At 35.5% G+C, this 59,103-nt stretch overlaps 5 protein-coding genes across 5 annotated transcripts; 2 read left to right on the plus strand and 3 right to left on the minus strand.

The window, feature by feature from the left end:
- The first annotated feature begins 11,578 nt into the window (after window positions 1-11,578).
- LOC140173272 (serine/threonine-protein phosphatase 7 long form homolog) lies at window positions 11,579-14,685 on the plus strand. The gene is made up of 6 exons (XM_072196101.1): window positions 11,579-11,705; window positions 12,078-12,127; window positions 13,344-13,397; window positions 13,470-14,185; window positions 14,278-14,374; window positions 14,464-14,685. The coding sequence occupies exons 1-6, from the start codon at window positions 11,579-11,581 to the stop codon at window positions 14,683-14,685; spliced, it is 1,266 nt and encodes a 421-aa protein (XP_072052202.1).
- A 1,578-nt stretch (window positions 14,686-16,263) lies between these two features.
- LOC112803951 (uncharacterized) lies at window positions 16,264-28,364 on the minus strand. The gene is made up of 5 exons (XM_072196102.1): window positions 27,776-28,364; window positions 27,573-27,626; window positions 26,495-27,487; window positions 26,309-26,408; window positions 16,264-16,855 (listed from the first exon to the last, which is right to left on the minus strand). The coding sequence occupies exons 1-5, from the start codon at window positions 28,362-28,364 to the stop codon at window positions 16,264-16,266; spliced, it is 2,328 nt and encodes a 775-aa protein (XP_072052203.1).
- Window positions 28,365-33,684: 5,320 nt separating this feature from the next.
- Window positions 33,685-42,967, minus strand: LOC112802527 (CRM-domain containing factor CFM2, chloroplastic). Its single transcript, XM_025845787.3, has 13 exons — window positions 41,522-42,967; window positions 40,007-40,538; window positions 39,795-39,925; window positions 37,983-38,285; window positions 37,745-37,901; window positions 37,326-37,618; window positions 36,615-36,674; window positions 36,449-36,505; window positions 35,515-35,664; window positions 35,145-35,373; window positions 34,624-34,754; window positions 34,325-34,506; window positions 33,685-34,221 (listed from the first exon to the last, which is right to left on the minus strand). Exons 1-13 carry the CDS (start codon window positions 42,230-42,232, stop codon window positions 34,203-34,205), a joined length of 2,955 nt encoding a protein of 984 aa, XP_025701572.1. The 5' UTR covers window positions 42,233-42,967; the 3' UTR covers window positions 33,685-34,202.
- On the plus strand, window positions 42,872-47,803 carry LOC112802528 (uncharacterized). The gene is made up of 3 exons (XM_025845788.3): window positions 42,872-44,283; window positions 44,414-45,434; window positions 46,892-47,803. The coding sequence occupies exons 1-2, from the start codon at window positions 43,191-43,193 to the stop codon at window positions 45,085-45,087; spliced, it is 1,767 nt and encodes a 588-aa protein (XP_025701573.1). The 5' UTR covers window positions 42,872-43,190; the 3' UTR covers window positions 45,088-45,434; window positions 46,892-47,803.
- Window positions 46,181-48,534, minus strand: LOC112802529 (uncharacterized). The gene is made up of 5 exons (XM_025845789.3): window positions 48,216-48,534; window positions 47,868-47,903; window positions 47,291-47,492; window positions 46,581-46,659; window positions 46,181-46,442 (listed from the first exon to the last, which is right to left on the minus strand). The coding sequence occupies exons 1-5, from the start codon at window positions 48,398-48,400 to the stop codon at window positions 46,318-46,320; spliced, it is 627 nt and encodes a 208-aa protein (XP_025701574.1). The 5' UTR covers window positions 48,401-48,534; the 3' UTR covers window positions 46,181-46,317.
- Window positions 48,535-59,103: the final 10,569 nt, after the last annotated feature.

Below are 59,103 nucleotides of genomic sequence, written 5' to 3' on the forward strand. Positions count from 1 at the left end.
TGGGAAAACTTCTAATGCGTGTCATGGCTTTTCTTAGCTTGCAACACGTAATAAATATAATATATAGATTCATTGGTTGATATATTATTCTATATCAAAAATACTATTTACAAATAAAAATTAAACATTATATATTTGTGTATATATATATATAGTTTAATTTATTTTTAATAAATATTTTATATTTTTATATGTATTTTATATATTGATAAATGGTTTTAATGACGTTAATAATTTTAATAGCGTTTATTTTGAAGTATTGAGATAGAAACTGAGAGATTGAAATTCAATATCATATTTGTTAGTTTAGAGATTAATATTAAAATTTCAGTCTCTATTCTTAAAATTTTAGTGTTTCAATACTTCTAGAAAGTAAAAATACAAAAGACTAAATTTTTTAGAAACGGAGACTAAAATTTTAATAATATTTTATACCTAAAATACTTCAATTTCAATTAATTAATTTTAACTTTACTTTTTGTACAAATTAAATTAGAATTTCATTCTTATTTTAGTTTCTGTTTCTCGATTTCTATTTTTTACTTTTATCCATAGTAATTAAAATCTCAATTTAAATCTTAAAATATTCTAATATTACGATTTTAAATGAGTTTATTAATTTTATAAAATTTATACTAAATTTGACAATTTTATGATTTAAATTTTATTAAAATTTTACGTTTTACATTTTTAATTTACTTTTTTCATTTTACATAAAATTTTGATTTTTTTAACTTTAATCTTATTTTTTAATCTCAATCTCTCCGTTTCTATCAGTCTTCCAAACGTTAAGCATAATTAATTCTACCTCCAATGGTATCGATTTCTATTTAAGAGAGAAAATGAAAATAAAAGCTTTAACTTCTAAACATTAAAGAACAAAACTGTTAACAAAAAAAAAATGTAGATCTAACATAAAAGTTATATTCAATTACTTCCAAAAAAAGCTTAAACTTGATTGGATCTATGTAATAATAATAATATGCATCAATCACCTCATCAACACAAACTAGTAGTTCATAACATATACTTTCTTTCTCTCTCTTTCTTTAGACATACATATAACATACGCCACATAAACCCTAGATACATATATAGCTAGATTTATCATGAACCAACTTAATTAATGAAATATAGCCCATATAAATAAAACTAAAGGTTTGCAAAAGGAAATAATAAAGTAGAGATCCAACGTAATTAACTAATTATTAACTTGCTTGATGTAGCATTAATTAATAATAATGGATCGGACCAAGACGCTTGATTCCCCAAAAAAGAAAAGGAAGAGAAATTGATAGTGAAACTAACACATACATAGTAGCATATCCTTCTTCAACCAGAAGCTAAGTTACACTTGTAGCAGATTTGAAAAAGATGAAAGGTTATTCTTCATTTTTTCATCAACCATAACATTGACATCTGAAATTGATGAGAAAGTAGTAGTGATCTTTTTTTTTTTTTTTCTTTTTGGTGATGAATTTGAGAGGAGAAAAAGTTATGAGGGTAATGATAGCAGCGTTAGGGTTGTGGTGGGGGCAAAGAGAAGAGGATGATGATGATGAAGTGGGCACAATGATGGCGATAGAGAACATACATAAGCAGCAGCAGAGGCACATCATCATGATGGCGTTGAAAAAGAGGCTTTACATTACAATATACTTATAAGAGAAAGAGAGTGAGAGTGAGAGAGAGAGAGAGAGATTCAAAGGATTTTGTGCAAACCTATCATCTTCTTTTCTTTCTTTGTTTTCTCTTTTTTATGCTTTCTGACACGGTGGTGGTGGAGATGATGAGTGATGATCCATTTTGTGAAACCTAAGGTCTATCTAGTACACTCTAGGGTAATCACGGTACTACTAGTAGCAAATAATAAAGGCATGAATATTATATAAGTTTCTTTGGTTTCTAGTTTTTTTCTGCCAACATGTTAAAGAATATATCAAAATTAACTAGGTAAAAAATAGTATTTTTATTTTTTTTAATATATATATATTTTGAAGAATAAGATTGATTTTAAAGAATCATATATTTTCAAAAATAAAATTATTATCTACACACTAAAAATCAACTATTAAATTATTTACTATATATATAAATACAAATGATATTTAACTTATTTTTAATGTGTATTTTATATTTTAATATATAATTTATATGAATAGCTAAGTTTTTATATACATCTAACGTAATTGTTTCAAAAATATTACATACTAGGTAAATCATTTTAATTTTTAACTTAAAAATTAAAATATTTCTAAAGTTTTTTTATTGCTTAAAATTGTGTTTAACATTTTTAAATTAATTCTTAAATTTTTTATTTTGATTTTTTCATACAAGAATAAACCATCAATTCTGTATTCTAATTATCAAAGCGTTGACAAAAATGATCTGTATTTTTATTAATGAAAAATATTCTCAAAATATTTTAAAACACGACGAGATTACTCAGCGTTAAATATATATTCTCAAAAAATACTTTAGAAATTGAATTTTGATATAATTTTTTTGCAAGTATCATTAGAAAAATAAAAAAATTTTATCTTTAAAATTTGGTGATTTATTGCTAAATAAATTTTTTTTATTAATACCAAGAATACTTTAAAAAAATAAAAAAATTATAGAGATCAAATTTTTATCTAATTTTTTTTGTATATATTTTGTAGTTATCTAAATATTCTTATAAAATTTTAAATCAAATATTTAAGCAATTTATCAAATACAAAGATTATTTTCTATTTGTTAAAAAATATTATTTTTTATTACTTTTATTACATTTTATAATATTTTAAACGTATTTCTATCATTATAAAAAATGATATTTATTTTGATGATCTCAAAAAATCGAGTACAATTTTAATAATTTATCTCAAAAATGGCAAGTCAGTGACACGTGGCACGCCACGTGACAGGTCAATGCCACGTGTCACTTGACATATAAAAAAGTTTTTTATTAGTCAAAATAGTTCTTGAAAGTTCAGACGTAAGTCATTTTCACCCCTCAAATTTTAAAAATTAGTCAGACTAGTCCTTATATAATTTTTTTTTTATTTTTCTTCATAAAATTATCTCTCTCCTTTAATTCTTCTCAAAATATCTTATTTTTTTCTATTCTAAAACATTTTTTGTTACATTACTACATTTTGCTGAAATATATATATATACTCAAAATTGAAATGTATGTATTTATTAACCTAAACAAAGTTATATGCTCAAAATAAAAATTTATGTATGTTAGCCTAAACAAGTTATACCACTAATTTTTTTCTACTACATCTTTTTTTCTTCATTACGGTAGTATTACTTATATATAGGAGGTAATGGTAGTGATACTTAGAGTCAAAATTCAAGAAGATCCACAAATTTTGTTTCAATTCCAAACTTTACAAAATATTGAAAATTTGTTGGTTAATTATTATTATTATAAATGAATTACTTCTTAAGCGTAATACGTGCAAACATCATAATAAATTTTTGTGTGTTTTATATGTTTGAGATAGATTATATAATTTTTCTTTTAATTTCACAAATCAATGAGATAAAATGAAATAGGAAACATTATACCTATGCATAACACAGGCTACTCCGCACTAATACATTATATAAATAGATATGCTTCGTATTAAAATAAAATTCCTTTTGTTTTAAATGAAATATTGAAAAAATTATATTAGAATATTAAGATTCAAAAAGTGATTTCATAAACCAGTTTTTTAATTATTGAATTTTATTATATAAATTGAATAATAATAAAAATTATAATTTTAAAAAAATTTAAAATTTAAAATAATTACTATATTATTTAATAAAATTTAAAATATTAAATTTTAAATATATAATCAATAATAATTTGATAAACTCATTTAAATAAAAAATTCACATAAAAAATTACAATTTGAAAATGTAAAATTTTAAAATACAAATGACAAAATAATTTTATAAAAATTTTATTATTTTTATTATTTTATGTAAAGAGAATTTTGTATATTAAGGTTTAAAAAATAATATTAAAATTAGTAGCATAAAAAAATATTATAAATTTAATATTATAAAAAAATTATATAAGGACCAGTTTGATTATTTTTTAAAATTTGAAGGATGAAAATGACTTACGTCTGGACTTTTAAGGACTATTTTGACTAATAAAATTTTTTTTTATATGTCAAGTGACACGTGACACTGACCTGTCACATGGCGTGCCACATATTACTGACCTGTCACATGGCGTGTCACGTCATCATGCCACGTGGCACTTAACGTGACACGTCATCATCCGATTGACGGAAGGACTAATTTGACTAACAATTTATCTTTCAGAAACTAATTTAATTAAAAAAATCATTCGGAGACGAAAATGAAGATCGCGTAATCTTTCATGGACGAATTTGAATATTAACCCAACAATTTTTACTTCATCTTCTTTGATCATTCCCTCTCCTTCTTTAATCTTAACCCAAACCACCGGACAACCCCACTATTGGCATCCTAATAATTCACCACCCTCTCATCTCTCACACTTTCTTATCCGTATCCTTTATTTATCACAGCCACCATTCTTCATCCGACAAAGCCCAACGAATTTGTCCCCAACTGCCATCCATCCACTGCACCACTACAACACCACCTCCCACTCAACTCCTTTCACCACCAACCTTATTTTCTTGTCTTCCTTTTCCCTCATTGTCACTACTACAGACTACCTCTTGTTCTGTCTCATCCTTTTCTCTACCATCTCTAATATTGTTATCCAATTGATAAATCATAATTTTATAATTTATTTTGTATTAAATTTAATAAATTTTATCAATTTTTTATATATATTCACTAAAATAATATAATTTTGTAAATTCTTCTTAAATTGTGCTTAAAAATGCAAACATACTTTTTAGGCTCTTAATTTACTAATTTTAATTCATTTTAATTCCATTCGATATCTTTATGTGTTTGATGAAGTAATTTCAGATTTACAAAACAAATATGAATTGAAGGAACGAGGAAAAAGTATGTAAAAGTGAAGAATTCATGAATAAATTGAGTTTGGAACATTTGACAACCATGCGTACGCATAAGCTGTCATGCGTATGTACGGATGCAAGCATGTGACTTCATTTAATGCAACACATGAGTCGCGATTTCTGGTCTTCCAAAGTCAAATAATCCATCTTATTTCTGAAACTATTTCAAGACAAATTCAAGAATGATAAAAGGGGAGAGTAATTAGGTTTAGTTTTAGTATCATGTTTTAGGTTATATTTTAGAGAGAGAAGCTCTCTCTTCTATATAAAATTAGGATAGAATTAGGTTAATTTTCTCTTAGATTTAGGTTTTGATCTTGTTTTAATATAGTTTTCTTTACAATTTCTTGTTATTATTACTTCTTTGCTCTCTTAATTTTATATGTTATTTCTTTTATTTAGTCACTTTTATGTTCATGAATTATTGTTAGATTTGGATTTTCTTTAATGCAACTTTGATATTTTTATGTTATTGATGTTTATTTGAGTTACTATTATTGTTATCTTACATTTGGTAACTTTAGATTCTATTATTATTGTAATTTTACCATACTATTCTTTTATGCCTTCCAAGTATTTGATAAAATGCTTGGTTGGACTTTAGAGTAGATTTTAACACTCTTGACTTTGGAGTTGAGTAATTGGAGACTATTGAATTGTCAAAATCCAATGTTGATTGGTAAATGAAAGTTGTTAGTTGGCTTGAATTCCACTAAAACTAGTCATTCCCTAGAATTTGATTAGGACTTGTGGACTATAGCCAATTATCCTCACTTGACTTTTCTTCAATCGTTAGAGTTTAGCTAAGTGAGAGTAATAGGCAATTACCATCACCCAACGAGGATAGGATTTCTAATTCTCACTCCTAACCAAAGCTTTCTATTTTGATTGATTGTCATTTTACTTTCTTGTCCATCGTACCAAAATCTCAAAAGTATCTGATAACCAATAATATGCACACTTTTCTGTAATTTCTTAAGAAACAATGCGAGATTTAAATACTCTCGATTTTTTATTGATTTATACTTATGACAAACAAACTAAATTTTGATTGAGAGTTAATTGTTGGTTTAGATCTATATTTTGACGAGATTATTTTGTAAAAATTCTAAGTCGACGATTTTTCTCCGTCACTGATCACCTTTCTTCCTCTCTCCTTCTTTACCATCTTCTTCTTGATTTTGTTTTAAATATTGTAGATTTGAGTTGATGTGTTTTTTTTTTTTTGTTATGCTGGTGGTAATTTTGGACTCTAGACGGTGGTTTTGATAGGTGAAACTAATAATAAAATTTATGAGGAAAGGATAATTTTGAATGAAAGATGATATTTAGAGCTAAGGTTTTAAAAACATTAGAAATAATTTTAAAAAATAAAAAAAATTTAAAGATTGTTTTAATTTTTAGTTCAAATATTAGAAATTAAAATAATATTTTATTTTTAGATTGAGGTAATTGGTTGGTACATAATTATTGAAAATGCTAATTTTGAAAATCAACATTTTTTATTTGATTGATCGATATATTTTCTATAATACTATGTTAATTTTCTAAAACTTATCCAGTAATTTTAGCGAAAAAATCCTAAATAAAAAAATTAACATAATAAAAAAATTAACAATTCTAGTTCAACAGTTTATTAAAAATCAACATTTTAAATAAAAGAATAAACCCAAACTTAGTTGTAAGCATTTGTTCTTTTTCTTCTCATGAAAATCATTTGTCACTCACGGTGCATGAGAAATAAAAAATGAGATGCTTGTTATATGGCCAAGCTTTAACACAAAATCTTACAATTGAAGCATAAACAAGTTTAACTATCACTATAAGATAGTACGGTAATTTGCGACAGTGCAAAATAAAAAATCGGCTGTTGAGTGGATCGCCCTGGTTATTGGCGTGGGAAATTGATTTCGAAGCGGTTTTCAGTAATCGCTGATATAACCGCCGCTAAATCAATATTTTGCAGCATTGAATTTAGCAGTGATTTAAAAATGCGGCAGGATGCACGTGTTAAGGTTTTACATATGTTTATCGGCAGTTATAAACCGCCACAATTTAGGACATTTTCTCAAATTCTGGATGATTTTCGACAGTTTTAAAACTGCCGCAATATGGAAGTGTCAGGGTTTTTGACTCGTTTATCGACAGGTTACAAACGCCGCAATTTAGGCATATTTTTTCTAATTTAGGACTGTTTTCTGCGGTTTTAAAATCGCCGCTAAATTCAATACAAAGTTAAAAAATTTGGATTTTCATTTAAAAATCATAGATTTTTTTAAAATATTATAGATATATTTTTTGGCACTTTTTGGATTTTTTTAAATATTTTAAATCTTAATATTTTCTGTCTATTGAATATAAACTTGTGGCAAAAAAAAAAAAATAACTGCGAAACAAAATAATATATTTATAAAAATATCAAAAAAGTAAATCTCTTGCTAAAAAGTTGTATAGTCAAATTCAAAAAAATGTTTGCTTCAAACCAAAATTCCAATCCTAATATTCCAATTTTCACTCTATCCTTTCACAGAATTGATATCCGCAGCGACGTCTAGAGGCAGTTCCTCACCCTGCCGTTGAAATAGATATCTCAGAGCACTCTCTATTGCCTGCCTCTTTTTCTTCTCTGTTGTTGTTTCATCCTCCATCGCATTCCTTTTCAACTTCTCGGCTTCCAGCTCTGCCTATAGTTCAAGCATCTTCTTTTGGGTCTCTTCTACTTGGACTTCGTTGCTCGGCGGATGCGAATTCGGACCGAAGAGTTGAATAAGAGTCGGTCCGAAACCCACGCCACGTACTCTACCCGGTTTCTCTTTTTCGAAAGCTTGAGCAAGCGAATCATTTTGAAACAACACTCTAGAAGACTCATCCTGTTGCTTAATCTCGTCAATAATTTCCTACAAACATAAATAAGCAAACGGAATTAATAATTGTTGATTGGTCTATCTCATGTCAAGAACATGCCAACACAGGATGATTAACTGCATGACTTTCAGCTCAGTAAAATAACATTCAAGCAATACAACTCTATAAGTATATTATTAAGTCAACAACTTATACTCTCATACTAATAAAGGTACCTATTTCAAAAAATAAAAGGGTAAAACAAAATAAATTCAACAATTAACCTATATGAGATCATAATTTTTATCTCTCAATACTATAATAATTGTAATACCCTATTACCCTAAACCTTACCTCTAATTGTAAAGCAAAGGACAATAACGCGTCACGACAATCCTAAAACTCAATACAATAGTATATAATCAAGAAATATTAAGACTAACAACAACATATACGGTATGAGAACCGGGGGTTCTCAGTATGGTAACAGTGACCAATAGATAAGATATAAGGTTTCGGGAAACCAAAAGCAATCCTAAAACTTCTCACGAGCATAGATATTCATCATACGTATTCTCTATGTGTTTGCTTACTTTGATTAATTGCATTATGCCTAAATGAATAATATGCCAAATTGCTTAATGAATTACTTGTTGTATATGAACTCTTCTTGTGTTTTACTTGTCTGCATTACTTGTGTTTTGCTGGGATTGAAGAGCCTCGGTAGGCAATGGCGATGGAATCGTGTGGAGGCTAGGTTGGTGAAGGCTGTGGGACAACGTGTTGTTTATCAGTTAGAAAATCTCTAAGTTTAGATAACCCTTTTTTGCTTTAAAGTATATTTATAAGTTTTGAATCTTTATGCTCATGAGAAGTTCTAGGATTGCCTTTGGCTTCCTAGAACCTTATATCTTATCTATTGGGTACTGTTACCATATTGAGAACTCCCGATTCTCATACCATATATGTTTGTTGTTTTTCAAATGCAGGTCACAACCTACCTCGGTGAGCTTGTGGATGGTGACAGAGCGGAGGATGGCTCAACTTTACTTTTGTTTTATTTTGTTGTAGTATATCTCCCCTTTTTTATATGGTTGCCTTAGAGGCTTTTGTACTTAAAAACTTTGAGAGATAAGACGTAGCTGTTTTATTATCAAACCTCTGTTATATCTTTTGTTAAACTAGTCGGCCTAAACTCTGCGGACTACGGCTAGTCCCATTTTGAATATTTTATATATATAACTTGCTTATTTTATCTACTACCTTGTGTATTATGGAGCTATTTATAAGGATTTATATATTATGTTATGTTCTTTTCGTGCCAACGTGCTTTAGATATCGTGTGTGAACGCTTTGCGCTTTGTATCTCTGTTTTATATATCTTTAGTCTTTTTTTTCCTTCATTGGGGTTCTAGTCTTAATATTTCTTGATTATATACTATTGTATGGAGCTTTAGAACTATTGTGATGTGTTATCGTCCTTTACTTTACGGTTAGAGGTAAAACTTATGGTGATAAGGTGTTATAATAAGTATTCGTGAAAAAAAATAACTATGAGTTTGAATATATATATATATATATATATATATATATATATATATATAATCAAGGCAAACTTTTTTACTTGGAGAAAAAGATAAAAAGAGAACAATTATAATAAGTGACTGCAAAACTACATGTATATTTTCGAATAAAGTAGATTTATCTATCATCTATAAATTTAGAAATCTCTTTCTTCTTATGTGTGCTATTTAAATACTTTATCACTTTCAAGAAACATAAATCAGCAACTATATGCACAGAGGAACTAGAGCATACCAATACAGTAATATACTTTCAACCTAAATTTATATTTGAAACTAATGGGATACAACACAGAATTTCAAAAAGTAGTACTTACACCAACTGCTCTTATTTTATTATTGATATAGGAGCCATCTTTTTTTGTGCACTTTTGTCCATAACTCTACTCTATCGACTATCCTCCCTTGTTATTCAGACTATAACAACATAGTTTATGGCATTACCATATTTCACACATTTAAGGAAAATGTATATGTAGAGATAGTTCAAAGAGTGAATTCAAATGTAACTTACCTCTTCTTTCCTTAGCCTTGCCAAACTTTTCGAACTGCCAATGTGGGTATATTTTTGTTTCAATCAATTCATCGCATTTTCCTGCACTTCTCCTATTGGTCCATCAGAGATAAAAGACGATTAGAAACTGATTTAAAAAGACTCAATGCAAGATAAATAGAATTTTTTTGTAACAAATGATATACTACATTTTTAGGTTTACTGCGATATCCAAGGAACCATCTCAAATGCTCTCTATCAATTCCTGGTGGGCGGTTCTCAATATTTTGTTCAGCCGTTAATGTTGAGTCATAATAAGCATCATACAACCTCAGTGTTATATCCTTCTAGGACTTCCCCATACTTTTCAAAATATTTTTTTTGATAGTTCCTTCACTATCCTCATCATAGTAAAAAATTTGTTGCAAAGATAAATTCAATTCGTTAATAATTCTCAAACGAAACAGATTTAATTCAACAACGCTATAAAATTTTACCTTTACACATTTATTATAAACCTTGTCTTTAGTGGTAATCTTGTGCCAACTTTCTTCACAGATAGAAAATTTTTCATAGTCAACTCCTAGCAGACCAAGAATGCCACTCAATAGTCCAGCTTTGTCTCCAATTGGTTGTAGTTTGCTGTTGAACTTGAATATGATTTTTCTACCATTAGGCCGTTCCATAGCCTCCCTTACACTTAATTTTGCCTGCTTGATTATGCCATCGCCCATCGGAATCTATAAAGAATAAAATAATCTTGTATATGAATCCGTTGTGGACAACATGCAAGAAATTTAGTATATAACATAAAGTCTTAATCATGCTGAACAAGAAAATTTCAATGTATATGTTACCAATATCTTAACATTCCAAAATTCTGTAGTCTTACGTCCTTTGCGACTTTGAGCTCCAGAAACAACAAAGAGGTTGTCAACATGTTGATCAAGAGAACCTACCTCTTTTGCATTAGTATCCAAGTTTTTGTGGCCTGCCTCCAAGTTCTGGGCACTATTTGTGGATCAGGCTTTGGTTTACTGCAAGGTGGACATAACAGGCATGAAGTTGTGAGGACACCATCACCACTGACCCGGGGAATTTGAAAGTCATTGTGGTGGGAAGATAAAGTTGCAGGCACTCCCATTTGAGGTTGCTAACATGCTGGTCCTAAATTTGATTTTTTTTCGTGTAAAGACCTTTTCTAACCATCTTAAATTCCTGATACCAACATGCAAACAAAAAACATCACATTCTCTCTAAAAATGCAGGTAAATTATTTTTATACAAATTAACCAGAAACATACAATTATACAATGCAACAAGTTAATTAGAATAATACATAAAAATAGTTAGAAACAATTGCTTTTTATTAGAACGTAAAGGTAACTTTGATTTAAACTAAGAAGACCGTCTAAAAATAGAAGATCTAGAGATCAAATAAAGAGTTTTCGGATCACATCTCACACATATAAATATTATACATAATTTACATACCACACAACATGAAAGTAAAGATAGAAGTAATAGAGTGTATACAATTATACGATTATACAAATTATATAATATAGTGAACAATGCATCATAGGGACGAATGCTTACTGGAGAAGAAAAGACGGACCAGCAGTAGCTCTGGATCGACGACGACGATGACAGGTCCGGACTTCATGAGGTCAGAGATGGTGAGACGACAAGCAGCTCCTAAAGGACCGAGATGGTGGCGCAAGAAAATGGCCCTTCGACAGCGAGAGCTGCGAGAGATCAGACCTTCCTCAAGTAAGGAATTCAACGGCTGGAGGGCTATGGGAGTCACAATTGGGAGTTAGGATCAATTGGAGTTGGAGTGTACCATGTGGGAGAAAGGGGATTTAGGCGCCGCTTATATGTTTTCACTTTTCAAAATAGCAATGTGTTAGTGTTTATCATTGGTGTTAGTGTTTTAATAATAATAATAATAATAATAATAATAATAATAATAATAATAATAATAATAATAATAATAATAATAATGGCATCAGAATAATAATGGACACCAGCACACGGCATCAATAATCGAGGTTTTTAATTTAGATATGACGCCGTTGATGGAGTTACGCAGCGATATGGTGATTATTGGGGATTAACGGATTTGTGACGGCTGGGCAACAGAAATCGGTGGCACCGATTGGAGACAAGAAAATCGGAGGCACCGATTTCAGGTGGGACAGGGTGCACAAATCGGTGGCACCGATTTGCGTTCCTTCGCCACGCGTCACGCATGCAGTTCACCCGTGACCCCTTGCAACAAAAGAACCCCCTCATCCGCGTATCCCTTTCACTCTCTTTCACTCTCTTTCACTTTCGTTTCCCTCTCACTCTCTTTCACTCTCTTTCACTCTCTTTCACTTTCCTATCCCTCTCTTCAGCACCTTCACCAGATCCCTTTCACTCTCTTTAACTTTCATCTCCCTCTCTCAACCCCACCTCAACCCCACTAAATCTTTGCTGCACACCATTGTTGGACAACAACAGGTTTTGAAAAGAATTCAAAGAAAATGCCAAGAAGACGAAAAATTAAAGAAGTAAATCAACCAGAGCTTCACATTGTTAATTATCTTGGAGATCCAAATTATGTAAGTTTTTATTTTTAAATAATCTGATTTAATATTAATAATAGTGATAAATATTAAATTTAATTAGAAATATATATTGTAATATCATTAGGTAGAGATTAATTAAATCATATATGTATGTATGATTTTATTATTAGGTGGTTAGAAATAAAAATTAAAATTGAAAATAATCATGTATGTATGTATGTATATATGTATGTATGTATGTATGGATGTATGATTAGGTGGTTAGTAATAGAAATTAAAATCGAAATTAATCATATATGTATGTATGTATGTATGTATGTATGGTATGTTGTAAATAATAATCTTTTTTTTAGTTAATGAACTAATGAAATCAGATACTGTACATGCTCCCCTAAAGTAGATTGTAGTTATTAGTAGTAGTAGTAATTGAGTTTAATAATTTATTATGATTAATAATTAAAATTTAATAAATTATTTTATTTTTGATCAATAATAATAAATGAATTTTAATTCATTAAAATTTAGAAAATAATTTAGTAGTAACTAAATTTAGATTAGAAAATTGTAATGCTGTGTTATGAATAATAATAATAATAATAATAATAATAATAATAATAATAATAATAATAATAATAATAATAATAATAATAATAATAATAATAATAATAATAAATGTGTATGCTGTTTTATGAGTAATAATAACAATAATAAAATTAGTATGCTGTTTTACGAATAAATAGTTTATCAGTCGTGAGGTTATTCTGGTTAGTTAGTTAAGGTTAAATAATTTTTGTTTTAAGGTAATGAATATGATTGAAAGATTTTTGTATAACAGATTTACTGTGTATATTTGGAATGCAATTATGCTGGAATTAGTTATAATGGTCATGTAATGATAATTTTGTTTTTGAGAATATAGTTATATTATACTGGGACTTATAGTGGAAACGTGATATTGTAGGGTTCACGGTTGTTGCTGTGTGATCATTTAAAGCCGCCGGATTCATACAACCAAATTGTTGAGTCACACTTACGCGAGACAGGATTTTATAATGTTTCACAAATTGGATTTATTCCATGTCAGTCAGCAATGATTAATGCTCTGATTGAGAGATGGCGGCCTGAAACTCACACGTTTCACTTTCCAGTTGGTGAGTGTGCCGTGACCTTAGAGGATGTGGCGATGATTCTCGGTCTGCCGACAAATGGTCTTCCGGTAACAGGACCGACCATGAGTAGTTTTGAGGCAATGGAAGCCGAGTGCTTGCACCAATTTGGAGTTGCACCGAGGAAGACAGAATGTAGAGGGAGCTTTATAAAATTAACATGGTTTAGGGGTTTGAGAGATCGTATAGTGTTGAATGATGTTGAGCATATTCAGACGTATGTAAAGTGTCACATAATGTTGTTATTTGGGACAGTTATATTTGGAGATAAGGCGACTTCAGCTGTTCATTGGAAATTTTTACCTTTGCTCCGTAACTTTCGTCAGATCATACAGTTTAGTTGGGGTTCGGCATGCCTGGAACACTTGTATAGATCATTGTATAGGGCAACTCGTGTCGGAAGCAAGGAGATGGACGGTCCATTAGTACTCTTGCTCACTTGGGCTTGGATCCGGCTACCATTTCTAGCGCCTATTCCCGGCAATCCCCGAGTGTTTCCAATTGCAAATAGGTAAGTTTGATTAAAGTATGCATTAAAATGTATGATAGAAATTGTTTATGTTTTTTACAAGATTAGTTAACTAATGATTTGTCCGATGGCAGGTGGCGTAGTTGGGACCGTGAAAACTATGCCTACCGATATCATTCTCTTGCGCACTACAGGAGATTGTTGGATGATCTACAAGAGGACAAGTATGTTGTAAAATTCAAGTACCGTATGTAACTTGTATAGTAAATTAATTGTTGTGTAATCATCTGATGGTTCGATGTGTCTAGTTTGTTTGGCAGGCATATGGCATTGGAAACATCGACCCAGGCGTGATTCCTTTAGACATCCATCATAATTCGGTTATCTGGAGTGCCACAGTGCTACTTATATCTTTTGAATGCATTGAGTGGCATGCATCTGATAGAGTCAGGAGACAATTTGGATTGACACAGGGTGTTCCTAATCAACTAGAGATTCTAGGTGCATCACACGGCGAAGTTCTTATTAGGCCTAAGAATTAAGATTGGGCCAATACCCACTCTTCTTGGGTGATGAAGTGGACCAATCGGTATAGTCACACTCTCTCGGATGACTTGGTGCATTTACATTATCCATTGGAAAGTTACATGCATTGGTATCGAGTTGCATTTGGTGACCACTTGCAATTGTCGAACCTTGTATTCGAAGAGAATCCAGGAGGTCCTCCACCACCACCTGCGCCGGAACCGGAACCGGATCTGGTACCTCCACCACCACCGCCAATAATACCGCCACACCAGGGGGTTGAGTACTTTGTACCATATGTTCCTGAGACACATCCGTCTGATTATTTCTCAGCGCCAGTCCTGGTACAGCAACAGTATTTGGGTGGTCCACATTTTGAGTATCCAGAGCAAACTTCATTCAGTCAGCTGCTTGGTTTCATGGCATCGGGGTCGCACCACTCACATTCCAGGTAATTATGTTGACATTCCCACCGACCATCAAGCACATTCGGGTGGGATTACTCCGGCTAGGAGGTCATTGGATTCGAGACCTCGGGTTCACACTTCCTCGGCTAATTTTGGTGCCAGAATGTCTGTTGACTCAAGCAGAAGTGCTGAAGGCATTGGAGGGATTATACAGAGTGGAAATCCTAGCCGTATTCCGATGAGTCTGATTCATGAGAGTAACAGGGCAGTTGATGAGACTGATAACTACCTAGTAGACCATCCAGATGATGAGGATGAGGATGAGGATGATAATGATGAGGATCCAGCTCCCAGTGCAGGTAAAATAAAGTTGTTTTTGTATTTAATTACTTAATTTCTATGAGTAGCTTTATGGTGAAATTGTATTTGTATTACATATTGAATACCCATTTGAGTAATAGGATCCACCATTTGTATTTGTATTAGTAGCTTTATGGTGAAAATGTATTTGTATTACATATTTGTATTACATGTTGTGTTTTCGTAGGTACGGCCACAAGTGAAAGAGGAAAAGGTTACAACCTTAGAGCTGATCCTCCTCGTCGGAGTGCGAATCGGTATACACCATCTGCTTTTAATAGGATTGCCAAGAAGTGCAGAAAGTTATACACCGATATGAAGTGGGCACCAAGGAAGTGAAGTTATATGGATGAACTAAGTTGTTAATTAAGTTGTACTATTTACTTAATAAGTATGTCAATTAGGTTGTTATCGCTATTTAAAATTTAAGTTGTACTATTTACTTAATGAGTTTGTCAATTAGGATGTTATTACTATTTAAAATTTAAGTTGTTCTATTTACTTAATGAGTATGTCAATTAGGTTGTTACTTCTACTTAAAAATTAAGTTGTACTATTTACTTAATTAGTATGTCAATTAGGTTGTTCTTACTATTTAAAAATTAAGTTGTACTACTTAATGAGTTTCTCAATTAGGTTGTTACTACTTAATGATTACTTTATTATCGAATACGTTATTATCGAATATGTTTTCTATCGAGTATGTTAATCAGGTTTGAAATGAGTTGGTAAATATAAATGTCAATGTAAATTCAGATGAATACAAGCACGAGTTGGTGAATATAAATGTCAATGTAACTTCAGATGAAATGTAAAAGAAGGTAACTACTACTCTTCGGCTGGACCTGCACTTGGTCCAGCACTTTGGCGACATTTACTACGACTATGGCCATCGGCACCGCATTGCTTGCATTGCCTAGGGCGACGCAACATACGAGTGTCCATCTCATTCAAGAAGCGGGTCATCTTCGGACGACCTTTGGCCACACGTCTGAGGAACGGGTTTCCAACAAATCGAGGTCCATGATAAGCAGGCCAGGTTGCAGGATTTCCCAGTGGTCTAAACCTAACCCTGTATACTCTTCGAACTTGGTCCATCTTGTATACATCATGAACGTACACTTGCCAGTCCAACCGCTGATTTGCACAACAAGCAAACACATGTCGACATGGAATTCGGTCAACCTGAAATTCACCACAGTCGCAACGACGCTGGCGTAGGTCAACTGCATACTCAACCCCACTTGGCATCTCCCGTACCTCAAATACTTCATTTTCTCTATCAAAACAACTAACCTGTATGTTACCCGATGCCCGTTGATTTGCATGCACCTTGGTGGTCACCAACTCAGAGAACACAAGTCCATCATTTATTCGGGCTTCAGCTTTAGCTCTTTTCCTAGTGAACAACTCATTCAGTCTGTAGAATGTAGCCTTAACAAGCGCAGTCACCGGGAGATTGCGTGCACCCTTTAAGATGGAGTTGATGCACTCCACAAGATTGGTGGTCATATGACCCCATCAGTATCCACCATCAAATGCCAAAGCATACTGCTGATGAGCGGATAATTTGTACGCTTTTTGACACTGTTTTTAGTATGTTTTTAGTATGATCTAGTTGGTTTTTAGTATATTTTTGTTAGTTTTTAGTTAAAATTCACTTTTCTAGACTTTACTATGAGTTTGTGTATTTTTCTGTGATTTCAGGTATTTTCTGGTTGAAATTGAGGGACCTGAGCAAAAATCTGATTCAGAGACTGAAAAGGACTGCAGATGCTGTTGGATTCTGACCTCCCTGCATTCGAAGTGGATTTTCTGGAGCTACAGAAGCCCAATTGGCGCTCTCTCAACGGCATTGGAAAGTAGACATCCTGGGCTTTCCAGCAATATATGATAGTATATACTTTGCCCAAGATTTGATGGCCCAAACCGGCGTTCAAAGTCACCCTCAGAATTTCCAGCGTTAAACGCCGGAACTGGCATAAAAATTGGAGTTAAACACCCAAACTGGCACCAAAGCTGGCGTTTAACTCCAGAAAGAGTCTCTACACAAAAATGCTTCAATGCTCAGCCCAAGCACACACCAAGTGGGCCCGGAAGTGGATTTTTATGTCATTTACTCATTTCTGTATACCCTAGGTTACTAGTTCACTATTAATAGGATCTTTTGACATTGTATCTGGACCTCATGACACTTTACACGTCTCTTTGTGTACTTCCTACGGCATGAGTCTCTAAACCCCATGGTTGGGGGTGAGGAGCTCTGCTGTGTCTTGATGGATTTATGCAATTACTACTGTTTTTCATTCAATCATGCTTGCTTCCATTCTAAGATACTACTTGTTCTTAAACCGGATGAATGTGATGATCCGTGACACTCATCATCATTCTCAACTATGAACGTGTGCCTGACAACCACCTCCGTTCTACCTTAGATTAAGTAGATATCTCTTAGATTCTTTAATCAGAATCTTCGTGGTATAAGCTAGAACTGATGGCGGCATTCAAGAGAATCCGGAAGGTCTAAACCTTGTCTGTGGTATTCTGAGTAGGATTCAATGACTGAATGACTGTGACGAGCTTCAAACTCCTGAGGGCTGGGCGTTAGTGACAGACGCAAAAGAATCACTGGATTCTATTCCAACCTGATTGAGAACCGACAGATGAATAGCCGTGCCGTGACAGGGTGCGTTGAACATTTTCACTGAGAGGATGGGAGGTAGCCATTGACAACGGTGAAACCCTACATACAGCTTGCCATGGAAGGAGCCTTGCGTGCTTGAAGAAGAAGACAGTAGGAAAGCAGAGATTCAGAAGATGGAGCATCTCCAAAACCTCAACCTGTTCCCCATTACTGCAAAACAAGTACTTATTTCATGTTCTTTTGCTTTTCACAATCAATCCTGATAATTTCTGATATCCTGACTAAGAGTTACAAGATAACCATAGCTTGCTTCAAGCCGACAATCTCCGTGGGATCGACCCTTACTCACGTAAGGTATTACTTGGACGACCCAGTGCACTTGCTGGTTAGTTGTGCGGGATTGCAAAGTGTGATTGCAATTTCGTGCACCAAGTTTTTGGCGCCGTTGCCGGGGATTGTTCGAGTTTGGACAACTGACGGCTTATCTTGTTGCTTAGATTAGGACTGTTTTATTTTTGTTGGTTTAGAGTCTTTTAGTTGAGTCTAGTTTCATATTTTAAGTTTGGTGTCAATTGCATGCTTTTGTTTTTCTTTTAATTTTCGAATTTGCATGTCTTTAGTCCCTTTTTGATCCTTAAAAATTCTAAGTTTGGTGTCCTCCTTGTGTTTTTCCTTTAAAATTTTAAGTTTGGTGTCATTTTGTGTTTTTCTCTTTCCTCATTTCAAAGATCAAATCTTTTTTCAAAATAATTTTCAATCATATCTTTTTAATTGCTAATCTCAAAATCTTTTTAATTAACTAATTGATTCAGTTTTCAATTTGCTTTGATCTTATTTTCTTTTAATTTTCGAATTTTTTTTATTTTTATTTTCCTTTTGTTTTTTTTATTTTGTTTTTCGGTTAATTCAAAAAAAAAAATAAAAATACTTTGCTTGTGAATTCATATCATATTCCCTTTCTCCATCATGGACCCAAGTGGAATTGAGCAGTCCAGAAGGACTCTGGGGTCATATGCTAACCCCATTACAGCTGCATACGGGAGTAGCATCTGTACACCTCCCATCAAAGCAAGCAGCTTTGAGCTAAATCCTCAACTCATTATCATAGTGCAGCAAAATTGCCAGTATTCCGGTCTTCCACAGGAAGAGCCTACTGAGTTTCTGGCACAGTTCTTGCAAATTGCTGACACAGTACGTGATAAAGAGGTGGATCAGGATGTCTACAGACTATTACTGTTTCCATTTGCTGTAAAAGATCAAGCTAAGAGGTGGTTGAATAACCAACCTACAGCAAGCATAAAGACATGGAAACAATTATCAGACAAATTCCTGAATCACTTTTACCCTCCAAAGAGGATGACACAGCTAAGGCTAGACATCCAAGGCTTTAAGCAAGAGGATAATGAATCCCTTTATAATGCCTGGGAGAGGTATAGAGGTATGCTAAGAAAATGTCCCTCTGAAATATTTTCAGAGTGGGTACAGTTAGACATCTTCTACTATGGGCTTACAGAAAAAGCTCAGATGTCTTTAGACCACTCAGCTGGTGGATCTATACACATGAGGAAGACAATTGAGGAGGCTCAAGAGCTTATAGATACTGTTGCTAGAAATCAATATTTGTACTCTAGCAATGAGTTCTCTACAAAAGAGGAAGTCATGGCAGTAGCCACTGATCCTAATCCTCAAGAACAGATGATTGAGCTTAATCAACAATTACACCTGATGACAAAACATTTAGCAGAATTTAAAGAGATGCTCCAAGAGACTAAAATTGCTAACAAGAACATGGAATCACAGTTGAATCAGGCAAAACAGCAGCTATCTAAACAGATAACAGAAGAATGCCAAGCAGTTCAACTGAGGAATGGAAAGACACTGAATAACACTGCTCAAAGTAGCAAAAAGTCAGTAAAGGAACAATTGACAGAGGATAGCCAAACCACTATCCAAAATCCCTCTGAGGACAGTAAGAGCCCAGAGAGGAATGCTATTGGCGTTCAAACGCCAGAAAAGGAGGGAAAGCTGGCGTTAAACGCCCATTCCCTGCCCAGTTCTGGCGTTTAAACGCCAGAAAAGGGGGAAAAGTTGGCGTTAAACGCCCATTTTCCACCCAATCCTGGCGTTCAAACGCAAAAGGGGAACCAGACACCTGAGAGTGCTGATAGTAACCCCTCTAAAAAGACTTCTCCAACCACTTCTGTAAGGAATAAACCTGCAGCAATTAAGGTTGAAGAATATAAAGCCAAGATGCCTTATCCTCAGAAACTCCGCCAAGTGGAACAGGATAAGCAATTTGCCCGCTTTGCAGACTATCTAAGGACTCTTGAAATAAAGATTCCGTTTGCAGAGGCACTTGAGCAAATACCTTCTTATGCTAAGTTCATGAAAGAGATCTTAAGTCATAAGAAGGATTGGAGAGAAACTGAAAAAGTTTTTCTCACTGAAGAATGCAGTGTAGTCATATTAAAGAGCTTACCAGAGAAGCTTAAAGATCCTGGAAGCTTTATGATACCATGCACATTAGAGGGTACTTGTACCAAGAAAGCTCTATGTGATCTTGGGGCAAGTATCAACCTAATACCTGCATCCACTATCAGAAAGCGTGGCTTGACTGAAGAAGTCAAACCAACCAGGATATGTCTCCAACTTGCTGATGGCTCTATTAAATACCCATCAGGCATAATTGAGGACATGATTGTCAAGGTTGGGCCATTTGCCTTTCCCACTGACTTTGTAGTGCTGGAAATGGAGGAGCACAAGAGTGCAACTCTCATCCTAGGAAGACCTTTCCTAGCAACTGGACGGACCCTCATTGATGTCCAAAAAGGGGAATTAACCCTGAGAGTCAATGAGGATGAGTTCAAGTTGAATGTTGTCAAAGCTATGCAGCATCCAGACACATCAAATGACTGCATGAGCACTGATATTATTGATTCTTTGGTGGAGGAGGTCAATATGACTAAAAGTCTTGAATCAGAGCTAGATGACATCTTTAAAGATGTTCAGCCTGATCTGGAGGAACTAAAGGAAATAAAAGAAATTCTGAAAATTCCTCAGGAAGAAGATAAGCCTCCTAAACCAGAGCTCAAGCCACTACCACCATCCCTGAAATATGCATTTCTGGGAGAAGGTGACACTTTTCCAATGATCATAAGCTCTGCTTTAAATCCACAGGAAGAGGAAGCACTAATTCAAGTGCTAAGGACACACAAGACAGCTCTTGGCTGGTCCATAAGTGATCTTAAGGGCATTAGCCCAGCAAGATGCATGCACAAGATCCTATTGGAGGATGATGCTAAGCCAGTGGTTCAACCACAGAGGCGGCTAAATCCAGCCATGAAGGAGGTGGTGCAGAAAGAGGTCACTAAGTTACTAGAGGCTGGGATTATTTATCCTATTTCTGATAGCCCCTGGGTGAGCCCTGTCCACGTTGTCCCTAAGAAGGGAGGCATGACAGTGGTTCATAATGAAAAGAATGAACTCGTTCCTACAAGAACAGTTACAGGGTGGCGCATGTGTATTGACTACAGAAGGCTCAATACAGTCACCAGAAAGGATCATTTTCCTTTATCATTCATAGACCAGATGCTAGAGAGACTAGCAGGTCATGAATACTACTGCTTTTTGGATGGCTATTCAGGTTACAACCAAATTGCAGTAGATCCTCAGGACCAAGAGAAAACAGCATTTACATGTCCTTCTGGAGTATTTGCCTACAGAAGGATGCCTTTTGGTCTGTGCAATGCACCTGCAACCTTTCAGAGGTGCATGCTCTCTATCTTCTCAGATATGGTAGAGAAATTTCTGGAAGTCTTCATGGATGACTTTTCAGTATTTGGAGACTCATTCAGCTCATGCCTTAACCATCTAGCACTTGTTCTGAAAAGATGCCAAGAGACCAACCTAGTTTTAAACTGGGAAAAATGTCACTTTATGGTGACTGAAGGGATTGTCCTTGGGCATAAAATTTCAAACAAGGGAATAGAGGTGGATCAAGCTAAAGTTGAAGTAATTGAAAAATTACCACCACCTACCAATGTTAAGGCAATCAGAAGCTTTCTGGGACATGCAGGATTCTACAGAAGGTTTATAAAGGATTTTTCAAAAATTGCCAAACCTCTGAGTAATCTGCTAGCTGCTGACACTCCATTTATTTTTGATAATGAGTGTCTGCAGGCGTTTGAGACTCTGAAAGCTAAGCTGGTCACAGCACCAGTCATTTCTGTACCAGACTGGACATTACCATTTGAACTAATGTGTGATGCCAGTGACCATGCCATTGGTGCAGTACTAGGACAAAGGCATGGTAAGCTTCTGCACGTCATTTATTATGGCAGCCGTATTCTAAATGATGCACAGAAGAACTACACAACCACAGAAAAGGAGCTACTTGCAGTGGTTTATGCCATTGACAAGTTCAGATCTTATTTAGTAGGATCAAAAGTGATTGTGTACACTGACCATGCTGCTCTTAAATATCTACTCACAAAGCAGGATTCAAAACCCAGGCTCATAAGATGGGTGTTGCTTCTGCAAGAGTTTGATATAGAAATAAGAGACAAAAAAGGGACAGAGAATCAAGTAGCTGATCACCTGTCCCGGATAGAACCAGTAGTAGGAGCATCCCTCCCTCCTATTGAGATCTCTGAAACCTTTCCGGATGAGCAATTGTTTGCTATTCAGGAAGCTCCGTGGCTTGCAGACAGTGCAAACTATAAGACTCAAGGTTCTCCTTCTGTAACCATGGAGAGGAAGCATGAAGAGCTTCTCTCAAAACAGAGTCAAACAGAGCCCCCACAGTCAAACTCTAAGTTTGGTGTTGGGAGGTCACAACCAAACTCTAAGTTTGGTGTTGGGAGGTTCCAACATTGCTCTGAGCATCCGTGAGGCTCCATGAGGGCCCACTGTCAAGCTACTGACATTAAAGAAGCGCTTGTTGGGAGGCAACCCAATGTTATATTTTATCTATTTTCCTTTGTTATTTTATGTTTTCTATAGGTTGATGATTATGAGAAGTCACAAAATCAATTGAAAAAGCAAAAATAGAAAGAAAAATAGAAAGAAAAACAGCACACCCTGGAGGAGAACTTGCTGGCGTTTAAACGCCAGTGAGGCTAGCAGATGGGCGTTTAACGCCCAGTCTGGCACCATTCTGGGTGTTTAACGCCAGAAAGGGGCACCAGACTGGCGTTAAACGCCAGGAATGGGCACCAAGCTGGCGTTAAACGCCAGAAATGGGCACCAGCCCGGCGTTTAACGCCAGAATTGGCATAAGGAGCATTTTTGCTCGCCACTTGGTGCAGGGATGAATTATCCTTGACACCTCAGGATCTGTGAACCCCACAGGATCCCCACCTACCCCACCACTCTCTCTTCTTTCTTTTTTTGCTCGAGGACGAGCAAACCTTCTAAGTTTGGTGTGGTAAAAGCGTTGCTTTTTGTTTCTCCATAACCATTTATGGCACCTAAGGCCGGAGAAACCTCTAGAAGGAGGAAGGGGAAGGCAAAAGCTTCCACCTCCGAGCCATGGGAGATGGAGAGATTCATCTCAATGGATGCACTTTCCTCCACAAAACTATTGGGAGCAAATCAACACCTCCCTAGGAGAATTGAGTTCCAACATGGGACAACTAAGGGTGGAGCCCCAAGAACATTCCGTCCTCCTCCATGAAATTAAAGAAGATCATAAAATCATGAGAGAGGAGCAACAAAGGCAAGGAAGAGACATTGAGGAGCTCAAGCACTCCATAAGATCTTCAAGAGGAAGAACAAGCCGCCATCACTAAGGTGGACTCGTTCTTTAATCTCCTTGTTCTTTATTTTCTATTTTTCGAATCTTTATGCTTATGTTTATCCATGTTTGTGTCTTATTACATGATCATTAGTATCTTAGTGTCTATGCCTTAAAGCTATGAATGTCTTATGAATCCATCACCTCTCTTAAATGAAAAATGCTTTAATCACAAAAGAACAAGAAGTACAGGATTTTGAATTTATCCTTGAAACCAGTTGAATTAGTTTGATGTGGTGACAATACTTTTTGTTTTCCGAATGAATGCTTGAACAGTGCATATGTCTTTTGAATTTGTTGTTTTGAGAATGTTAAAATTGTTGGCTCTTGAAAGAATGATGGAAAAAGAGAACTGTTATTGAGGATCTGAAAAATCATCAAAGTGATTCTTGAAGCAAGAAAAAGCAGTGAATACAAAAAAAAACGAAAAAAAAGGGGAGAAGAAATAGAAGAAAAAGAAGGAAATAAAGTTGTGATCCAAGGCAAAAAGAGTGTGCTTAAGAACCCTGGACACCTCTAATTGGGGACTCTAGCAAAGCTGGGTCATAATCTGAAAAGGTTCACCTAGGTATGTGTCTGTGGCATGTATGTATCCGGTGGTAATACTGGATGACAGAGTGCTTTGGGCCACAGCCAAGACTCATGACATAGCTATGTTCAAGAATCATTATACTTAACTAGGAGAATCAATAACACTATCTGAGTTCTAAGTTCCTATAGATGCCAATCATTCTGAACTTCAAAGGATAGAGTGAGGTGCCAAAACTGTTCGGAAGCAAAAAGCTACTAGTCCCGCTCATCTAATTGGAGCTGAGTTTCCTTGATATTTTGGAGTCTATAGTATATTCTCTTCTTTTTATCCTAATTGATTTTCAGTTGCTTGGGGACAAACAACAATTTAAGTTTGGTGTTGTGATGAGCGGATAATTTGTACGCTTTTTGGCACTGTTTTTAGTATGTTTTTAGTATGATCTAGTTGGTTTTTAGTATATTTTTGTTAGTTTTTAGTTAAAATTCACTTTTCTGGACTTTACTATGAGTTTGTGTGTTTTTCTGTGATTTCAGGTATTTTCTGGCTGAAATTGAGGGACCTGAGCAAAAATCTGATTCAGAGACTGAAAAGGACTGCAGATGCTGTTGGATTCTGACCTCCCTGCACTCGAAGTGGATTTTCTGGAGCTACAGAAGTCCAATTGGCGCGTTCTTAACGGCATTGGAAAGTAGACATCCTGGGCTTTCCGGCAATATATGATAGTACATACTTTGCCCAAGATTTGATGGCCCAAACCGGCGTTCAAAGTCACCCTCAGAATTTCCAGCGTTAAACGCCGGAACTGGCATAAAAATTGGAGTTAAACGCCCAAACTGGCACCAAAGCTGGCGTTTAACTCCAGAAAGAGTCTCTACACGAAAATGCTTCAATGCTCAGCCCAAGCACACACCAAGTGGGCCCGGAAGTGGATTTTTATGTCATTTACTCATTTCTGTATACCCTAGGTTACTAGTTCACTATTAATAGGATCTTTTGACATTGTATCTGGACCTCATGACACTTTACACGTCTCTTTGTGTACTTCCTACGGCATGAGTCTCTAAACCTCATGGTTGGGGGTGAGGAGCTCTGCTGTGTCTTGATGGATTAATGCAATTACTACTGTTTTTCATTCAATCATGCTTGCTTCCATTCTAAGATACTACTTGTTCTTAAACCGGATGAATGTGATGATCCGTGACACTCATCATCATTCTCAACTATGAACGTGTGCCTGACAACCACCTCCGTTCTACCTTAGATTAAGTAGATATCTCTTAGATTCTTTAATCAGAATCTTCGTGGTATAAGCTAGAACTGATGGTGGCATTCAAGAGAATCCGGAAGGTCTAAACCTTGTCTGTGGTATTCTGAGTAGGATTCAATGACTAAATGACTGTGACGAGCTTCAAACTCCTGAGGGCTGGGCGTTAGTGACAGACGCAAAAGAATCACTGGATTCTATTCCAACCTGATTGAGAACCGACAGATGAATAGCCGTGCCGTGACAGGGTGCGTTGAACATTTTCACTGAGAGGATGGGAGGTAGCCATTGACAACGGTGAAACCCTACATACAGCTTGCCATGGAAGGAGCCTTGCGTGCTTGAAGAAGAAGACAGTAGGAAAGCAGAGATTCAGAAGATGGAGCATCTCCAAAACCTCAACCTGTTCCCCATTACTGCAAAACAAGTACTTATTTCATGTTCTTTTGCTTTTCACAATCAATCCTGATAATTTCTGATATCCTGACTAAGAGTTACAAGATAACCATAGCTTGCTTCAAGTCGACAATCTCCGTGGGATCGACCCTTACTCACGTAAGGTATTACTTGGACGACCCAGTGCACTTGCTGGTTAGTTGTGCGGGATTGCAAAGTGTGATTGCAATTTCGTGCACCAACTGCTCATGTGGGATCCGATCAAGCCAGTTGGTGTAAGCCTCACCCCGTTCCTTTAATCGTTCATAGCGCATCTGGTACTCCCTGATGGTCCTCGAGTATCCTATGAAAAACATTCAGTCAACAATGAAAACCATTCTATTTGATCGTACTGACAATAAATTCAAAGTTCATTGTATTTAAACTTACCAATATTGACTATGAGCTTCTGCAAGTAAGGTGCCTTGAACTTCCTCAAGAAGTTGGATTCAATATGTCGGATACAAAACATATGGAATGCTCTAGGAGGAGACCAAGCCCCATTACTTCTCTCAATAGCTGACCTAATAGAATCGTGTCGATCAGAGATGAGTCCCACACCATCACGTGTCACCACATGTTGACGCAAGTTACTTAGGAAAAAGTACCATGCGTCAGAAGTCTCTCCCTCCACTATGGCGAATGCAATAGGCACGATGTTGTTATTACCATCTTGTGAGACTGCAACCAATAAACAACCCTTGTATTTTTCATACAAATGAGTCCCGTCCACCTGGACCACTGGCTTGCAGTGTCTGAAGGCCCTTATACAAGGGTAACAACTCCAGAAGACTTTATGCAGTACACGTATATCAGGAACCAAATCATCCCCCTGGTAAGCAGGCATTGTTTCGAAGTGAACCACTGCTGATGGCTCCTTGTGACACATGGCCTCAAACCATATGGGCAAAGCTTCATACGATGCCTCCCAACCTCCGAAAATTGATTCCGCCGCCTGTTGCTTTGCTAACCAAGCCTTGCGATAACTGATGGTGTAGTTAAACTTTGACTGGACTTTAGCAATTACTGATTTTACCTTTATAGACGGGTCAGCCTCTACCAATGGCTTAATTGCTTCTGCAACTGTCTTCAAATCTAGCTTCGAATGGTCTTGAGAAATAGTAGACCTTGTACAGGTGTGACTTCCGTTGTACCTCCTTATCTCCCAACAGTACTTCTTCTGCATTTTGGTAACCCTGATCAACCAGTCACAACCATTACCATATTCTGTACATTTGGCATAGAATGTCGTCGGTTCCGACTCATATACCCGATAGTCTACACCTCTCCGGATGGTATAATCTTTCATTGCCTTGATTACTGCCTCCCTTGAACTGAATTCTATCCCCACTGTAAACTCACCATCTGCCACAACAGGAAGCACTGCATACATCAAAAATAATAAATCCTTTATTGTGTACTTAGCAATAAATCATTTATTACAACTCAATTAATAAACACACTTTACCATGTAAGATCATAATAGTCTTCTTTGTTGCTATTCTATCTACGTAAAGAACATCTAAATATAACTCATAACAAAGAACTATTAATTAATAAAAAAACCAAATGCTATGCTCACAAATGACTATCCACATATCACATATATTACTTATCTGACATAATGATCTGCTACTTAAGAGTTTCATACAGCTATCTAGCTTTACGCACCTGGATTCATATATTGCGGAAACTCCGGTGCGTGCATAGCCTCCAAATCCAACGACCGCATGAAAGAAGGCTCCTGAAACGGATGCGGGTTTGCTAGTGCATCTACAACTGCCGCCACATCTGCATTCATGTCGTCGCCAGCTTCATCTTCGTGTTCACCTGGACCAACAATCTCATAGTTACTTTCAAATTCATCCTTGCTTTCACTATTATAAACTTCCAACACAATGTTACGGTCCGCTTCAGATTGCTCAAACTCAACATACAACTCGATATAAGACATTCGGTGACGATTTTCCATATACATTGAAAACATTTCATGCATACTCGCTTCATCCGTCACGTACTTGGTCTGAAATTGAACGAACCCACCAAACACAGATAAAGGATACCTGTACAAAATATAGGATACTCTTCTAGATCTTTGAGAATCTATCTTCTCACAAATCACACCTTTCAATTCCTCAAACGACAACGTGAACGGAATAACAACATCTACTGGATTTTCACACACAAATTGAACTCCTTCGTATGTTTGCAACAAAATCTGCCCATAACAATAAATCTTCAACACAACTCTATCATCCATATTAGTATACGTACTTGTCTATTCTCACACTCATTTAAATTTTTTCTACAAGAATGATGGAAAGAATGACGGAGAAGAATAAAAGGAGAGGAGGAAGAACATCAGCTTAGACGGAGAGCACAGACGAAGAAATGAAGCTTCTGTGATGTTTTTTTCATTTTATTTAAGCAGTTACCGCAAATCGGACCCACCGACCGCGTTCCACACAAATCGCTCGCTCCGATTGGTGCACGGTCGTATTAAAAAAAAATCTTTTCCCGCCCGAAATCGGTGCCATCGATTACTATGTTATAAAAGTAGGACTCCTACAAATCGGTGGGTCCGATTTGGTTTCTCCATCTTACACAAATCGGTGGCACCGATTTGTATTCTTCATCTCTCCTCCACAAATCGGTGGGACTGATTTGTGTTCTCTCTTCTCTCTCCTTGAAATCGGTCCCACCGATTTCTTCTCCCCTAAGTTTCTTAAATTAACGTCGTCATAACAGTGTAATTCCCCCCAAATGATCATAATGAAGCATTACTCACACCAATAAATCATATAAAAAAAATCAGCCTCAATAATCAGTATGGGTTAGTAATAATATATATGCTAATAATAAGATAATAATAAGAATAAGAATTTGAAGTATAAAAATATGACAAAAAATATGACAAGAGCTATAAGCTTATAAATAAATATTTTATTTTTGACAAAAATAATTGTGATATCTTTGTTATTAAAATTATGATAAGGGATATTTTGTGTGGTAGAATTTTTACATTAGAATGATGTACATCTTTTTTTTAAAGATTTTTTATTAAAAAATGTTTTGTACATAGTAAATACACAAAAAAATATTTTTATCTTATTGTATCAAAATATAATTGACATTTAAAAAAATATTTTTACATGAGATATCCAAACATAAAATTACTATGATTTTTCGAAAAATCTTTTAAAAAAAGATAATTCAAAAAAATATATTTTTTTAATAGCTCACCCAATCAAACCTCAATAATAACAGGATAATAATCATAAAAATAAGTAAATTTTGGGAAGCAAACTATTTAAATAAGTAAATCACCACACTAATAAAAAGTACAATATTGTAGATAATAATAGACACCTAAAATTAGATTAGCATAATAATAAAGATAGTAATAATAATAGCAATGATAACACAGAGAATAAGAATCCAATTCACTTAATGTGCCAATTAGAAATATATTACTCAGCAGTTTGCCATAGTGCTTCAACATGTCCTGTAATATATAAAATAGTAAACTAAGGGCCTTCAATATGGCATAATAACAATTCCTAATAACAAATTGAACAGTTATAAAGTCATGACAAATTCAACAAACAAGTCTAACTATCCTATACAGCCTGAAACAAATGTTTTTAACTAAACTACTGCACTATCTTCAAAGTTTCAAGTATCATTTTGCCCACATAGTTAAGTACCATACATCCTTTTTCTTATGAGACATTTCATTATAAGAAAATTCATTCTCTTCTGATATTTTATTAAGGTCATATGATAGCATGGAAGCATTTTGTCCAGCAGAATCAGTCTGATTAGAACTATGGGAAGAGACAATAATGTCTTCTTTCTGGAACCACCTCTTTTGGTTCTTCATATGTCTTTTGAATTTTTGTTTAGATAACCCTGAGAGTGACATCATAGCCAAACAAACCCAATATATGAAGAATTAGTGTGTGAACATAATCTTATTACATTAACATCATAGAAGTAGTCTTTCTTACGTTCCCATAGTCGCTCAAGGACATGTTCTATGAGTTTAAATTCCTACCGTATTGCAATATTCAGTTTAACAAAGAGAGTTTTCATAGCGTGTCTGCAATATATACAAAATTAACATACTATCGTCACATGTATGAAATTCTTCAACTTTAATAACTGAAACACTTACAATTACGACAGCATAACCAGTCTGCCTAATTCTTTATGTTAAAGTTGTCAAGAAATTCAAATAGTTGAAACTAGACATCGGAAGGACACATATATCATAGAAAGGGAAGAAAAAAAATTAAGTTTCTAACTAAAAACCCTATTCCCAAAAGGAAATATACTTTGTAAATGTAGATTAGGAATTAACTCAATCAAATTCCAGAAAATTGGTAACCTGATTTTCTGTTAAGTGTAGTCAAAACTTCTTTTACCCACAAAAGTTAGAGTTGTAGATTAGGAAATCCATATCAGCTTATGAAAAAAGCTACATATAAGTCGGATTAATTAAGGTGCAGCAAGAAATATAATATAGAATATTGATAGATAACTGAATTCCTATATGACTTGAGCTACAAAATTTTTTTTATTTAAAAAAATTTGAAGTTTTATTCACATTTCATCATGCTTCACAAAAAAATATGACAAATTTTGCCATATTGAAACTTCTAAATATGGAAATGAGGAATGTGGAAACCATTAAACAAATTTCAGGTTTTAAAATCTATTTTGAAATCGGATATCAGTTATATAACTTATATCTCACCACAACTTTGAGATCAAAACAAAATAAATAGCAGTTTCAAGTGATAATAGACGGCACAAACCACTACACATATAAAATAAGGCATATAGATAACAAGGGATCTAAGTTAAACAGAACAAGAAATTAAACCAAAAATATACATGTCTCTCAATTCATCGCAGTAAAAATTAAGGTCAAGGTAGTAAACTCTTTTAGCAGGATAAGTTCAATCAGATAATAATAAAATAAAATAATAAAAAAATAATCTAATCAAAATCGATAATTCACCCATAAAATACAGAAAACAAGGTTCAACGACAAGAGAGTTTCTCAATATAATCACATGTTATTTACAAAAGATCAGCCACACAATATTTTCAAGTACAGTCTTATCTCAAGTAGACTATTTAAACGAGAATAAATACAACAAGCACAGTCATAGACAATGTGTAACAATAGTTTTAGAACAAAATGGTCTCATTAAAATTATATGACATACACATCGGAACCTTTTATATCTTTATTAGGTAATTATTAGGCAAATACCACATCCTAACATGTCTATTTTTTCTCAAATTGTCTTTCATATATTTTTCATAACTTTATAACTCTATAAATTAGCTTCATATATATTGAGACCAGAACACAATATATAGGTAAATTAAAGTTGCACTAATTAAGCTAATTGAATAAAAAAAATTCAATAAATGTCTTCCCATGCATTCAGGAATCCAACACCAAAACTGTTCCATCCGCTAATGTATTGGAAGAAAAAAAAGGATTTCTGAGTGTTTAAATTGGTCCAAAGAGTCTTTAAATTTTTTGCTTGCTTTATGGCTATTGTCATAGGTAGTCATATCTTTGGAGACTTCTCAAAATCTTCTGAGTGTTTTTGAAGCTATTGTAAGATTTCTTAGTTGACATCATCTCACTAATGCTTTCTCCTTTCATTTTTTTAAGTCTTCATATCTATCTACCAATATGTTGATCTTCATTTCTTTGACTTCTTTATCCCCTTCGTGAAGCATATTTAATCAAGTTTAATAAAAGCCCAGATCATAATATATTTTGCTTTAGACTTCAGCTAAACTTTTTTTATGATTGTCAGTCCATCTGTCTTTAGAAATAACACTCTTCGATTCTTTCATTCTTTCATTTTATTGAGACGTAGCGAGACAAGAGAATTCAGATAAAGTATCTGTTTAATAAGAAAAGTTAGAAGTTTAGAATTAGAGTAATCCATAGCATTATCACACTGAGAAATTTTAATGATTTCAAAAAAATTGTATTTTAATCACAGTAGCAAAATGAGAATAATCATCAATAAACACCACAAATAGTGAGCTCCTATCCATAGAAGCTGTGAAAGCATAATGCTAAACATTAGAGTGTATAAGATCAAAAGAAGAATTAACAAAAAATGAACTATTATTGAAAGATAGAGCCAGTTGTTTGTAGTTTGACAAGAAATACAATTATTTTAAAGAACTATTAGCAAAACAATGATGCCACAAGTAAAGTGTAGAAAGAAAAGAAACAACATAATAATTAGAGGTAGAAGGAAAATGGATTTTGGAGCTCAAATTGTCTTCTGACTTTACATCTAGTCCCAATGATATGTCCCATCTGCGAGTCATACACACGATAACTAAAAGTAGAGATAAGATTAAAATTTAATTTGGGAATGAAATAAGTATCCAAAAAGGTGAGTGCATACCATAAAATGTATCCTTATGTTTCACATGCATAAGGGACCACCAACAATGTAAACAGAAAGGACTATAGTATTGGTAGACAAGAATAAAAAAATATGATGCAAAAAGAATATGTGATTAAAGTAACCAAAATCAAATACCATTTAAAGTTACCTGATGGGGTGGACAGAGTTGTAGAAGCATTATCAAAAAAGGACAGAAATTGCTTAAAGAAGGACTCAATGTCAATTGGAGAGACAAGAGATAGACTATCAGAAGTAGAGGAGTCATTGGCAGCAATGATAGTTATAGGCTCAAGCCTGAGGGAGTTAGAATGAGAATGATATTTGTTCCAATTAGTAATCAAGAATCCTGAGAGCTTGCAATAGTAATAGAATAGATTGGAATAGTTGGAAGCAATGTGACCTTTTTGCTTGCAAGTATAACAAATTTTTTCTTTTTCCGATAACCACAAAAAATAGTCTCAAACTTAGATTTAGTTAACCCCAACCGTATTTCTTTAGACACAAGACAAAGAAGAGTATCTGCAAGACTTGACAAGGGACTGATGGAGTAAAGAAGTTCGAACTGGCTCATAATCATTAGTAAGTACCATGAGAAACTGAATATGATGTGCACGATTGCGATAATCCTCTTATGTCTTGGCGTTAGTCGCATTGTTAAGAATAGATGCGCAAGATATCAATTGATCCCAAATAATTTTCCTCTAGCAAAAAAGTCATGTAGTGATGGAGTTCCTTTAGTAGTTGGTACATATGTGAGAAGTTAGAAATAGTGTAACTTTTTGCCAATATACTTCTTTAGGAATTTCAAAACGCACAAACTGGGGGTGGATGTGAGGAGTAAAGTACTATGAAACCAGATGATAATTTTGTGATTTTTACTATTCCATTCCTTTAATTTCTCAACAAAATCTTTGTCAACATCTTCCTTAGATCTGGAAGAATCCTATTTGAAATTATTTTATATAGATAAATCTATAATTATACTCTTATTACATCTAATATTATCTAATTATTACAACCATAATTAATAAATATAAAATAAGATAACTTTGAACTGTTTTAAGCTGATTTTTATTGTCTCCAAATATTTTTAGACAGAGAAAAAAAACTGAACTCTTGATATAAAAATAATAAACAATCTAATATCAATATAGTACCCTATCATTAACAAGAGTATCAATCTAATATCAATCTAAATATACAAATATCCTAATTTATTCTGACAATATTCTAATATATTCTGACAAAAACAAACTTGGTCTTTTTCCTTTTACTGTGCATCCAATTCCATATAACACATTCCATTCTAATTCTATCCTCACAATATTCTCTTCCTTTCTTCTGTCTTTTACAGCTTATAATGACTGAACTTTTCAGTGTTAAGTCCTTGATGGAGCTTGCAAAGTAGGAAATGACTAAAGTCATTGCCTGGTAATGTTTATATACATGAAACATTTAAATTCAGTCCCAGGAAGAAAAATGTTTGTGGGTTAACACAGACAACAGCCACTGGGGGATCGATCCTATTGTCCCTTATTTCTTCTGGTTCCTGCTTGGTTTTGCTTGGTTTTCTTACGTAAGTAAACTTATGAGGCCCTCAAATAATTTCCAATTTGCAGCACCAACTATTCCCAATTTCTTTATGATTTCATCACTCTCCTATAAATACAGAAGTATGACAACAAAAACACAGAATGTTCCAAGTGAAGAATAATAGCGACAGGTAATAGCTTGATCAAGGGTTGCATTCTATTTTACTTACAACAATCCACATTCAACTTTGATGGCTTCCAACAGTTCAGGAGAGACAGTAGGCTTAGAAGTTTCTCCCTCTTCAACTTCGACATCATTTATTTTGGTTCTAGGTTTCTCTCCTGCCCCCCAACCCCTATAAAGAATAACCTTGTTTGGCTCCCGAGAGACTAATACGGCACCAGTTGCTTGCTGAAAAAATAACCAGAAGCATTTCAGGATCTGTACAACGGCTCAGGTCACAGGAATAATGCAAAGACGAAGATATGGGAAAAAAGGAAAGGTCCAAAGGAACTTCATCTTGGGTACCTCTAGCTTGAACACCACCTCCTGAACTGAGGTGCCTTTTGCCCTGCCTTTAATATTAACTATGGCAAGAGGGTGCTTCTGGAAATGAGTCTTGATTGCTTTTGCAACACCAGTAACAATATTGCTCTTTCCTGAAGACAAAGTAACAGCAGAAAGATAAAGATATGATATTCCATCAAATTTGCTCAGTATTCGAGTAACTTATACGAAAAAAACATAAGGCAAGGTGCGAAAGATAACTTCTAGGGCCCTTGGGTTCTTAATACATCATTTAGAATGAAATTTTTCAAAAAGGTTGATATTGAGAGAAGATTCACCGTTAACTAAACGTGAGGAAAAGGGATAACAGTTTTTACAACTTCTTCCGATTATATTATCTTTGACAAAACAAGCTATAGGTTTGCCACTATAGCAGAAAGCTAAGGGGAAAAAGGAGTAAAGCAATTATCACTGGTTGAAGTTACAATTTATAAAACCAAAGCCCTTGGCAGGATACATGGACTTGTAAAGATGGGAAATACCTATGGCAAGGACAGGTCGCTTTGTCATCTTTAAGGCTTGCCTTCTTAGAAGAAGTCTTTCTCTGTTGGAAAGATACACCGGTCTAATAGGCAACCCTTTTGAACTCCTATTTATCACTGGAACGGATGGTTCAGGGTCACATTTTGATGACGTGTCATATGATTCTGGTGGATTGTTATTAGAGATACCATGCCTGGTATCAACTGCAGAGACACTCAATCCATCCAACTGAAATCCACAAAACATAAACTAAATCAATATTTTAGAAAGAAACCCAATAAAAACATGTGAAAGGAATCAGTGATATAACCAGATGATAATCAAGGGCAGAGTTGAAGAATTTTATTTTGACAACCATAAAATGCTTGCCTGTGTCTTTTCAATAATCAAATCAGACATAGATTCTTCTTCACCTTGACGAGTTCCATCATCATCAATCATCTGCTTCTGTCTTGATTCTTGATTTTCAATAGAAACTTCTTTTAGAGAATTCAAGTTTACAGAATTTGAGAAAGATCCCTGAAATCATGACAAAGTACGTTAGGTTCTGTTCTTTAGAGAAGTATACCATGAATATCACTGGAATAAGAATTCTCCCTAAATATGTACAAAGAAAATACACTCATGTAGGTTCTCTCCTATCGTCTTCATTACCAACACAAGAAATTCTTTTACATCATGTGTTGGGTAATTTCCATGAGGACAGAAACAGACCAAGTTCGTAACACTTGACTCACCTTTGCATGCCATAAAACACAGAAAACACTACACTGCTACTCCTTGTAGTGCAAGTTAACCTCTTTACTTGTAATGAGTATCTAATGTGATTACAACCAATAGCAATTTAACAGTTGAATTAAGAACCTTGAGAAAAATAAACAGATCCCAAAATAATGTTGAATGTGTAAGCCAACAGGAGATGGAAAGAAAATTTTTTATTATGTGGTGGTTCTTTTGAACTAAAGGGGAATTGGCATGATTATAATCATACACAGTAAAAAAAAATAAAAAAAAAAAACAAAAAAACCTTCAGCATGTACCTTGAGTTCAAATATAACTATACAAGTACATAACACATCAAAGCATTCACAAATGTAATAAACTGATGCAAATTGCTCATACTTTGACTGTAGTCTTACTGTTGAGACTACTTCAGAATATAGAGAATGAAAATTTGAGTTCAGTTGTTGATCCTAGACATTTATGATAGATTTTGCATCCACCTTTGCATAATGTAAGAAAAAATGATAATATCATGAAGTTGGTAACTATATTGTATGGTTAAAGTAAAATACAAACTCACCATGTCAACTCTCATCTCTTCAGCTTCATGCTTACTGTTAGCCTCCTTATCTTTATCCTATTCAAATCATTTCATAAAATTCCTTAATTGAAATTGGAAATTGGGGGGTGTGCATCTCAGCAACAATTACAATACATTATTGACTGAAAAAAATAAAACCACTCACCATCTTAAGTTTCAAGTCCTTTATATTCTTATCTAGCTTCAAAACATGAAGCTTCAATGACTGCAAGAGGAAATAAGGATGAAAGAATAAGGCAGTGACATATATTGAATGTTAATGTTAGCAGTCAATTCCTTTTCAAAGGTATAAATGCATAACTAGTATGAGTATCCATGTTACAACCTAGTGTTCAACTAGTATGAGTCTACCTATACTGAATATTGGATGTGATTTTTATAGATCAAAATGAAGATAGGTTTCAACCAAAGAGGAACAAGAAAATGATTTATGTTTTGTTATATTTTATCTTTGGCATGAGATTTTTCTTGAAGAAAAGGATGAGTAGCAAAAAAGGCACAAATTTTCCTCTCCCTTCATGATCTTTTTTCAGGCAAGAATTCTGCTTCACAATAAAGGCTGTATTATACAACATTGTAAGGTATTTTTTAAAAATTTTACAAATACAATAATCAAGTCTCTCCCTAATGGATTGAAGCCTCTAAAATTTTACATTAAAACATAAAATAACCTTTTATTAATCTTCTTTTAAAAAAGATAAAATTAAGCCAGAAAAATAGAAAGCTTATACTCATCCTGTTAAAATTGTTATCATCATATAGAATAGATAAATCACAATAAAAATTAAAACGTGTCTTATCACAATATAGAAAGTTAACACTCCTATAGGAATCCAACTTAAAATAAAAATATTACCTCACGACGTTGTGCCTCTAAGAATCTCTTCAAGGCAGCTTTTTTATTCAAAAGCGTTTTAGGCCTCAAACTAGCAGGTCTGCTATAATTCTTTCCACGATATACAATGACTGCATATCCCTTGTTCACTCTCTCTACTGCAATTAATATTCCACCACTTTCTGCCTCTAAGGTCTGAGCTATCTGATGAATAGCTTCTGGACTTTGCTTATTACATATTATCTTCACAAGTTCTCTATACTTCCAATGAAGATGCATATTTTCCACCGTTCCATCAAAAACCCCTCGTCTACCTGATAATGAAAAACAGGAGTTATCAGTATTCAGTAATAGATTTTGTCTCTAGAAGTCTAATTTATTTAGTTCAAAGAATTTGTGAATCTATGCTTCAAAATTCAACCATCATACTCTAGAGTCACCTAATAACAAGAAGGGCTTCATCTTCAAGCCAATTTTCCGCAACATGTATCTCTCTTCTTCAGTAATACCCTCTTTATCAATTTCTTTTTCTTGTGGGCACTCTGCATTTTCCAGCTCCGCTAGAAGTTTTTCAGCCTTTGCTTTTCTTTCTAATGCCTGTATGTAAGAAGAATATCATCTGTCACTAAAACACTCATGTAAAAGACAGCAAATTGAAGTTTGATGATGAAATCATACCATTGACAACTTGATGCTATTCCTTTTGATAGTTGCTTCAGCATCAGTGAACATTCCTTGTTCAACAATTGCTGTACCCTTCTGGGAGGTAGTACCACTTCCTTCTGAAACACACTCTATAGCTCCATGTTTCTGGCCTGGAGTGACTGTAACTGATGAACTGCTTTCAGCCTTTAGTTTGGATAACTCAATGTTTCTCCGTTCATCAATTGCTGAAGATACTGCAGAAGGCAAGAAGTCCTTTCCTCTATACAAGACAATGAATTCTCTATCCCGAGCCAGGAGAGTCCCACCAGTCAGGTGCTGTAAAAAAGTAGATGTTATTAAACTGAAATTGAGATAATCATTTCATATACAAGTTTTGCTATTGAAACTAGATTATGTCTTAGTTATCTGAAATGACAAGCTACCTAATGTAACAATTGTTCAAGATCAGTATTAATGCAATTAAAACTGATAGTTGATCTTTGGGAACAACCCCCCCACCCCCCCTTCTCTTCCCCTCCCCCGCCCTTTCTCTCTCTCCACTCTTCTCCCTGGACCAATAAAGAGGAGAAAAAGCCTCATAAACATGAGTTGAGGTCTGCTTTGCCTTCCCGCTTGACAGAGGTTAAATCTAACAAGAACCTTATTATAACAACAAAAAGACTCTTATCCTACAAGGTGAAGTCCTACATGGACCAAATGATGTCATTGCACCTTGTTATGAATATTTTATATACTCATCCCATTTATAATTAAGTATCTAATGATAAAGCTCTGTTGGGGACTTGGGTATTAGGTGTCCAAAGTCCAACATTGAGTAGTATGGGATGCATGATGTTGCATTTAAGGATAGTGGTTCTTCCCCCTTAATAGCTAGTGGACTCCCACTTTCCTTAGGTAATTAACAAGCTCATTTAGAGTTTTCTTGGATCTCTATCTACCCTAGCCACTTTCATTAGATGCTCTCTTGGCCTTTTCCAAACATGCCCAAACCACATTCTATGCCAATTTATTTATTCTAAGCATATCAATTTAAATTAATCACAGGACAATTAAGAGAGTTTAAAAAAGGAAAGAACATATTTATGCTTCTTTTAAAAGAAGAAATTACTTACCACTGTTGAGTTGTGTCTTGGAGACTTGCAATAAAACAATGAAATTATGAACTTCTAATGATGCAAATGCAACTTCCATCACATGATGATTTGAAGCATCCAAGAAAATGGTTTATATGGTATGAAGGAGATCTGGGAAGCCTAATGTTTTCTTATCAACTTTTGATTTCATTTGGGATAGGGCTATCTTTTTGGTTTTCTTTTGGTACTTAGCACATGGGCTGTTTAATGGGGTTTCAAGGGATTGACATGAATTGTTACATAGCTAAGCCTTTATGTCTTACATATACCCTTTTCATATTCTCTTCTATTCTAAATTTATTCTTCTTTGTGAAAAAATGGAAGCATTCAAGAAAAATGCCACAATGTAAACATATCTAGGATCTACTTTGTCCAGTATGTTTAAACAGAAGAAAAGTAGAAAATTGATTTACCAAGGACAGCAAGTCCATCACTTCAGCAAACAGCAAGAACAGAAGAATGACAGCAAATATGTCAATTTAATTACCAATCACGGTGAAATATCATCTTGAGCCATGTTCTCAAATAACTGCAGTCACTCATACCATTAATATGCAACATATGGAACTAACCAGAGCAGCCATCAATGAAGACGGATTGGCAGCACCATTTTAACATCTAATTTGATATTTATAATGGAAGTGCTACACTTCATGAACTCTGAAAATTGTTAGCAAAATCAATAACAAACCTTTATCTCTTCAGCCATAATCTCACTGTTAGTATTCTGCACACCTCTCTTTATAGCAATCTTGACAATCTCACATCTTTCCCATAATTTAATAATTGCGGCAGCCAATCCTTGATGTTTCCTGTTTCTACCTGAAAACAAAAAGAACATAGAAAGGCAATTACACATTACTGGTCACATAAGAAAAAGTAGGCCAAACGGCCCAAACTTACCTAAGGCAAAATGGCATGGTAAGGGTTTGCCAAGTCTCCTTAACGTGGTCATTTCATCGTCAGTTAGCTTAGACTTCACACCATATGGAAGTAGGCGAAAAGGCTTTCTATATCCAGGTATAACAGCAGGTAGCAGATCAGCATCAACAGGTAGAGGGTCATATCCCCACCAATCAGTAAAACGTGGCCCCAGCCCAATTAATAACTGGTCACCATCTGCCGCAAGCTCAACCTCACCTGGCAACTCAAATCGTACTTTATTAAGATTACCAACACCTTTTATCAAAGCTGGCTTTGCTGCTTTGATGTCAGACCTTTGGTCAGCATTAGTAACTAAATTCATTTTAGATGCATGGCTGTGTCTTTCGTCAAAATCTTTATCGTCACTATGCTCTGAAAGTTGCAAAGCATCATCAATGTTCTTGTGTCCGAAAACTTCATCTGATAGGAAATAAGGATACTTATAATTAACCCCTCGATACAATAGTATCTTACTTCCAGATCTCCAAACAACAAGGCCTCCAGTTTTTCTCTAACAATGTGAAAAGGATATAATCAGATTATTGTATGTGAGACACCAACGTAACAACAACAAAAAGTTAATTCTCTACTAGGTGGAGGATCGGTTATGCAGATAAAATAATGCTGATATGCCCGATTATACACCACATTATACCCAAACAATTTAAAGTTCTTAATTGTATAAGGGGCACAAAAACAAGATTGGATAATTTCTTAAGGCTAAATGCATCTAACTCCTAGCTATATTCCATGCTTCAGAGCTTGATAGCTTGAGTCCTTTATCCATATTGAACCATTGCAATAAAACCATACCCCACAACATACGCACATAAAATCCCTTTCTTTTCCTTTCTTTTCTTTTTCATATTATAGGATTAGCACCTCAGATTTGTAAGTTAAACACAACGAATAGCTGAGTTCTGAACATGAAACTTTTAGCAATTGAGGAGTTCCTTGCATTTTAGCTGAGCAATTTTCTTTCTTTTTTCTTTTTTTCAAAACATATTGTTAATATATCTGCCAAAGATATTTTGTAATAGAATTAAGGTTTAAGGAAGGAATTGGACCACTTTAACATTAAAGTATCAACAACCTAATGCAGGAGTACTTACAAATGACTCAGATCGGAAAACCTATAACCAAACCTAACAGCAATCAATCACATTTGCGATTCTCTCAATTCCAATTCTCATATTACCATCCGCAGTTTATGTTTCAGCTTGCAACCACAGCATATCGCCACAACAATTATTGCGATGGTTTCCCCAACTGTTTTGCCACGGCAGTTGTGGCTGCATCAGCACCATTTTTCCAAATTCAGTAATCACAATGCATCAGCAAATTTGAACCAGTACCAACTCAATTTCTTAACATCCACTATCCTATTCTTATCCAAACCTAAAAATTTTCCACTACCATATCCAAAACAGTAAATTTCAAAGGAAAACTCTTTTAATCCAACAATGCATCACAATTATAAACTTTTCCTTTTACCTCCAGCAAATCATGAGTCCTCTTCATGTTCAACTTGCAAATATCCTCACAAACGATCCTCACCACCTCCGACCGCCTCCATCTCTCATGTATCCCCTGCACGATCCCTTCGGTAATCCCCGCCTTCCCTATCTTCAGCTTCTGCTTCATCCCCAGCCCCGCTGTCGTCAGCCGCCTTATCTCCGCGTCCGAAAGGCTCAGCTCCGCCAGCGTCGGCGCCCTCTCCCGCGCCTCCTCCCTCGCTCTCCTCCTCTTCTCCTCCGCGTTTTCCTTCTTCTTGGCGAGCTCGTTCTGCCTCAGGAGGGCAATGCCGGGGACAGGAACAGGATTCTCCGGCGTGCTCCAGCTCGGGTCGATGGTGTGGCCAACTCGGTGAATCGGGAGGCGGGTTGGAAGTGGAACGAAAATCTCTCCAGCTGTAACGGCGGCGGAAGATGACGACGGAGGAGAGGCCCCGGAAGACGCCGGAGCTTGGTCGACGAAGCCGAGGGATCGGAGCTTATCGGCAATTCGCTGGATGGCGGAGGTTGGGAGGGTTTGGGCGTCGGTTGCGGGTTCGAGTTTGGAGCACCGAATGAGGAATTTGGGTTTGCGGGTTCGTTTTGGGAGATGAAAGAAGAAAAAAGAGGAAGCAGAAGAAGAAAGAGGAAGGGGAGTGTGAAAATGAGAGGGAGTTGGTTGTGGAAGTAGCATTTGCATTTGCATTTGCATTTCAGTTGTTGTTCACCGGAATGGAGGGGACTGAAGAGTGAAGATAGCAGAGAGAAAGAGTGCATTGAACTTCAAAGGTCACGTGATGTGGACGCGGCCACGCCGGATATTTAGGCTTAGTTTGGTAAAGTTTTTATTTTTTAAAAGTAGCTTATAAAAGTTAACTTTTTAAAGATGACTTTTTAAAAGTTGTAGCATTTATGTTTGGTAAATCAAATCAAAAACAACTTTTAATAAACATAAGTAACATCAATTGTGTTTGGTAAAATAGCTTTTAAAATTTAAAAATACTATAATAGACATAAATGCAAACATTAAATTTGAAAATTAGTTAACATATGAGGTTATATTAGACTTTTAAATTTTGAAAAGCACAAGCCAGCTTTAAAAAGCTCCCTCCTAGGTGCTTTCAAAAGCACCCCTAACTTTTAAAAGCCGCAAGTACAAGGAGCTTTTTAATTTACCAAACGCAAAATGACGTACCTGTGCTTTTTAAAAGCATAAGCACCTCCTAAAAAAGTTTTGCCAAATCCAGCCTTAGAGTGGCTAAGATGTACAAGATAAGAAAACAACGGTATTTTGGTAAATTTGAAAAGTTGATCTTAATTATATATTACTAGTGCAACGCACGGGCATAACACGGAAATAATAAAAAGCATATTTTTTATTGAGAGAACGGAGAAACGAACTGAAGAGGAGGAGGAGGAAGTAAATATGATGATGAAGAAGAAGAAGAAATTGAGAATGGAGGGACAATGTAAATGATGGGAATGAATCTCTTTTTCAATTTGGATTTCCACTATAGGAGAAACCCTCTTTTCAAGGATGGTTATAGGATAGGATAGGATATATATTTTTTATAATTAAAATTAATTATTAAAAATTATTGAAATATATACACTAATACACGGGAAAGCTTTCCTATATAATTTTCCTGTAATATAAGATCTGTTGCCATATGGTTAACTTAATGATTATTATTATTTATTTATGCATGAAGTTTTACACAGGAACCGCTTCATTACATTCCCAACCCCCAAAAGCTTCACCTTTGTTAACGCAATTCCTCAAAACTTCTACAACCATTCTTCATCTTAAACAGACCCAGGCCTTCGCTCTTAAACTCCTCTCTCACCAACCGCATCAATACAATCACTTCTTGGGTCGTTTGTTTCTGAGGATTTTCTATCTTAATGCCGAAATATCTAATCTCTGCTATGCCCACAAACTGTTTGATGAAATGCCAAACTGCCCAAACAGCTTCCTTTGGACATCCCTTATTCGCGCGTTTATATCTGGTACCCAATTTCGCCATGGAATTTCCACCTATGCTAGGATGCACCAAAATGGGGTCTTGCCATCTGAGTTCACCTATTCCACAGTCCTCAATGCATGCGGACGTATCCCCGCCACGTTTGAAGGGACACAAGTTCATGCAAGGGTGGTGCAGTCAGGTTTCTTGGGGAACAAGTTTGTGCAAACCGCTTTACTTGACATGTATGCGAAGTTTGGTAGTGTTTTCGATGCAAGGGTAGTGTTTGACGGGATGTGTGATAAAGACCTAGTTGCATGGACGGCAATGATTTGTGGGTATGCCAAGGCGGGGATGATGATTCATGCGAGGTGGTTGTTTGATAACATGGGGGAGAAGAATTCTTTTACTTGGACTACTATGGTTGCAGGGTATGCAAATAGTGGCGACATGAAATCAGCCAAGAAATTGTATGATGCCATGGACGAGGAGAACAAGAGTGTGGTCACGTGGGTAGCAATGATAGCTGGTTATGGGAAGTTTGGTAAAGTAAGTGAAGCAAAAAGAGTGTTTGATAGGATATCAACGCCACGTGATCCGTCAGCATGTGCAGCAATGCTGGCTTGTTATGCCCAAAATGGGTATGCAAAGGAAGCTATTGACATGTATAAGGAAATGAGGCAATCAAAAATTAAAATCACTGAGGTGGCAATGGTGGGTGCTTTATCAGCATGTGCACAACTTAGGGATATTCAAATGTCAAGTACATTGACAGAACATGTTGAGGAGAGTATTTATGGTATATCCTTCTATTATTACTTTGTTTTCTGCACTTTAGTGTCAACTCAATCTCTTTAGCTTGAACCTCTTGATACTAACCTTCGCGCTCTTGTTTAATTGGGTTTCGACCAATTGTTCTTTCATTTCAGATAGGATATGTATTATATCCAATTCATTGATCCACATGCATTCCAAATGTGGAAACATAAACTTAGCTTGGACGGAATTCAGTAGAATGAAATACAGAGATGTGTATAGTTATAGTGCAATGATTGCAGCCTTTGCTGAGCATGGGAAATCACAAGATGCTATAGATCTTTTCCTAAAGATGCAGAAGGAAGGATTGCAGCCAAACCAGGTTACATTCGTGGGTCTCCTCAATGCATGTAGTTCCTCAGCTCTCATCGATGAAGGTTGTAGATATTTTCAGACTATGACTGAGGTATTTGGTATTCAGCCCTTACCCGAGCATTATGCTTGCATGGTAGATCTGCTTGGGAGGGCTGGGCAACTTGAAAGGGCATACTGTCTCATAAAGCAGAATGCAAGCGCCGATGCAACCACCTGGGGTTCTTTATTAGCAGCTTGCAGGGTTTATGGCAATGTGGAATTGGGTGAGACAGCTGCTAGACATCTCACCATGATTGACCCTGAGGATTCAGGAAATTATGTGCTTCTAGCAAACACTTATGCATCGAAGGACAAATGGGAACATGCAGAAGAAGTTAGGAAGTTCATGAGTGAAAAGGGAATGAAAAAACCTTCAGGGCATAGTTGGATACAAAGAGATATAAGTGGACAGTTTAGAGATGAAATATTTTGATTGTTAATCTTCTGCTTGTTAGATATATTATTTCTGCCAATGTAATGGCATGAATTCCTCTTCTGCACTTCCAAAGTTCTTTCCAATGGTGGATGCTAGAGAAGAAGCACATTCGTTGTTAATCTCTGCTCATTGAATATCTGATTTCAATCAATAAAATGATCACATTTCTTCTCCATCTCCAAAGAGGATCCGATTGGAGCTAAGGTTCAATGCTTTTGAGAAAGGTATATCAGAGGGCTTGCTCAGGTTCAATCAACGGCAGCTAATATTTGAAATTGTTGTCAATATTACTCAATGGCAATGCTTATTGGAGACAAAATTAGCAGATATATCCTTACTTCCCGGTAATTTTCTTTGTGCTGTATCTCCAATTTATTTAGATTTCTTTTTTCTTTTGGTGTATAAACCGATAAAAGCCTTAAAAAATCCTTACTACAAACTATTACCTAATACAGCACTATGAAGGGAGGTGGAAAAAAAAGAGTGAAGAATGAGACATAAATATGAACATAAGATTTTGAAGTTTTATTTAATCAGTCTCGAATTAGGTAAAAAGGCCTTATAAACTGGCTTTCTTAGGGGCTAATAAACATAACAGCATTAGATAGATGAGCACACGTTCATCATGCAGTGATAAATTCTCCATGATGGCATGATTGTAATTGATTTAGAACCTTTGTAAGACAAAATCTGATTAAACTATCAAAATAATACATACTAGACTCACATCCATCCGATGCGCGGAGAGCTAAATTGATTATACTATATACTATAAATTTAAAAGTATTATATTGTTTATAAATTAATTAGATAATATGTAGATTAATATTAAACTTAAAAGATTCATTTATAAAAAATATTTATAATTTGTATATAATTCACTTAGTGGGACAAGGCTTTGTTGTTGTTGTTGTTGTTGTTGTTGTATATAATTCAATATAATTATTTAAAATTAAAAAACAAAGAAAAATATACAACAACGAAAGTCTTGTGAAGTTAGTCTCTTTTTAAATATTAACTCATGTATGTTTTCTAATATTTTTATATATTAGAAAACTTTCTTATATACTTTATCATAAAATATAATCAATTCTAAGAAGTTATGTTTCTTTTCATTAACAAGCTTATTCTATAATAGGTTTATATCAACTTTTATATGATAAGAATAGATAGATAGATAGATGTTTGCTTATTTAATTGAGAGGTCTAAGTAACAGCTATGCTATCTCAATGTCCTTTCCACTTTAGGTACTCATCTACTGTTAAAGGTTTTGGACCACCAAACCAATCAATTAAGAATATATTTTCAATCTCCAATTTGTAGACTTGAAAGTTATGATCCGTAGGCCAGCCTGTTCACATTTCAACAAAAAGAATGAATCAAATTTCAGAATGCATTAGGGAGAAGAGTAAGATGGAACGTGTAACTTAGCAACTAGTGGCTATCATAAGAAAAGAATAAATGCTCTTATCTTATTTAGTCCAATTACCTTTCATCTCTGAATGCTTGGAAAACAATGCATTTCTGCCAAATTCAGCTTCTTTGGACTTTTCATCAACCAATATCAGCTAAAACATAAAAGAAGACTTGTCAACTTCTCATACAAACCAATAGCAATTTCATCATGTTTTCTGCCTTTGTGAAAGAATATCTGTTCTGCAAAGCCGACATAAAATAGTTGGAACTAAAGATGAATAGTTAACTTCTCATTCAACAAAATAGGAACTTTATCACAACTTTTTATTATGTGAATATCATGAAGGTCCTTTCGGGCATAATAAAATTCATTGCTATATGCAGGAAATGTATGGTAAGATCTGTATCAAACAATAATTCATGTGAGACGAAGTTAGCAGAACAGTATGGAAGTGAAAAGGAAATCATTTTGTTCAGTATGATCACATTCTTTAGCGCTCTCGTTTGAGGCAGTCCTCCATATGCAGGGGATACAGGATCAACACAAGACAAAAGGGTAACAAGAATAAAAGAATTCACAATATTTTGTGGCTTATGGGGCCGTGAAAGAGTTTTTCTGAAAGGGTGATGATACATCATAAATTCATAAGTATTTGCACATTTAAAATGTTCAGAGACTAAAAGTTAACTAGCACAGAAGACAACTTAATAAAACGAGGAACTTGTCATCACCCAAAATGAACAATCAGATTCAACTGTTTCTTTTTCTAATTTTTCACATACCTTTCCTGTTAGAGTAATTTTTGAGCAGGTAGGATTCTCTGGGTCTATCTTGCCACAGGTCCCAAGAGGATATTCACTGACTGTAAAGGAAGCTCTTTGGTCTTTCAATGCATTTTTTACTGTTGGATCCAAATTTGTCAAGTAAAAGTATGGGATGCCAGTGCCTTGGTCAGGTATCCCATCACTAAATGATACCACATTCCTGCAGTTAGACAATATATTACTTGATTTCTGTGAGGAAACCTCTTTTACTTTAATCAAGATTAAAACTATGGAAACCAAGACATTGAATGTAAAATATTTATATAAGAGTTTACATTTGGCAGATTAATTAACTCAAAAGGATGGTTGCACTAAAATTTATAGGAGTCAGCAAACGAGAAGGAGGAGATTAACATGATCTTGATGAAAGTTCTATGTAGTTGTTGGCCTGATACGGTTACTACCATGCATTTACATATTACTTTGATTATATATATAGCCATGCGACTTTGAACATTTTTCAGTGCACTATGAATCTACTTGAAACCGTTATATGTATTCTAGGTATCAAAGTATAAATATACGATATGCTTACCCCCAGGGTGCTCCACCCAAATCAATTGAGATTGTGCTGCCAAAAAAAGGGGAAAAGTGGAGTTAATATACATGATTTGATCTTTACAACCAGATAAATTAAATAAAAATAATTAGCTAGTGACAAGAATTGGTTCATCATGAAAATTTTGATGAATTTTTATGTAGTCATGGAACTTCTTAATTTCTTGACTTGCCTTTCAGCAAATCTAAGGTTTGGGAATGGGGAGGGAAGGCATCCTCCGCTCCCACCCCATCCGGTTGACATCCCTAAAAAGGATAATAACATCAATGAAAATTTGAAATTAGCGAAAGTGTGCAATGAGAGAGAGAGAGAGAGAGAGAGTACTTTAATACAGCCCAGAAATTCTGAGAGACCAGCCAACGAGCGGTGGCAATAGCATCATTTGGGTCAGGTTTTTTAGAAATGGACAGCATTGATCTCCTGTGTGCCATAGAATTCTGGGAACAAACCAAGAAGAGTACGATAGGGACAACAAGTACATGCAAAACTCTAATACTTTTCATTTTCATCGTCTCTCAACTCCCACAAGTCCACAACAGCACTATAGACTATAGTAGTGTAAGAGAAGAGAAGAGACTAGTTAATTAGTTATAGTCCAGGCAGTTGCGCGAGAATGATCCAAAATTTTAACTCTTCTCTCTCATCATTGATTATATATAACATGCAAATTTGTGTTTCTTTTTCCTCCTTCTTTCTAATATCTTACTTTTTTCTTAATGAACAAATAGCATTTTGCTATTCTTTCTATTTTAAAATATCTATTTAAAAGTCATAAATTAATATTTTAAAATAATTGTCCATTTTTAATATCACAATGGTTAATCATTATTATCGCTAGCGCCAAACATATTGAAGTGGTGCACTAGTGCGTTTTAGGCTTGTAGCATAACAGTCTTTGTGTTCCTTTTCTCAATGACATTTATAAAAGTATTATATATTAATAAGGAGATTTGATAACAATTAAAAATTAATTTTAGTAAAATTTGTCAATATTTACAAGATTTAATACTATACTTTTGTAATAATTATGTTGATTTTTTTTCCTTATATTACCATAGACACTATATATAGTATTTTGTTTATAGTTCATAGGTATATGTACTAGAGTCAATACCTTTGTCTTTTTTGTTTTTGCCTTAACCAGAGACGGAGCTAGATAACATATTAGAGAAGGATCAAAAATATTTATACAATAAACTAAGATTTTTAACTATTTATTATAATAATAATCTATTTTTTATTTTTTAATTTTAAATTAAAGTTGATTCCTTTAACATAAAAATTATCGTTTTATTATTTTTTATTAATTAATCGATATTTTTATTATTTAATTATATAATAATTATTTTTAATCAAATTTCACTTTATCATAATTATTTACAATGCCTAATATCCATGAAGTTCCACTACGCATATAGGATATTGAAAGTACAATGGATATAACTAATATATTTTTACAATATCTTGATTGTGATAGCAAGGACTTGTTCACCTCCTAATCCGTTGAGAGCGTAGTGTCACAGTAAATTTTAGAAAGTTAAATTTAACAATATTTGTATAGTTTTTTGAAGTGTTTGAGAATGTTCTAAATAGTTTCGAAAAGTTCTAGGATGCCCTAGAAGGTTCCGCAATACCCTAGAAGGTTCTAGAAGACTCTGGAAGGTCATAGAGTATTCTAGAAGAGTATAAATGTATATAGAACTATGAAGAGTGGTATGGAATAATCTAGAAGTATTTAAAAAGTTGTGGTATGATGGATATTTGTAATGAAGGTTCTAAATGATTAATCTAGACCGTTGATTAGATTTAATCCTAACCATCCATTGAGGAGGTGGATGGCTATAAATAGGAATAAGAGTTAGAGTGTGATGTTATGTGTGAGTCATTTGTAACCAGTGTTCTTTCCACCAAAACTCCCTTTCTCTTGTGTTTTCTTGTGTTCTTAACTTCCTTGCTAAGTATTGAGGGTTAGGCTGACTTGGTCTTAGTTCAAGAGATTGAGTAAGTCTGAGTGCCGGCACGGTAGCGTTGGAGTGTAGCCAAGGCCATGACAATTTGGCATCAGAGCAAGGTTCGAGAGGGAGCACAAGTGGTTTGTGGGTATGGCTTCTAGTGTAACCATGGAGCATGTTGAGTCTCAAAGAGGAAGGGATACTATTCCTTCTCAATGGGGAAGCAAGAAGGTGCGCTCTTCAAGTGAGCCTAGAGGTAAGGGCTCTAACTTCTTAGAAGAGAGAGTTTCTATGTTGGAGAATATTCTATCCTCTATGGATGAGTGCTTTCAAAGGATAGAACATGACAAGGAGACCATCGAGACTCACGTGTTAGGAGAACTAAATGCTTTCAAAGAAAGCATGCTCCAAATCGAAGAGAAACTTGAGAATTCCTTGAAGCTATTTAAGGAAGTTCGAGTTTGGTTCGAGGAGGCAAAATCTCGACCAACCATTATAAGGGAGACGACAAAGATTGATCTCCCAAAGTCAAAGGAGTTCAAGGGGGTGAGGGATGCTCGGGTGGAGAACTTCCTATGACAAATGAAGAGGTACTTTGAAGGTCAAGGGATGGTCGAAGAAGCAATAAAAGTATGCACTGCAGCTCTCTACCTTTCTGATAATGCTACTTTGTGGTGGAGGAGAAAGTGCGTAGATATGAAAAAGGGTACTTGCAACATAGCTACATGGGAAGATTTCAAAAGAGAGTTGAAAAGACAATTCTTCCCTGAGAATATGGTCTATGACGCAAGAAAGAAATTGAAGGAGTTGAAGTATAAGAGTACAATTAGTGACTATATAAAGGAGTTCACTACTCTCACGCTTCAAATCCCCAACTTAGCATTAGAGGATGCATTGTTCTTCTTTATTGATGGACTCCAACCTTGGGCAAAGCAAGAACTACAAAGAAGGAATGTTAAGGATGTCGATGAGGTCATCGTAGTGGCCGATTCACTCACTGAGTATCATAGGGGAGACTCTAAACCCAAGTCTTCTTCCAAACCTAGTTCTACTGAAGGTGGGGGAGACAAGGGGAAGAGTTTCTCAACTAAAAAAGAAGGGAAATACTCTTCAAAGAAAGAGTAAGAGAAAAAGAAGAAGGTCTTTGTGCCCAAAGGATGATGCTTCGTGTGCAAGGGATCCAAGTCTTCTTCCAAACCTAGTTCTACTAAAGGTGGGGGAGACAAGGGGAAGAGTTTCTCAACTAAGAAAGAAGGGAAATACTCTTTAAAGAAAGAGTAAGAGAAAAAGAAGAAGGCTTTTGTGCCCAAAGGATGATGCTTTGTGTGCAAGGGACCACACCAAATGAAGGACTATCCCAAACTAGGGACTCTGCCATCTATCGCCAAGGAACGAGAGTCCCAAACTCAAATAAATGAGTGTGTTAGATCTATCCAACTCATGAATGCTGTGAAGGGCAAAGAGGCAAGCACCGCAGAAAAAAAAGGCTTAATGTATGTCAAATCCTTTACCAATGAAAAATCTGTCATGGCTATGATCGGCACTAGTGTTATACACAATTAATGAAGCAAGGAGGCTTGGGTTAAAGATCACCGAAAAAAATGGCTGGTTCAAACCCGTGAATACCAAGGGTGAACCTCTTAAGGGAGTAGGAAAAGGGGTTGAGATGACTCTTGATTCTTGGAAGGGTCTTGTGGATTTCTCAATAGTACCCATGGACGATTTTAAAATAGTCATCAGGCTCAATTTGTAAACGAAGATAAATATAATACCTATGTCATACTACGACATAGTATGCATCATGAAGAAAGGGTCTCTATGCATGGTCCTTACAGTCTCTAAAGTTGGAGGACCACCGATGCTCTCTGTTATGCAACTCAAGAAAGAGATCAAGAAGAGAGAGATTACATATTTACCTCTATTACAAGAGGAGTCAACATCTAAAAGAAAAGACATTCCTCCCGATATCAAGGAAGTTCTTGAAGAAAATAAAGATGCGATGCCTCCCGAGTTGCCAAAACAACTACCACATATGAGGAAGGTGGACCACAAGATTGAATTGGAGTCAAGAGCAAAGCTGCCTGCCTCAGCACCTTATAGGATAGCATCGCCAGAACTTGAGGAGTTGAAGAAGCAACTCAAGGATTTGCTAGATGCTAGGTTCATTCGTCCATCGAAGGCACCTTATGGCTCACCAGTCTTTTTCCAAAAAAAGCATGATGGTTCGTTGAGACTATGCATCGACTATCAAGCACTTAACAAGATAACCATCAAGAAAAAATACCATATTCCTTTGATAGCCGATTTGTTTGATCAACTTGGTAGAGCCAAGTGGTTCTCAAACCTGGATTTGAGGTCAGGATATCACCATGTAAGGATTGCTGATGGTGATGAGCCTAAGACCACGTGTGTCACGAGGTATGGATCGTATGAGTGGTTGGTGATGCCTTTTTGGCTTGACCAATGCTCCTGCGACCTTCTGTACCTTGATGAATGAGATCTTTCGACCTTACCTTGATCAGTTTGTAGTGGTCTACTTGGATGATATTGTTGTCTAGAGCAATACTTTAGAGGAACATGTAGAATACTTACGAACCGTGTTTAAGATCTTGCGAGAGAATAACCTATATGTGAAGAAGGAAAAGTGTTCCTTTGCAAGGGATGAAGTCCACTTCTTGGGACACATAATTAAAGATGAAGCTCTCTGCATGGATTAAGGAAAGGTGAAGGCTATTAAAGAATGGGAGCCGCCAAATAAGGTATCTGAATTGAGGTTATTCCTTAGGTTGGCTAATTACTATCGGAGGTTTATCAAGGGATACTCTGCCAAGGCTACACCATTAACTGATCTTCTCAAGAAGAATCATTCTTGGGAATGGTCAAAGGAGTGTCAAAAGGCCTTTGATGAGTTGAAGGCTGCTATTACAGAAGGACCAGTACTAGCACTACCTGACCACTCAAAGGTATTTGAAGTCCACTCTAATGCTTCTGACTACGCTATTGGAGGGGTTCTTATGCAAGAAGGACATCCGATTGCCTTTGAGAGTCGCAAATTGAATGACACAGAGAGACGATACACCGTCCAAGAGAAGGAGATGGCCGTGGTAGTACATTGTCTGAAAACTTGGCGTCACTACTTGCTTGGTTCACACTTCATCGTCAAGACAGACAATGTATCTACAAGCTACTTCCAAACTCAGAAGAAGTTAAACCCCAAACAAGCTAGGTGGCAAGATTTTTTAGCTGAGTTTGATTTCGAATTTGAATACAAGTCAGGCAAGACTAATGTGGTAGCAAATGTGCTGAGCCGCAAGGCTGAGTTGACAGTCATTTCTATGGTCGAAGGAGATATTGTGCATACCATCAAAGAAGGATTGCATCATGATCCAATAGCCAAGAAGTTGGTCGAGTTGGCTAGAAAAGATAAGACCAAAAGATTTTGGCTAGAAGATGACCTTCTCTACACCAAAGGAAGAATATTATACGTCCCTAAGTGGGAAAATCTAAGAAGAAAATTAGTCAAAGAATGCCACGATACCAAATGGGTTGGTGGTGCGAAATTTATAACCCACACTTACTAACCGGCAAGTGCATCGGGTCGTACCAAGTAATACCTTACGTGAGTAAGGGTTGATTCCACGAGGATTGATGGATCAAGCAACAATGATTGATTGATTGGATTAGTTAAGCAAGCAAAAATTGGTTTTGAGATGTTCAAAAGGTTTAAGTTCGAATTCAAAATATCAAAAGTATAGACAATTAAATAAATTGGGAATAAAATATTGAGAAAACAGTTAAGGTTTCAGAGTTATCTATTTTTCTGGATTTACTTTTCTTACTAACTATTTTAATTATGTAGGATTTAATTTATGACAAACTATATGTGACTAGACCGTAATTCCTTAGACCTTTCTAGTCTCCTCTAAAATTCATTAACTGCCAATTCCTTGGTCAATTAATTCCAATTACTTTCCTTGGTCAATTAATTCCTTTCTAGTCTCCCCTTTTTATAACTAATCCTAATTAATTTAAAATCTAATTATCTAAAAATAAAAATAATATCTTTTCCTAAAAGATAAGATTTGAATTTAAATTCGAATTAATTAACAGATTTTTAGTTGATGGATGGGGATCACTTGCTTTGTCCATTCTGCAGCTTCTAATCTGTGTTTTCTGGGCTAGAAAGTGGGTTAAAACAGCCCAGAAATCACCCCCAGTATTTTCTGTATTATTGCAGATCACGTATGTGACGCGTCCGCGTCGTCCACGCGCTCGCGTCATTTGTGCAGATTCCAGTCCATGCGTTCGCGTTAGGCACGCAATTTCTCCATTCCGAGCGGTCGCATGAGCCATGCGTCCGCGTCGGTCTTCGCTGGTCATCTCTTTGGTCTCTTCTTTTTCTCTGCAGAAACTTCATCAAATCCCTCCGAATGCTACCTAAAATGAATAAAATTGCACAAAACTCAAAATAGCATCCATAGTGGCTAAAATATAATTAATTCTAAATTAAACTCAACAATTTAGATGCAAATTCACTAGGAAAAGATAGACAAGATGCTCACGCATCAGCTGGTCATTAAGGCCAACGAAGGACCTTGGCACTTATTGAATCTTCCTATTATTGGCCTCAAATGAGGGATAAAGTGGAGAGTTATGTGAAGACTTGTCTTGTGTGCCAACAAGATAAGATTGAAAACAAGACATCAAGTGAATTGTTGGAACCTCTGCCTCCATCAGAGCGACCGTAGAAAAGTGACTCTCTAGATTTTATCTCTGCCTTACCAAAGTCCGAAGGGTTTGGATCTATTCTTGTAGTAGTGGATCGATTTTCGAAATATGCTACCTTTATACCTGCCCCTACTGACTGCACTACAGAGGAAGCAGCATGGCTATTCTTCAAGAATGTGGTGAAGTACTGGGGATTGCCTAAGAGCATCATTAGTTATCGAGATCCACGCTTCACATGATGACTATGGACAGAACTGTTCAAACTCCTTAGGTCGGAGCTTCATTTTTCAACAAGCTTCCATCCTCAAACCGATGGGCAGACTAAGAGAGTGAATGTCTTACTTGAGTGTTAATTGAGGTATTTTGTAAGCGCTAATCAGAAGGACTGGACAAAACTCTTCGACATTGCTCAATTCTCATACAATTTGCAAAGGAGCGAGTCCACAGGGAAGAGTCTATTCGAGATTGTGATCGGACAATAGCCACTTACGCGACACTCTCTTTCTTCCTCTTACCCAGGGAAGAGCCCAAGAGCTTATCATATGATTAAGTCATGGGAAGAACAAGCAGATGTCACCCGCTCTTACCTCAACAAAACTGTAAAGAGGATGAAGAAATGGGCAGATAAAAAGAGGAGGCATGCAAGCTATCAATTGGGAGACAAGGTAATGATTAAACTTCTTTCACAACAATTCAAAGCCTTTTGCAAGGTTCATAAGGGCTTAATCCACAAATACGAAGGGTCATTTGAGATCATTGGACGTGTTGGGGAGGTTGCTTACAAAGTACAACTCCCTCCCTCTATAAAGATCCATCCAGTCTTCCATGTGAGTATGCTTAAACCATATCATGAAGACTAAGATGAACCGAGTAGAGGTGACTCGAGTCGTGCTCCGCCTGTGGTGATTAGATCCTTTGATAAAGAAATCGAAGAGATCTTAGCTAATCGCATCGTTCGACGAAGAGGAGTACCACCAAGTATCCAATACTTGATCATGTGGAAAAGGACTCCTGATAACCGAAGCTAGCTGGGAAGCTCGTGAAGATCTATAAAAATTCCGAAAACACCTAGAGCACTATCATGAACAAAACGCGATGAGGACGTCTGCACATTAGGTGAGAAATAATGTCACGGTAAATTTTAGAAAGTTAAATTTAACAATATTTGTATAATTTTTTGGAGTGTTTGAGAATGCTCTAAATGATTTTGGAATATTTTAGAATATCCTAGAAGGTCCCGCAATATCCTAAAAGGTTCTAGAAGACTCTGGAAGGTCATAGAGTATTCTAGAAGAGTGTAGATGTATATAGAACTATAAAGAGTAGTATGGAATAATCTAGAAGTATTTTGAAAGTTATGGTATGATGGATATTTGTAATGAAGGTTTTAGATGATTAATATAAACCGTTGATTAGATTTAATCCTAACCATCCATTGAAGAGGTGGATGGCTATAAATAGGGATGAGAGTTAGAGTGTGATGTTATGTGTGAGTCATTTGTAACCAACACTTGAGTAATAAAGTGTTCTTTCCACCAAAGTTTCCTTTCTCTTGTGTTTTCTTAGCTTTCTTGCTAAGTATTGAGGGTTAGGTTGACTTGATTTTAGCTCAAGAGGTTGAGTAAGTTCGGGTGCTGACACGATAGTGTTAGAGTGTGTCCAAGGCCATGACAGTGGTCTTCACGTGCCTTAAATTCTTCGCAGTGAAGCATGGAGATATGTAGCAGAACACGAGTCTGGGGGAAGCCATTGTCCTGGAAGTGAAGGATTGTCTCCACATCATCAAGTCCTACCTCAAATCCGAGCTTATCTGTTGCACCAAGGAGCTCTCTGATAGCCACCTCTGCAACCTCAGCGAGGTCATTATCAGGGTTCACAACTTGGAGTTCCTGAGGCACATTAAGACCATCTTCCAAGGCACCGATGAAGTTACTGCCATGGAGACCCAAACTATGATCATCAACTCCACGAAAATGTACTACCTCTACTTCATGTTCTACGATCTAGAGTTGCAAGGTGCCATTATCGCTAGCAGGACCGTATGGCAGAACTCTAATGGTACTAGGCAACATGGTCCATTTGATGTTATTCCATGGGTTAATATTGCGTTGAGATGATGGTTGATTTGTGAGATGATGTTGTTATTGTTGATAAGGGTGGGTTAGAGTGATAGTGGAGGTGACGGTGCGGTGAAAATAGAGGTGTTGATGATAATGGAAATGAACTAATAAAATTAATGGAATAAGTGTTGAACATCCAGTAACTTATGTTCACATACAAAATGGGTTAGCAGAATCACTTATTAAGCGCCTCCAATTGATTGCTAGAGCGTTGCTTATGAGAACAAATCTCCCAACCTCGGTTTGGGACATGCTATTTTACATGCCACAGCACTTATTCATTTGAGGCCAACGAGTTACCATCAGTTCTCTCCTATGCAATTAACTTTTGGCCAGCAGCCAAATATTTCCCATTTAAGAATATTTGGGTGTGCAATATATGTTCCCATTGCACCACCTAATCGCACCAAAATGGGACTCCAAAGAAAATTGGGAATATATGTTGGATATGATTCTCCCTCTATAGTGAGGTATCTTGAGATATAAACTGGAGATGTATTTAAAGCCCAGTTTGCTGATTTTCATTTTGATGAATCAAAATTTCTAACATTAGGGAGAGATAATAAGCTTCCTGAGAAGGAAATTAATTGGAATGCATCATCGTTGATGCATTTAGATCCTCGATCAGGGGAATGTGAACTAGAAGTTCAAAAGATTATACATTTGCAAAGAATAGAAAATGAATTACCTGATGCATTTTCCGATACAAAGAGGATAACTAAATCTTATATACCATCGGAAAATGCCCCAATTCAAATTGATGTCCCAGTAGGACAAGTAGCCACTGAAGCAAATTCACGCCGGACGAAAAATGCCCTAATTCGAATTGATGTCCCAGTAGGACAAATAGCCACTGAAGCAAATACACGCCAGAAGCATGGCAGGCCTGTCAATTCTAAAGATAAAAATTCTCGAAAAAGAAAAGAGGTAAATACGATTCCTGTTGAAAAAGAAATAGTAAAGACACCTACAGTTGTCCAAAATTCTGATATAGTTTTAACGCCAGAAGACGTTCAGGTACCTGAAAATTGTGAAAATGACGAGATCTCGATAAATTATGTCTTTACAGGAGAGAAATGGGATCGAAATAAGACAATTGTCAATGAAATATTTGCATATAATGTGGCATTAAATATCATGCATGAAAATAAGAATCTTGAGCCAAGATCAGGTGAAGAATATCGACAAAGAAATGATTGACCAAAATAGGAAGCAGCCATGAAGGCTGAATTAGACTCACTTGCAAAACGTGAAGTCTTTGGACCGGTAGTCCATACACATGAAGATGTAAAACCTGTTGGATACCGATGGGTATTTGTGAGAAAACGAAATGAGAAAAATGAAGTTGTGCGCTATAAAGCCCGACTTGTGGCACAAGGTTTTTCACAAAGGTCCAGTATAGATTATGAAGAAATGTATTCCCCTATAGTGGATGCAATAACATTGCGTTATTTGGTCAGTTTATCTGCATATCATAAACTGCATATGCATTTAATAGATGTGGTAACAGTCTACTTATACGGCTCATTAGATCGTGATATCTATATGAAAGTCCCTGAAGGATTAAAGATATCTAAACCATCTAATGAATATTCACAGGAGTTATACTCAGTCAAATTGCAAAGATCTTTATATGGTCTAAAGCAATCTGGACGAATGTGGTATAATCGTCTTACTGAGTATTTGGCCAAAAACGAATTTAAGAATGATGATATTTGTCCATGTGTTTTCATAAAGAAAATTACATATGGATTCATTATAATTGCTGTGTACGTTGATGATTTAAATATCATTGGAACTCCTGAAGAAATTCCAACAATTATAAAAACTCTAAAAGAAGAGTTTGAGATGAAAGATATTGGAAGAACTAAATTTTGTCTCGGCCTACAGATCGAGCATATAAAAAATGGGATCTTTATTCATCAAACAGCATACATAGAGAAGATCTTGAAAAGATTTTATATGGATAAGTCACATCCATTAAGTACCCAATGATCGTAAGATCTTTGGATGTGGAAAATGATCAATTCCGTCCTAAAGAAGAAAATGAAGATATCCTTGGTCCTGAAGTACCATATCTTAGTGCCATTGAAGCACTAATGTATCTTGCTGATAATACAAGACCCGATATATCATTTGCTGTGAATTTACTAGCAAGATATAGTACCTCTCCAACCAGAAGACATTGGAATGGAATCAAACAAATCTTTCGATATCTTCATGGGACAGTTGATATGGGATTGTTTTATCCATATGGATCCAAGTCACAATTAGTTGGCTATGCAGATGCTGGATACCTGTCTGATCCACACAAAGGGAGATCTCAAACAGGATACCTGTTCACATATGGTAGAATAGCTATATCATGAAGGTCCACGGAATAGACGATTGCTGCAACATCCTCTAATCATG

The sequence above is a fragment of the Arachis hypogaea genome, chromosome 5 (genome assembly GCF_003086295.3).
Source record: "Arachis hypogaea cultivar Tifrunner chromosome 5, arahy.Tifrunner.gnm2.J5K5, whole genome shotgun sequence".
Lineage (NCBI taxonomy): Eukaryota > Viridiplantae > Streptophyta > Magnoliopsida > Fabales > Fabaceae > Arachis > Arachis hypogaea.

Bases quoted from the DNA above. Each gene is read 5' to 3' on its own strand.
- LOC140173272 (XM_072196101.1), top strand. From the start codon at position 11,579: ATGACAGGTCCGGACTTCATGAGGTCAGAGATGGTGAGACGACAAGCA. The intron at 14,186-14,277 runs GTAAGTTTGATT...GTCCGATGGCAG, and splicing joins GTGTTTCCAATTGCAAATAG to GTGGCGTAGTTGGGACCGTG. The intron at 14,375-14,463 runs GTAAAATTCAAG...TTTGTTTGGCAG, and splicing joins TACAAGAGGACAAGTATGTT to GCATATGGCATTGGAAACAT.
- LOC112803951 (XM_072196102.1), bottom strand. From the start codon at position 28,364: ATGGATGATAGAGTTGTGTTGAAGATTTATTGTTATGGGCAGATTTTG. The intron at 27,488-27,572 runs GTAAAGTGTGTT...TGATGTATGCAG, and splicing joins GACTATTATGATCTTACATG to TGCTTCCTGTTGTGGCAGAT. The intron at 26,409-26,494 runs GTAAGTTTAAAT...TGTTTTTCATAG, and splicing joins GAAGCTCATAGTCAATATTG to GATACTCGAGGACCATCAGG.
- LOC112802527 (XM_025845787.3), bottom strand. From the start codon at position 42,232: ATGCAAATGCAAATGCAAATGCTACTTCCACAACCAACTCCCTCTCAT. The intron at 37,619-37,744 runs GTGACTCTAGAG...TTTCATTATCAG, and splicing joins GAAGCCCTTCTTGTTATTAG to GTAGACGAGGGGTTTTTGAT. The intron at 34,507-34,623 runs GTACCCAAGATG...TTATTTTTTCAG, and splicing joins AGGTGGTGTTCAAGCTAGAG to CAAGCAACTGGTGCCGTATT.
- LOC112802528 (XM_025845788.3), top strand. From the start codon at position 43,191: ATGGTTAACTTAATGATTATTATTATTTATTTATGCATGAAGTTTTAC. The intron at 44,284-44,413 runs GTATATCCTTCT...CTTTCATTTCAG, and splicing joins TGTTGAGGAGAGTATTTATG to ATAGGATATGTATTATATCC.
- LOC112802529 (XM_025845789.3), bottom strand. From the start codon at position 48,400: ATGAAAATGAAAAGTATTAGAGTTTTGCATGTACTTGTTGTCCCTATC. The intron at 47,904-48,215 runs GTACTCTCTCTC...TTTTTTTGGCAG, and splicing joins AATTTCTGGGCTGTATTAAA to CACAATCTCAATTGATTTGG. The intron at 46,443-46,580 runs GTAATTGGACTA...AAATGTGAACAG, and splicing joins CAAGCATTCAGAGATGAAAG to GCTGGCCTACGGATCATAAC.